We start from the raw sequence: 57,986 nt of genomic DNA on the forward strand, positions 1-57,986 counted from the left end.
CAGCAGCAGCTGTGCAGCGCTGGCGGCCTCGGGCAGGATACGGGCAGCATTGACGGCCGCGCGAGCAGGCGCGGGTAGCCGGGGCAGCCTCGGGCAGCTCATTCTAAGCTGGTTTCCGGGTTGACCCGCCAACCCGTCGGGTCAACCCGAACCCAAACCATTTTGAAATCGGGTCGGGTCCAACCTGGATTTTTCAGTTCGGATTTTCGTGTCGTGTCAAATATTGACACCCCTAATCCTAAGAACCAACCTCCCTCTTTCTTCCCCTTAAGCTAGTGGAATCACTAGCATGCTTGTCCTCTTCCCTAGCAAGCTTTGATAAGTCAGCTTCTCATTAAGCTTCAACATAACAATTATTACGTCCTCTGACCGGACACAGAGGAATGTCCGGTCGGAGGCCAAATCCCGCCAAAAAATGAGTTGTACCTAGCAAATACCGAGCAATACCAAACAATAATGAGGAATACCATCATTTGAAGACCCAATACCGAGTTATACCGAGCTAAACCGAGAAATACAAAGTTATACAAAATTTGTACCGAGTTTTTCCTAGGAAAACTCGGTACAACTTGGTATTTCTCGGTACAGCTCGGTATAACTCGGTATTGGTCTTCAAAGAACGGTATTCCTCGTTAATATCAAATAATACCTAGTTGTACCAAACAAATACAGAGTTTTTTGGCGGGATTTTGCCTCCAACCGGATGTTCCTCTACGTCCTTACACCGGATGTAATAAAAGTTCCAGCTGTTGGAAATTAACTAGATAGTTTTTGTACTAAAAATCTGCTTTATTAAACAGTAAGAAAACCATCCCAACAAAACCAAAATGTACATTTAAATAGCATTTAAGCAAGTTTTAAGGCAAGTTAGCCCATTATTGTTAAACACTAAGGACTAGGTTCAATAATAATCATCCAATACATGAAATTCAACTTGTTGAAGTCACCATGTGAAAAGACTACTCGATCACAACTCTTCAATTAAGCATACTTAGCCAAAAGCTTGTCTACGCAAAATTATCGGCGATTTTTTCCGACAGTTCCTTTAAGATTTTTGACGGTTTCATAAAATACCGGCGGCTTGGAAACCGCCGGAAAAAACAGCGTAGGAAACAATTTCCAGCAATCTATTTCTGGCATTTATACTTACCAGCGATCATAGCGCCAGTGACCTCCGGTTAATCACAGGCAGCTTAACGGCCATCAAAACCGCTGGTGTTACCAGCGGCCAAACCGCCGGGTAACTATCGGTGAATCACCGGCGGTTTACCGGCAGTTAAAACTGCAGGTTTTACCGACGGCTAAACAACTCGGTTACCGTCGGCTGAATGCCGGCGACCGCCGGTAGTTATCTCCTGTATCAACAAGAAGAATATCATAATTCAAGTTTGATCTTGAACTCCCTCTCTAGTCTTATCAAAAAGAAGAATATCATGAGCAAAAAGCAAACACCAATGTATAGACTCTAAGCTAGATTGACCTCCATAATTCAAGTTTACCTTGAACTCCCTCTCTAGTCTTATCAACAAGAAGAATATCATAAGCAAAAAGCAAACACCAAGGTACATCCTCTAAGCTAGGTTGACCTCCATAATTCACGTTTACCTTGAACTCCCTCTCTAGTCTTATCAACAAGTTGTGCAATCATGAGAAAAAAAATCAAACACCAAGGTACATCCTCTAAGCTAGGTTGACCTCAATAATTCAAGTTTACCTTGAACTCTCTCTAGTCTTATCAACAAGTTGTGAAATCATGAGCAAAAAGCAAACACAGAGGTACATCCTCTAAGCTAGGTTGACCTCCATAATTCAAGTTTACCTTGAACTCCCTCTCTACTCTTATCAACAAGATCCTCTTGCAAATGTCTAGTGAGAACATCCATGACTAAAGCAAAAAGATATGGCCTTAATGCTAATCCTTGATTTAATCCAAGCAAAATAGGAAATACTTGTTCAAACCACCAATTGCAAATTTGAGGAAAAAAAAACAAACCTAAATTCGATTCGAACGGCGATTTCACGGGTATTTGCGGTCGTGCTCGAATGCCGGAGTGGGGGCGAGATCATTGGCCGGAGGGGGGTAGTCAGCGGCTGGATTCCTGTGCAGGATGCGCGATCGATCGTGAAAGGCCGGAGGAGACTGGGGGCAAGCGTCTGTTGCGAGAGAAGAGAGAAATGAGAATAAATGAAGCAGAAGGCTAGGGATGACTAAATTTAGGGCAATTTCTAGCGGTTTTCCGGCGGTTTTGACTGCTAGAAACAAGTCACTTAAACCGGCTGTCCTAGCCGCTTGTAAAAGCGCCGGTAAAAAAATATAACCGGTTCCCTAGCTGCTGGTTATTATACCGCCGCTAATTCCGGTGGCGGTTAATTAAATAATCGCCGGTTAAATCTTCGGTAATATCCGCTTGTAGTATCTGAATTTCCTGTAGTGTTGGTTGTCAGGTCAACTTGAACCCAACCCATGTTTTCAAACGGGTCGAATACGGGAACTCGAACCCTACCTGTTTTGAAATCAGGTTAGGTCTAACCCGAAATATTTTAATCGAATTTTTGTGACATGTCAAATATTGACACCCCTACTGTTAGGGTTAAAAGGTGAGCCTACATCTAATAATTTTCTATAATCTATCGAAATCTTATAACTTCTCACTTTTGATTCACTTTATGTATCTATGATATTTTTTCTGTTATTTTCTTATCTTTCTTGTTAGTAAGATTTTGTTGTTACCCATAATCATTATAAAATTAACAAATATATTGTACATTTTTAGTATCAAAGTTAGGAGATGGATGATCAAAAGTAAAAAAAAAATGTTAAAAATTAGAAAATATTTAAATTGCATTATAAACAAACAAACACCAACAATGTTTTTTCACATGCTGATATACATCTCTTATCTTCCAAAAAAAAAAAATCTACAACAAATAACTTGTTGCAACAAATTCAATGCCCCCATAGAAAATATTTTAGTAGCCAAGACTAACATCCATAATTAAAAATAGTAAGGCATTCATATGAGTATTAATCAATAGCAAGCTCTTTCTCTTTGAGGCTTCCTTTGATACGGCTTTCTTATTATTTTATAAAGCAGCTTTTTATAGTACCAAAATTTCTACTTTAAAAAATTTTATAACTAGAAATTTTTGTACTAAAGTATTATTTTAAGAAGCAGTAAAAAAACTGTTCCAAATGAAGCTTTATTGGCTCACAAATGGTATTGAATGACTAGATTTTATAGGTTTCATTTCAAGCAAGAGTTATCATCACAATTAACCAAGATTAGATACTAATTTGACACTATTTTAGTGCACTAATAATTTATTGTTAAACTAATTTTTATAGTCAAACTGCATGAAAAATGCAAATTACCGACAGATTTTTCGACGAAAGTTTTATAACGAATTTCTAGCGGAATATTTGCAACAAATTTACATCTAATTTCTAGCAGATTTTTGATGTATTGAAAAATAATTTTAATATTTATTGTTAACTTATAAGAATATAAATATTTACTTTTATTAAATTATTATTTTTACTATTCTAGTGTCATAATATAAATTAAAACAATTAACACTGTTAACATAATATCCTCCAGGACCAAGTGGAAGAGAGCCTGTAATCCCCCCAAATGATCGGGATTTGAACCTCACCTAGCAATGGGTAGGGAATTTTTTTTTATTTTTCTGTCGAAAATTTGTCGGAAATGTTTCCAACAGATTTTTTTCGCTGTTGAAATATTTCTGACTCATATTTTATTGGTGGAAATATTTCCATCCGAAATCTACTGAAAATACGAAATTACGATGGAATTTGGAGATTTCTGACGAAAAAGTCCGTCGGAAATCAACGATTTTCCTGTAGTGTCATATTCAAAATCTAATCTTTAATAACCTTTGATAATTCATTTTATTTAGTATAGAAGATATGACTATTGATCGATCATATATGAATGTATCGCCTTTTTGACGTAACAATCATTTGTTAGATTATTTCATAAATGATGTAGAGGAATTCATCAATTTTTCGTTCCAAGAAAATAAAAAAAATATTATGAAATAAGGTCAAATGTTCAACAAGCAATTATCCTTTTATCCTAAACAATTTTCTTAAAATTGAAAATATTTTTGTAATATGCAAGGATATTAAAATCGGATCGAACCGGCCGACCGACCGGTTCGATCCACACAAGGAACCGATATAGCATAAAATCGCTTCAAAACTGGGTGAGCCAGTAGTCGAACAGATAAACCAGCATCGGTTTTTCAAAACTGCATGGTTTAAGGATAACGAAATCTGGGCCGTTTGTTTTATATCAAGCGATTCATATTAGACTATTCCAATATTCCCAATGCCATAAGCCGGCCGCTCCTTCCTCTCTGTTTAGCAACCTCTTCGTTCATGAGCTTGACAAGCGAACCGTGATGAAGCTCCTCCCCCGTTGTTCTCCCATTCCTTCCTCTCTGCTCGGCATCCCCTTTTGTAAGATTTTTCATTGAAGTTTAATCTTGTTCGATCATACGGTTGCTTACTTTTTCAAGTTTATTTTTGCTACAATCAAAACTTATTTTTTGCTGAAATTGCTTTGAAGTTTTTGCTAAAATATTAATTTGTAATTGAGGAAATTAATCTCATACATTTGGATTTGTTTTTTTATTATTATTATTTTCTTGGTATTAACAATACGAATTAATTTAGGTGAAATCTATTAAGATTATCTCCGGTCAAATACCTAACATTCGTTTGACGTCCGTCTTTTGCTCAGCCGATCGGCAAAAATAATACTATTTTTTTAAAATTCAAAAAATAAATAAAGTATGAGAAAGAATACACAGAATATTTTTTTTTTAAATTTTAGAAAATAAAGTTCGGTTGAAGATAAGTTAATTTATTTTGAAGTAAAAAATGAAATTTTTGGTTGGAGATGGCGTAAAGCTCATTGTGTTGAAATATTTTTAATAATTCATTTGTTTAATTTTTCCTAAAGCATCAAATACATTCCTTCGTGAGCTCTCCTTGCCAAGTTAATAACCTAGTTGCCTAAAACTTTTAAGCATTGAAGTTTATTAGGTTAGTTATAAACAAGTAAACGTGAATAATTAAATTTTTCTTGTTATTTATGTGCATTGATGTTTCAAATCTACTTAACTTGTGTATGTAATTATAGAAATTTTAATGATTTCATTTAATTAATCATATTAGAATGAAATCACTCAATAGTAGAGTGCAGATTCCAATTTAATATTCGTGAGAAAGTGGATATAATTTGGAATCATTTCACTGAAATTAGAGTAGATGGAAAGAAACCATTCAAATATTAATACTATATAAATTATAGTATTGCATACAAGGGCGGAGAATAAATAAAACGAAATAACATTTAGCACGAGTTAAGGGAAATATAACTGTCCGTAAAAAAAGGTCCACACAATGTTCACTATCAAATGCTTGAAAATTTTTAAAAAAAAAATTCAAAAAGAAAAGAAGGATCGAGGGAGTTGAAAAGTACACTGTTTCTTATAGCTGTCCGTAAAAAAGGTCCACACAATGTTCACTATCAAATGCTTGAAAATTTTAAAAAAAAAATTCAAAAAGAAAAGAAGGATCGAGGGAGTTGAAAAGTACACTATTTCTTATAGATGTTGAAACAGAGGAAGGAAGAGATTCGTCTTCTCTATCTAAATCAAAATTTTCTGAAACGCTTGTATTAAAACTTGTTAAAGAAAAATAAAAGAGGATGGACTGATAGGAGCCAAAAAGTAATGAATTATCTGATATATTATTTGTGGTTTATCTTTTTCGAAGATGTTGATACTTCAAATATTTTAAGGATGCTATAAATTTATGTTCTTTATTTACTAAAATTATTGAGTGAGTAGGTGCAAAGAATATTGTTCAACTAGTTATTGATAATGTTATTAATTACAAAAAAAGTGATATATTACATGAAAGATTTAACAATATTTATTGGTGACTTTGTGTTGCACATTATATGAATTTAATTTTAAAAAACATGAGCAACATACCTCCCATAGATTAACAAGGAAAGTCTCGGTGGTGACAATTTTTTCTTGTATATATATATTTGCATTGCTTAGAAGAAGGCTAAGTTGGTAGGAAATTGAACATCTAGGAGCCACACGTTTTGTAACAACCTTCATAACTTTAAAAAATGTCTATGAGCACAAACATAACCTACAAGCATTAATCACTAGCAAGTTCTACACATTCAAAGATTTGCAAAGCCTCCTAAGGGAAAGAGACAACTTCAATTATTTAGGATGTGAAGTTTTAGAATGATTGTGTTATGATTTCAAAAATATCAGGTCATTTAATCAAGTTGTTGTGTATTATTAACCCATATGAGAAATCATCGCTTAGATATCATCAATATGATAACATGTATTGGTCATGAAAGGCAAACAAAGCAATGCTAAAAAATATTAAAAGATTATGTAAGTCATTTACGTCGATAATAAAAAAAAAAAAGATGGGATACTCAATTGCAGCATGACATACATACATCAGCATACTTTTTGAATCATAATTTTCTATACGATAAAGACAATTATTATTACAAGCCAGAAGTTATGCAAGATCTTATTAAATTACTTGAAAATAAGGACATTTACTCTAAGCCCAAACTTGTAATGAATGGGATAAAATTATTCCGTAATGGCTTAGAAAACTTTAGAAAACTATGACGATGACAAAAGAAATGCAACCTGATAATTCTCTTCTTAATCTTAATATATACTTATTTTTTTTATAAATATAAATATTCATTAAGCTCTCTAATTTGAAATTATGTAGATATGTGATGGAAGATGTTTGAATCAAATGCTCCAAACATGTAGAAAATAGCTATAAGAATTCTAAGTCAAATATCATTTTCTTTGCCAGTGTCAGAGAGAGAGAGAGAGAGAGAATAGCAAACGATAAAAACTTTTCATATAAACACAATCAAAAGAACTTGGCATATAAAACAAATGAGAAGTAGACATTGAGAGTTGCGGACTCTAAACTCACCCAAAATTCCAAACAGGACACCTATATCAAGGAAAAGAATTTAAGTATTTTGATTATATTGTCAATTGTCTGAAGAAAAAAATAACATAAGGCACGCACTAGAACTGACACACATAGTACTAAGACATTAAATATAAGGATGAAGTTTACTTAACCAATAAATTCAACACATTTGTGAAGGAAGGCCACACAATGCTGATGACAAGTTACTGTTGTTTGCATTCAGGAGGTCTGTCAAGTTGCTGGCCATCTCCTTCAGTCTTCTATCATTTCAGACAAAAACATCAACAAAATCAGGCATTAAAAATATTTGCTGGAGATATAATGATCCCAACCGCTTGATTTAAATCAAAGGATTTAGACATTGGATAGTACCTTACGCCCAGCTGCAGGCTGCTCAAGCCAACCACAACAAGAGATAAGTCAGCTTTCACCTTCAAAATGATATAAATTATATGCAAAAGGAAATTTAGGCTTCGTTTGGGACAACCTTCTTACTGCTTCATAAAGTAATTTTTTTGTATCAAAATTTTATTTTTTGCACTAGAAAGCTGCTTTAAGAACCAGTAAGAAAACCGTCCCAAACGAAGCCTTAAATGAGAAAACAGGGTACCTTCTTCCTGGTTCTTACTTCCTCTTCTTCTTCATCCTCGTCTTCCTCATCTTCATCCTCTTCTTCGTCATCCTCATCTTCATCTCCTTCATCCTCATCTTCAGCCATATCTTCAAAATCCTCCTCTTGAGCTGCCTCTCCAGTAAACCATGAGACAGCATGAGGGATGATCTTGTCCCGCATAGTCGAACTGCACCAGAATAATGGAAAAGTAATTCATTTTTCACAAAAGAAGAATTAGCAAAAAATATTTACAGAATTTTCAAACCATACCACCATAGGTAAACAAACCAAAGAATCAAATAGAATGGCTTACCCAATGTCATAGTCTTGCTCCATCAGGTCCTGTAGCTGTTCAGCCTGTCAAGAAATTATAAATAAAATAAAAGGTTAATAACTTCTTTTATCCTGTTTTGATGTTGTAATATTGGCAGGATTGAATGGCAACATACAGCCTCTTCCTCAATTTCTTCATCATCATCAGGAACTTGGGGAGGACTGAAGAAATTGAAAAAACTCTCGCAGGTTTCCGTCTTAGTTATTGGCTTGGTATTCTTCGATCCTTTCTTTGGTTTCTTTTTAAGAATTTTCTGAGTCAAGCATTTCCCTGGAAACCATTCGATTTCAGACCTGCAATAGAAATAAAGTATCCCTTTGAATAAACAGAAATAAGCATCAATGGTCTACTGACGAAGATATATAAAATACATACCCTATTGCTTTCTCTAGAATAGGCTCATCGTCATCAATCATGTGATATGTTTTCGTTAGGACAGAATTCTTGAAATAAGGATTAGGATTGAAGAAGAACTCGAGCTTAAACCCCTTTGGATCATTGAGTTTGGACCATTTAATATCTTTAAGATATTTCAGAGCATCCTCATCACGCTCATGGATCTGATCTCATTCCCAGAGTTAACAAAACTATAAGCAAAATAGTTTACAGAATGAAAATATTAAAGATCCTGAAAATTTTTACCAACCTCTTCAGATAAGACATCATTAGTTTTCAATGCCGTAAGCCAAAACTCAGGCACACCTTTTCCTGTAATCAAAACAAGTTAGAATACAACTGGCTAAGGCTTCGTTTGGGACGGGCTTTCTTATTGCTTCTTAAATCAGCTTTTTAGTACAAAATTTTTAATTTTTGTAGTAGAATTCTGCTTCAAGAAGCAGTAAGAAAGCAGTCCCAAACAAAGCCTAAGACGAAGTTGATCTTGGAAACAATAAATATTAATAAGATAGATAAACCTTCATTTGCTTTATCCTCAGCAGCATCCTCTTCAAGGTCATCAGCATCACCCTCTACCTCAACCAAACCATTTACAATCTCATACCTCTACATAATCCATATAAAAGTTACCCAAACCAAAGTCATTAAACCAACAAATATTACAGTAGGGTATGTGAAAATGGAAAAAAAATGTAAATCACCTTAGTGTACAGAGGCTCATAAAGTTTTTGGTATTTGGCCTCAAGGGCTGCTCTTTCCTCATAAAATTTAGCCTCAAGCTCATCATGCTCAACCTATATATTTCATGACAATAACTGCATTCTTAAATAGTTTTGATAATACCAGTATGACATCCATCTATAAGAATTTTGTATCCATAATTCTACAAATCAGACTAGGGTAGAGAAAACAAATTAAAACTGAACAAAAAACGCAATAGAATGTTAACATTTCCAATACAGCAACACTCACAAAGTAGCATCGTCACTCAAGGAAAGAAAATACAATCAGAAAAACAACCGCCAAAAATACAATGCATTGCACGCAAAAAACTGCAAGGTAGTTACCTACAATGACTGAAATACACCTGCACATAAAAAAATTAAGGAAGCAAACAAATTAGGCCAGTAGCAGATATGCATCTTGGCACCACCAAGATAGAAGTTGCTAATCCAATGAAGTTCACTGTTCATATAAAATAACTAGAGCAGTGCCGACTCCACCACCTGTAATAATCAACGGGAACGCTTGGCATGATTCTACTATATATTGGTTGAAAGTTTAGGGGAGGCTATAAGATCATGTTGAACTATCCTTAGCACACCAAGAGGGAGTGAATTGGTAATTTTAAAAAATACTAAAACAAAGCCGCTATTTTTGTTTTAACCAATATCACAATTTATGAAAAATTCTAGCCGAGTGACTAACACAAGCTGAATCAAATAAAAAACTTAATTTTTCTTTTTCAAAATTTTGTAACACAAATAAATCAGAAAATATTTTTGCCAATATTTTTGTTTTATAAATCAAAATTAAGCTAATATTTTGTTTTAACCAATATATATATATATATATATATATATATATATTACTAACACAAATTAAATCTAACCAAGCAAGATTAGTAATTTAACTGCAGTTTGTAATGAAAATTAAACTCGTGCAAAAAATTTAAAATGTAGAAAGTAAAAGAGCAGAAAAATCAGAAAGAACACACCATAATTTTATAGTAGTTCGGTCAACCTTGACCTACATCCACTCCCTGAAGTCCTCTCAAGGTATTGCGCTAACACTATAGTGACTCTTCCTTAACCCACACAGTAAGTCGAAGAAGCCCTTACAAATCACTTTAATCAAACCCGATGCGGCTGAGAACCGAAAGCTATGTCACCCTTCTTGTGATGGCAGCAAACCTTTGAAATCTTTCTCACCCTCCTGGTGATGGCAGAGAACCTTCAATCCTTTTTCACGCTCCTAGTAAAGGTAGAGAACCCACAAAATCTACCACGCTCTCATGGTAATGGCAAAAAATCTTCAATCCTTTTTCACCCTTCTGGTGAAAACAGAGTACCCGTGACCCTTGATCTTGAAGCTTCTCTCCCAAGAGAAACTCCAAGAACTCACCAAGGCCACTAGAGGAAGCAAGGTGCAAGCTTTGCCTGGAACAACCGTGTGAAAACCCTTCACACTCATTCTCCCTCACGCACAACCTCACCTTCTTCCTAACCAAAGCCCAAGAGCTCTCTCAAGAATTCTCCCTCAGAGTTCCTTTAACAGCCAAAAGTTTCTCTTGAGACAAGATTGAATTGCTTAAATACAAGACTTCAAATTGGCCAGTACAATATTAAATGATATATCGTACTGTACGGTATATATCCTCTTGATTTATTTGTATTACAGTGTAACTGTAACACAAATTCAAATAGAATTAACCTCCGCAGCACAGTGGGAGAGCCATGTCCAAATTCTAGATCAAGTTGGAGAAATCGCTTCAAAAAGTTGATTGATTTTAAATTAAAGCTGCTATTATTTTGGATGTTTGATAGTGCAGGCTTTTGAATTTAATCCACACTTTGAACTGTCTTCAAAAACTTCAAAAACCAAAGGTCAAAAGATCTTTTTTTCAACTCTTCCCTAACAGAATGGTTTCCACCTTTATAGCCGACCAAATAACTACAAGTCTCCCAGCATCACCAAGAATTTTAAGTTACCACCCATGGACAACCAAATGGAACAAACTCATTATCCAGATACCCTGGTTGTATGACTTAATTAAATCCTAGAAATTTTGGCCACTCCAGCTCTCATTTGGTTTCTCCAAGTATTTTCTTAAAAATAGTTTTCCATAAAGGACAACATCCCATCCACTCAACGAGCATCAAGGAAGACTCTCTCCGCTTTTTTCTTGCATCTATATGATCTCAAAAATCAAAAGATAACTCAACAACCAAGTTAAATTTGTACAAAATATAATCATCATCACAACCTACCAACAATAGTCAGAATTTTATAGAGTGAATTAGAATCTCAAATTAGCCGGTAGAGCAGACTTAAAAAAAAAAAATTCTTTTGAAAGGAGCAAAATGCCATGTAACAAAGACAACATTTTAAGCAGTTTAAGAACTCAATTTTTTTAAGGGAAGCCTCTTACTAGGCGAGTAGTCCTTGCCATGCAGGCAGATGCTCCCCTGTGTGGCAGGGCAAAAAAAAAACCTTAATACAAGAAGTTTTACTCGTTTTACAGTTAGTGGCGTATTCCTCAACAAAACAACTAGTTCTATGGTGTTTTGCTCCTACTTAAAATATTTTTTTAACCCGTTCACCGGCTTATTTGAGTTTTTAAACACTCCTTAAATTTTGGAGTCAAAGAAGTAAAACAGCTTAGGAATTGTTGGGCATCATCAATTTTGTCATGATAATCACTTCCAACTACATCAAGTTCATCATGATTTTTCACTTCCTACTACCATAAGTCTCCTCCATGTCTGCGCGACCACAAAGGAATAAGGTGCAGGCACAAATGGATGGATGACAGGAATGTAGAGAGACCAGTAGAGATCAAACAAGAAAAAGTAAGTCATAAAACTATAGTCTTTCTAATCATGTGAGCATGCGCACATCAGATCAATCCCAGGAAAAGTTCCACTGCCCTATGTAAAACTAAAAAAAAAACTAAGCCCAACTGTGAGTCAAGTCAAAGCAAACAATAAGTAGGAAGTAGGAACTAACTTGGCCACTAAGAGTCACGTTGGATAAAAAAATTGTGAATCTTATAGGCTTCATTTGTAAAAAAGGCGATCAAGGAGAGGTCAATGTCACCTATAGTTATACCACAATGTAGCTTCACCCAAAAGAAAGAAGTATGTCTACCAAAGAAGAATAGGACAAGCATTGTCACATGTTAAGAAGCCTTCATTACTAAAGAAGCATGAAAATCCATTCTCTTGCCAATTCAAGCATGAAAAGGATAAGAAGAAATTAATGCCCTACTAGTTTTAAAATACTCAAAAGAATAAGAATTAACATCAAAACAAGTTAAGCCATGTAAAACATGTAAAGAATGACTTCTGACATTTGTAGGACTCCTAAAGATGATAAGCTACCTCAACTCCATAAACTAATGAAGCTCTTAAAGAAATTTCTAAAATCTTAAGAAACTTCTTAAATATTAGTTACCAAAGCCAACACAGTGGTGTGCATAGTTGAGAAATTGAAAAGCTAATCTTCCCCCATCTAAAGTTATGATTTTACAATAGTGAAATTTTCCTAAATAAAAGACTTAAGATATTAGGAAAAGATCTAATAGGTAACCAATCAAATCCCCTATGTTGATCATTCGATCATGGAATGATCAAGGGAATCATGTTTTTTTATGTTTATCAGCCCAAATTTTTTGATGAAAATTATCAACTATGACTATTCTCAAGTCACGCCATTGAAATTGAAGATGTTGCCAGGAGCCTATAGGCACAATAAACTATTGATAGGACATTATACAATAGAGATTAGTCTTTAGAGACTAGACTACTGAATCAAGTTGTAAATTACAACAAGATAAAGATGAGTTTGGAGTTATAAACTTGTTTGGATAAATTTGGACTTAAATTTAAATTCAAAATAGGATAATTCCGCCAAGAATTATCATTTAAGAGTGCTTTCCTAGATTGTTATAATAAATATGATTTTCTTTTCAATGAAATTAGCGTAAAATTAAATCATAATAATTCAGTGTTTGTTTATAAATAAACTTAATTTCCTGGAATTAAATCAATTCAAAATTTCTCCCAAAAAATCTTCCTCTTCTCTTCTCCTCGCCAAATTCCCTCATCCCATTCTAGTATTGTGGAAACAAATAAATAAATAAACTATAGCAACCAAGTATTGTAAAACAAGTTGTAAAACCTCTTAGAAAATTATTAAATAAACAATGCACAAGATACTTTAAGCACTTCGTGTAAAGCCCATATTTGCAGTCCTTTGACCAAATAATAAAATCAAGGTTGTTAACAATAATATTAAAACTATGCCAAGATCCACATGAAATCAATGTGTTGACCTCGTTTTTGGTTCGAGCGTGCTCGAGCACTTTAGACCAATCTGATTGAACCCCGTTGAGCCCAATTCGAGCTCGAATCGACACGACTCGAATCGGATTAGACTCGATTGTGTTCAATTGGATTCGATCGGTCGGTTTTCGGTGTGTCGTATTTCAAATAATATGTTAAAAAATGGCGACGGGTTAGAGGTTAAGGAAGTTGTTACGACTAGGGGGTACACGAAATGTGATTTGTCTGCGGCTTTACTTCAGGATTTATGTAAGTTTTAATATATATCGGGTGAGGCATAAGCCTCACGCCAGTGAGGCGAGGCGCACCTTAAGGCAGGCCTCAACCAAGTTGAGGCGCAAGCCTCATAATAAAAACTTGAGGCGTAAGCCTCAAGGCGCTTTTCACTGGAATTGCGCAAAGGCGAGCCTCATATTGCGCAATTTTAAACCATGCATGAAATAAAGACATTTAATCTTTGGTGGTATCATCCAATGATCGTGCATATAGAAAAACATTATATTAATTTTATTCTAGCGTGCAAGATTGAAAAGCGAAGATAAAAGCAAAAGCACATTTTAAGGCATCAATGGAATATGATAGCAGCAAAGCACATAAGCTAAAGGTTGGTTTTGGAAATTGGGCAGTCTATGAATTTAAATAATTTACAAATAACATGATTGTTTATGCATTAAATCAAGGTTTGAAAATTAGCAATCAGGTATTAATGCATTTTCTTTTTGTGAGTCAAAGCATAAGCCTCAAGGAATTTTAAAGTGTAAGCTTCAAAATTAAACAATCAAATTATTTTAAAATATGATATATTAAACACTTAAAAACAATCCACCTTAGGACTCAAAAATAGATAACTTCATTAGAACCATCATCATAGTTGATTACTTTCTCACTTCCCTCATCCTCACTTGTATCAACATCTTCCTAGCATTCATCATCATCGTCAATGTTAAGCATGAATTTTCCCTAATAAATAACATTTAATAATACTATTATTAATAAAAAAGACTATATTGACCTTTATAATTTTATATTTTATATTTCATAAAGTTTGACACCAACATTGAATATTACTTTTTGGTCGACTTTTGTTGTTCTTACTCCTTCCACATTAAAAAAAACAACAACATTGAGATCCTCATATTGTAACTGTGACGGTAAAACTCCAGTATCATCCTCCAAAAAACCATTTATCACAAGGTTTTTCTTTTTCTAATAATGACCTATGTTCAATCATAAAGCCCACTTAGGCTTGGGTCGTTCAAATAAGAAGGCCACATAACCCCTAAGATAGGGGCGTATACTCCATTATATGCACGTTGAGGCACGCCACAAACAATTAAGGCGTACGCCTCTTTTATTCACCAGGATGTAAGCAATGTGCTTTGTATGTGTCTTGCCTTGAGGCACACCTCAGATTACATAATTCAATTCGACATTAAATAACAAGGACAGGGAGTTTGAACTATACTTATGAATCATAGTTAGAACACGTCATCTGAAAGACAACATACCAATATTTATCTATTGGTTTATGCCAACTTTAGCATTATGCTTTGCTATCAACTAAAAAATGTTTACAACTTTTCAAGTCAACAAGCACAAGATGCCAAATGCTGCCTTGGGTGCACAAACAAGCTAAAGTAGGCATTAAATTTTTCTTCACCTTTCAAACCTTAATGAATTATAAGGAATGTATTTGAAGAATTGTCATCATAAGCAGCATCACCATCATTAGTCTTATCAAAACTAGTTGAGACAATAACCTAGTAATAATAAAATTTTAACGCAATTTTTTTTAAATAACACCAAATTTTGTCTATTAATATAACTAACATCTTTATGCCTTTATTCATCAAATTCTCACCTAAATGTCAAAATTCACAACAAAGCTACCAACTTTCATTCTAAGCATTTTGTCAAGCTCCAAATGATTTGGTCACAACACGCACAAATACTTGGGTTTGTTAGTTCAAAATTTTTTTCTTTGGTATTAGATATGTTACTATATTCATTTGGGTGATAATGATGTAAATATCCCTAATTTTTAATGTTTTAATACATGCAAGGTTCTACTAAGCAAAGTATTCATATAACATAAATAGTTAAATATTCAACATGGTTGTATGACCCACGAATAACCTAATATTTGGTGCTATTTATATCATCTTTATGTCATCTTCATCATCTTCTTTGTTTTCAAATCCTTAAAACTACTTATTTCCTCTTCATCAACATGCTTTCAATTTTCCCATTACTAGATGTGCATCCTTCCATCTCAAAATTGTTTCCTCAAGTTCATAAACTTCATACTCAAGATTTACTATTCTATACATGCTATTTCACTTGCAACTACCCTAAACTTCAATTCAAGTGTTAATCTTAATTTTATTAAATTACTTAGAATCTTTACACGTCAACACAATCAAATAATCATCATTTTAAAACTAATTCATCTTAAGATTTGAAGTATTGACATCCATCTCTCAAATCAATTCAAGATATTTGCCTCACTACTTAGTGTTTTGAGGTATGTGAATGTCTTAGGATCCAGGGTTTCTAATGCACATCTATCATGAGATGCATAAATATCACACAAAAAATAAGCACAAAATTCACATGTCACAAAATTTAAAATTTTTGCAATGAAATATAATAATGAGAACAAAAATTGAATAAAATTTTAATTGCCTTCTGTAAGAAATCATGAATAGATATTCAAAACTTAACTAGCTTTTTCAATATTGATATTATTCTAAAGCTTTAGCAGCAATTTTAAAAAACTTATAAAACTCTCAACCTAATACGTAGTACCCTTTCATTTGTAATGCTACTCCAACACTTTAATCAATCATTTCACAATGTCATTCACAGTTCTAAATTTCTAATAATGCATGCACATTAACTTCCTCATTTCAGCTATATTCCACATGATAATAAAAGGTTAGATGATTTATTTGGTTGAATGTACCACCCAAATGTAACTGCGACAGAAAATATTTGGCAACCAAAATTAAGTTTCTGTTTTCCAGCAAGAATTTCTGAATAAGCCATTAATTAGAGCAATAGCAAGAAAAATGCACTATGGACGATGAATCATTGGTGAATCATTAAAAAGACTGCAGAAAACCAAACCAAAAATAATAAGCATCACAAAGGAAGCAAGATAAAAGGAGCGCATTTATCAATTAAAAATTTATAGGTCATACTACAAATTAGCGTAAGGGAATTGCTAATTTTCTACTTGAGAAAAATTTTCTAAGAACTAATGCATAAACTCGCATCCTCTCCAAATGCTGTGCCTTCGGTAAAAAGCAAATGATTAATGGAAATTTTAATTAAAAAAAGATTAATAGTATATCACCAATACTCCAAAGGACAAATAAAAAAAACCGAAATTTCATAACCGCAAACAATAAACAGTTAAACTCATAAGTAGCAAACAAGCTGATTTATACGACAATACCCTCATAATAAAAGATGTAAATGAATCACCAATCAGGAAAGAAGGTAAGGAACCTGGATTTCCTTCAGAACCTCCACCCGCTTTTTGACCTTAGGAGACAAAGTCTCCATCACGTCTGTGTGCTGCCCCGCCAGGCTCTGCAGCTTGTTCTGCTACCCACAAGCACATCCTTTCAGATGAACATAGTCTCCAAATCCCCAAACATCGCAACACTAAAAAAAAGAGAAAAAAACCCTACCTTGAGAGCGTTTACCATGCCTGCCCTATCCTCAGCGCTTAGACCTGTAAACCATAAGTAACCTTAGCACGAAAGAATCAAAATTGAATAATTTGACAGATCAAAGCTAAATAGATCGATAAGGAAAAGGTTTAACGAAGTAAGACCAGATGTATTGTAGGGCAGAGCAGAGCCTAGATCGGACATATCAAGATCACCTTGCTTCTTGTTGTCGCTCATTTTGCTTTTACAAAGCCTACGCCGCGCCTCTTGTTCTACGTCGCGGATATAGGAGAGCAAAACCCTAAAGGAAGCAAAGAAGATCGAGGAAAGAGGGGGACCAGAAGCGAGATGCTGTCAATTTATAGCGGAATCTTACGAGGGAAGAGCTGGATTGGGTGGTGGTGGACGGGGTGACACCATGGGTGCGTTAATTCTTTTGTTATAGTATATTCATAGATAGATTCGGTTTGGAACTCCTGTTATGTATTTGTATAAAGGAGTAGGTGTCAAAAATACGTTAATGGGTTATATTTAGGTTTAATTTAAAATTGATTCTATTCCAATTTCGTTTATTTAGATCTAATCTGAATCTGACCCGCTATCAACCCTAATTTGATACTCTAATAACCCAAACTTGACCCAATAATCATTTCCAATTATATATATATATATATCCTCAAAAAATTATATTGATCGAGCATGAATCATGAGGAAAAATAAAGTTGTAAACTTTCTAAATTAAAATTTGGACCATTTGAATTCTGATTTCATCAAACTTATAGTCGAACTGAACGTCTCGAGAATACAAACCCAACAACATCAAATTCAACCTAATCCGAGCCCAATGGGTCCAAATCAAGGATCTGAAGCGATGTTGGAAGGTTCAAACCATAGTTTGGATTACCAAATGGTTTCCAAATATGATGTGCCTATAGTTGAATAAAGCGGCTCGATGAGACAAATCCAACGGGCCCAAGATCACTAAATTCTGATATCACTAAGACATTCAAATGTCCATCAAACATCCACGATCAGGGTTTCAACATCAACCGTCCATGCAAACCACTCCTCAATTGCCTGTGATCTTTCACTTATCTACTTGTCATGTAACTCCAAGAAATCTATAAATAGAGCCCTCTTTCATCTTAAAGAGGGACCATAAGCCAAAGGATTCAAGAGAGGGATCAGAGATCGCTCTTGCCTACTTGCCTCCTCGGCTACCACTTAAAGTTTCGTTGGACCACCACTTGAGGCCCTGAGGTCCGTCGGACCACCACTGAAGGCCCTGAGCTCCACCAGACCACCACTTGAGGCCCTAAGCTTCGTTGGACTACCACTTAAGGCCCTGAGCTCTCTGGACCACAAATTGATGCCCTAAGCTCTGTCAGACCACCACTTGAGGCCCTGAGCTCTACCGGACCACCACTTGAGGCTCTGAGCTCCACCAAACCACCACTTGAGGCCCTGAGCTCCGCCGGATCACCACCTAAGGCCCTAAGTTCCATCGGACCACCACTTGAGGCCCTGAGCTTTACCGAACCACCACTTGAGGCCGTGAGCTCCGTCACACCACCACCTCAAGCCCGGACTTCTACCGGACTACCACCTCAGCCTGGAGTTCTGCCGGACAACCACCTGAGGCCCGAACTTCTATCAGATCACCACCGAAGGCCTAGAGTTCTGCCGGACCACAACCTGAGGCCCGAACTTCTATCAAACCGCAACATGAGGCTCAGACTTATGCTGGACCACCACTTGAGGCTTGAAGTTCCACCGGACTACCACCTGACGGCCGGAGTTCTACCAGACCACCACTTGAAACCCGAAGTTCTGCCATACCAGCACTTGACATCCTGAATTTCGCCGGACCACCATCTGACGCCAGACTTCTGCCGGACCACCACCCGACACTGAAGTTCTGCAAAACCACCTCCAGGCTACCAACTAAAGCCCGAATTTTCAAGTAGCACTGACTTCTACCAGTCCACTAACTGACGTTGGACTTTCATCCCCGTTTGTCACTAGATTTCAACCATACGGTTGTCATTTGTAATCTGATCGCCCTCAAGGACGAGTCAGCTCGTTGTAATCTACTCGAATTCTAATGGACTCATTTTTAATTGGGTCAAGCCCTATGATTTTTTCCTTTTCAATGTTTTCCACGTAAAAATATTATTTTAATTATCTGTATGTGAGTTGGATATCCGTACAATGCTAAGGCGTGTGAATATAACTATATCGCCGCATATATTCTAGCCCGCAACAATATATTTATTGCCTTATTAACCATAAATTTTAGATTAATTGAAAAAATGAGAAGATTATACCAACAAATAAAAGAATTTAAGGAAAAAATATTAAACGATTCTTTTTTTTGTTCAACATAGAAATGACGTGTCAACTTAAACCCGATTCATTTATTAAACTTATCAAAATACACAACCTAAACATGGCCCGTTTATTAAAAGAGTCCATCCAAACCAAATTAGTTTATTAAACGGGTCAACCCGAACTCGAATTTTTGGATTGGGTCTGGGTCAGATTGACCAGTCCTATCTTCTATTGATACGTACCCCTGTTATCAAGATGTGTGGTTGCCACTAAAATAAGCATAATTTTGAAAATTAGATATAATATTAAATTGGAAGATGAAAATTTTCAAAATTTAAAAGTTGAAGTGGAATTTAATTGAAATTAAATAATGGTGATGTGATAATAGATATTCAAAGTTTAATTAGTGATAATAATGCTAAAATAAATAAAAAAAAGGTTTGTTTTATAAAATATAGAATAAAAATATGAAATATTTTATAGAATTAAAACTTAGATATTTTAAATAATTATATTTAAATGATTAATATTTTAGTAATAACTAAAATTTAAATAATCTATCAAAACTTGCATTTCCTTTTTTCAGAAAATAAAGTTATAAAAATGTATTTAATAAACTAGCCTTTAATTATCAATAATATATCACAAATTAATTTCTATATAATTTTATCTATTATTACTTAGCAAATAAAGTTTAATATTATTTATATTAAGATTAATTTGCAAATATTAAATAAAAAAATGATGACATCAAGTATAAAATTTAGTGATGAAATGAATTAAGCTGTTCAGTCAAGCAGTAAAAGAGTCATCTATTCAACAATTCAATTTTTAGTTTATTCTCAAACTCACACATGCAACGCATACACATAGACTCGAACCCTGAACCTCTTAGTTGGAAGCCAAAGCTCTCAACCAATAGGCCAAGGAGAGTTGTGTATCTTAGTTTTTGTACAATAAAATTTTAATGTTGAGTTAAATCGATTGTGAAATTGGTTCACAGTTTGACAATTTGATCGATCATATTGGTTGTTTAGATCTTATTTTTAAACCTTTGAAAATAAGTGAAAAATACTCCTTTTATAAGTACTTAATTTTTTTTATATATTTGGTTGAAAGTTATTCAGCTTCTTATGAGTCGGCTTTCTTATTGCTTATTAAAACAATTTTTTTAAAAAAAATATTTAAATTTTTTTGCCAGAAAGCTGTTTAAAAAAGGAGTAAGAAAGTCATCACAAATGAAGCCCTCAAAAGCTAAATTTTTAATTTTTAATGTGATGATATTTTATGATTTGTGTGCATAAAGATATATTATAACTTATTTTCATAAATTTCATTATTTTATAAGATCATAATTTAGATAACATAAATATACATTTTTCTTCATATTTATGAAAAATAGTATCATATAGTTGTTAGAATGGGAAGATCTACATCAACTAGGACTGAATCCTACATTTTTTTTTTAAATTAAAGTTAATGTTGTTTGATTCAAATATATTCGTGAATGACACCCAACCCTACTAGCAGACAAACTCTTAGAGGAGTGATCTGGAGCCTCTGTAAGAATGGGGAGAAAAAAGAAATACTAAAAAAAATCAAAGAAAATACACAATAAAGTATTGAAAGCCTGATCAGTTCATAGATCTAAGAGATACAAAAGATCCAAAGATCCAAAATGATCTTCACCACCCCTTATTTATAGGATTTTGAGCTGAACATCTTTATAGGATTTTGAGGGCAAGAATAAAGACCACACCCCCAAAAATAAAAAGGAATAATGCTATACAAACTACCCTTGAAACTTGCCACCTCTTAATTGGATGATAGAGACCAGGGGGCTACATAGCTTTGATGTTCTATCTCTAGGTGAGCTCATAGATGCCTAATGTGCACTAGCCAACCTTCATAGTATGGGGGATGAAGGAAATTGCCCTGGGCAACGGCAAGTCATTGTGGGCTATCTCCCTTCCAGGAGGCGAGTGGTAAGTTCCTCAGTTAACGGGATCCTCTATTACCCCCGAGGGGGGTGGCCTTCCTTTGTAGGCCCAGGCGAGTGGGGCTCGATGTTAGTTGGGTGAGTTCTTCTTTGTGACCCATTAGATATGAGTTATCTCCATCTAACATGTCGGCTACCTGCTAAATATCTAAGAAGGCATATGCGAGCATATAAATGCCACACAACCTTAATTGCAAAATATGAATCTTTTTGTGATCGTGTTGCAAGAGAATTTTAGAGTCATGCACATAATAAAGCATAGTCAAATCCAAAATGATTCTATCAGATTGCATAAAACTGCACAGGAGCATACACATTTTTTTGTATTTCATGATCAAGTTTCTAATATGTATTATATAGTCCAAATGACAATTATTATTTTATAATAAAATATGATTTATAGGAGTAACATTAATTGCATTGAACAAAAGTAACATGTCTGAAACTATATCTTCAACTACAAGAATACATAATTGAGATTGTGTAGTAATAAAAAAAATGCAAAATTATTCATAAAATATGATGATTTTATTATGAACATGAAATAATTTTCAATAAGATATATATAATAAAGTTGAGTATTAAAAGTATGACTAAAAACTTATAAATATCTACAAACTGATAAAAGCAACAAGGATAACTCTCTTAATAAAGAATGATATATTTATCATCTAATAAACAAATATTACTTACCTCAAGTTATGCGACATGAAACTCAAACTTTAATTGACATCTTATTAAACAATACTACATGAATAACAACTAGAACATCATAATCGAGGAACCCTAAATTCATATTTAAAGCTATAGTAGGAAGAAAAATATATAATAACACAAGACCTAATCCACCCATAACTTAATTACAATGAACCTTAAATAAGTTATTGAAAGTCATTGCTCAAACATAATCAATATAACTTACTCCAACATTAGCTTAAGGGGAGGATGGAAAGAAGGAGAGGAGCAAGAAGAAGAATGGTCGCTCATTATTCTTATTCAATAAAGGAAGAAGAAGACCAGGAGGTAGGTCGGCGGTCACCTCTCAATGTAAAGGGAAGATGGCAAGGATGAAAAGGCTTGTTGTTTGGAGGCTTTCAGTTTATATCGCTGAAGAGAAAGGAGATAAGGTGGATTCGATGACTATGAGGGGAAAGGGCAAAGGAGAAGTGTGATGTCCTAGCATTAATTTCCCTTAGGTGGTAAGAATGATATGATAGTTGTTCTCAAGAGAGTATTATTCTGCTTGTTTGGTTGGTAGGGTCGTAGTTGGATGATGATGGTCAGAAGAACTATAGTAGGCAAGTGACGGAGGTTGGAAGGATCATATTCATGCGAAGGTGATCGGAGGGACAGTAGTTGATGGGCGATTGAGGTCAAAAGAACCATAGTCAGCTAACGGTGGTCAAAAAGTCAAGCGACAATGGTCGTAGGGATCATAGACGGCATGATACAGAGGTTCGAAGGATTGTAGTCGGGTGATGGTGGTCGAAGAGATGGAGGCCAGAAGGACCGTAGTAGCTAGGGCGGCAATGGTCGAGGGATTGTTGTTGGCAGACGACGGGGGTTGTAGGGACCCTACTCAGTGGACGACGTAAGATGCCTTAGAAACTAATTTGAAAGAATTATTTTTTATCCTATAGTTTAATATAAATATTTAATATAACTATTTAATTTATTCAATTTTTTAATATAAAATTCATATAATTTTTTTAGTACTTTAAAAATTATAGAAAAAATATTCATAAAATAAACCATTTTATTTAAAAAATATTGGTGAAATTGATTTGCAAAATGGACATCTGATGGTCCCAAAATCCCCCCTTATACCGATAGGTATCAATTTCTTAAAGATTTTTACTAGTGTTCAAAAAATTTGAAAAAAATTGTGCAAATAAAATATTATAATATCAATACTATGGCGAAGATGATTTATAATTTCAATTTATATTGACTCTAAAAAAAATAATTTTGCAGAGTCAACAAATGGGCTATTACATAACGGAGGTCGGAAGGACCGTAGTTAAACGAAGGTGGTCGGAGAGACCATAGTCGATGTGCAACAGAGGTTGGAAGGACCATAATCTAGTTACGTTGGTCAAAGAGACCGTAGTTGGTGGGCGAAGTATGATGCCTCATAAATTTGAAATTATTTTATCTTTTAATAAACAAAAACTAGAGCCACCTAATTTCTTTTCAATTTAAAAAATAGAAATAAATTCTATAATTTAAAATATCTATATTATCATTGCTCCAAAAAATCATCATTTATAATACTGAGGAACCATACAATTACAACACATATTTTCATTCTTGAGTACATAAAAAACTAAAATAATAAGAATCTGAACCTAAAAGATCCTGATCAATCTCTTACACATGATCCTCTATCCTAACCTAAAATATTTAACCACATATAATGATCTCAAATGCTCAACAAGTAACCTAATCCTATAATGGAACTTAAAGCATGGTAAAGAAGTAATATGCATGTTAGCGATCAAATCATAATAATAGCATTCATATGATCATTGAATCAATACATAAAAAAAAAAATCTCACATGTAGTGCTAATAACATTCGTAAATAATAAAATAGTACGGTATAAAAGCCAATAAATTAGTATGTGTATCAAATTAAAATAAATCATCAATAAAGACTGTCAAAATCATATCAATATAGTAAAATCATAAAATAATGTATCAAATATATCACATGCTCAATATATTATGTGCTTATTATGTCACAAACTTAGTATTAGTATAGTAAATCAGTAGTATTAAAATATATCAGTGTTTGTATTGATAACAATAAAATTAATAGCAAGAGCAATAATAATATAATAGTAAATCTGTATAGTAATAATAAAACTATATAATAATAAAAATAACACCTCAATTATATGCATTTAAATAGTTATAGTAAATAAGTAAGAAGTTCTGCATATCACAGTGTTTTTTAGTAATCAGCTATCAGTAGTTGGTAACCATTGGTTCAGTAAACAAAATTTTCACTCTTTCTCCATAAACACAGTAATCATCTGCTTATAACTCCTGAACAGTATCATGTCAATTAATAGACAATAACACCAAAGTATAGTATTTAAAGGAAAGCCTGTCGGCTCACTACTTGTACAGTTTAATCAATCTCCAACCAACGAATCAACTAGTCTTTGTTTGTCTTTTACACATATATATTAATATCACAATAATATAATAATAATAATGACTGGCTATTACTCAATCACATATTTTCATTCATTTCTAATATATTACAGCAAATATAACACAATTGATCTTAATTTAGAAAGTGTTAAAATATCATAATTATAGGCAACATAAATCCATACTAAGCAAAAATTCACATTTTTTAAAAATTAACCAAATTATAATGATTATATATAACAACATTCTGAAGCTTTTATCAAACAAAAGCACTATTTTATAGGTAAAAATAAATTTCTAACTAGGTAAAAGTTGTTATTTTTTCAAAATTACCTGGCAAAAAATCTCAAATAAATACTAAAAATATGTATAATCTCGACTCTATGATATATAAAAAATTATGCTATAAAAGCAATACAAAATTATTCACATTTTTTATAACAAAAATAAAAGTTTGATCATAAAAATACTAAAAACATAAAATTAATAAAATCAGAAATAAGGTAATGATTCATTAATAATATACGAGCAAATTTCTCAATATACTCGACTAATGACAATTGCTTCATTACCTCCAAATCTTAATATTCTTTTTCTCTCAAATTCTCATTTTCATTCTGTTTTAATCAATTTTAGAAGAGAAAATGGATTTAAGTATATAATGCTTAAAGATATTTATAATACAAAATACATAATATAAGTACAATTATTTAATTTAATTAATTTTAAGTAAAAAATTCATATAAATGCTTTTGAAGTTTCAAAAATTATAAAAAAAAATATTCATAGAATAGTCCATTTTATTTAAAAAATTTCAATGAAATTAATTTTTAAAATGGACAGCTGATGGTCCCAAAATTCTCACTTATACTAACAAGTGTCAATTTCTTAAGAATTTTTACAAGTGCCCAAAAATTATAAAAAAGTTGTTTAGCTAAAAAACTATAATATCACTCCTATAGGAAACACAGTTTGTGATTTGGACTTCTATTGACTCTAAAAAAAAATATTCAGCTGGATTAAAATATGGGCTATTATAATTTTCTCACCTTAAAAAATGTAATCTCCGACATTTTTCTTATGAATTCAGGCTTAAAATTAATATAAATTAAATTTGTACGATCAAAACTCAAAAATCATATAGTCATGCAATTTATTCTATCACATATCATTCAATTATGTATGTTATGCTATGTCATGCAATCATTTAAAATAAATTTTTTACGAGCAAAACTCTCAGGTTATTGTCGATCTTCTTGATATTGTAAGTTTTATACAAGTAGCATCACTGGAGTAGGTGTAATCAGTTGTGGTGCAATAGTCTCACTCTAACTACCATTAATAGCTCAATTATCCGCCCTGTTAGTTAATCTTTCACTATATGCTCAGGAACCTATAATCTGCTGTCCTCTCATCTGTCTAGAGTAACATGCAACAACAAAATCAATCCTTCCTATATATTCCTTTTGAAGATAATATGTTAACTTATATCCCTATTGTCCGTAATAAAAATATCATCCAGTCAACATATAACACTAACCTAAATGTCTTCAACCATAATGAATGCACTCGTTATGGTTACAAGTAGATGCTACCGATGTAGATCCCCTCAAATTAATATACTTGCTCACTACAGGAAATTCATCCATTACCGATGGCCTCAAATCAAAAGCGCTTTTCTTATCATTGTTTATTTCTCTATATGGTTCATCACTACCCCCATTCTACTAACATCATACATGGTGCTCATCTTATACTTGGATGATGGTGCTGTCAAATTAATCTCTATTAGTCTGGCCCGCTTCACCAACTTAGAAAACTCTTGATTTGTAGAGATACTAGGGATGTCTTATCTCTCTATTCAATATTTTGTAGAAACTTATAACACTTTTCCTTGGTAGTAGGAATCAAGTGAGGAGCATACCTACCAAGAGAAGTAAACTCTGTCTCATACTACATCATTGTCTTGCATCCTTGCTCCAACTTAATAAAAGTTTCCTGCATTTATCATTAGGTTGAGGGAGGTACAAACCACATCTTGAATACTATAGTGAACTAAATCTAAGTAATCTCAACATTAGTCTTCCCATAGAATTTATCACTCTATTATTGAACCCACCACCTTTCTATCTCTTTTAAATAGGAACACAACTAATGGTACCTTCTGGCTCTTTGGATACTACATAATGTAAAAGATATATTTTATCTTCAGTAACCAATCTTTTGTAGGATGAGGTACTACAGCTCATTTGAACAACTGAGGCTTTAGCTTATGAAATATATGTAAATGCTTATCTTCCTCTTTTTCTTTGCTGCTAGTTAACTTACTATGCGCATCCCCCATTACCTGTGCTATAACATGGCTAAGTGCATAACATTGTCTGATGGCACTAGAGCTGCACTGTGCTGCTCATTTGGTAAATTTGGCTTTGGAGAATCCATTAAATTGTTCACCTATACTATTTAGTATAATCTAAATAATACACACATGCAATTATGTATGCAAAATAATACACTTTAAACTAATCATTCTACTTGATTCATAATTAATCCCTATAGCTCGGGAAACAATTCAATTCTTCCAACTATATTGCTCTGATACCAATTGTGATGCCCCTGAATTTAATTTATTAGAGTTATTCTTTTATCTTTTAATAAACAACAACTAGAGCTACCTAATTTTTTTATTGGCAATAAATAACAAAAATAAATTATATAATTTAAACCATATATATTACCATGGCTATAATGAAGACAATATGTGATTTGGACTTATATAATTTAATAATGATTTAATTGGATCAAAATACATTCTATTATACGATGGAGGTCAGAAGGACTGAAGTCGAGGGATGGTAATCAGAGAGACAGTAGTCGGTGGACAATAGAGATCGTAAGCCTGTAGTTGGTGGGTGATAGTAATTAGAGAAGGTTCTTCAATGGTTGCTAGATGAAGGTTTGACAGCGATGGACTGGAGGAGATTCAGTAGCGACCATTTGGTGGTGTAGATTCATTGATGGTGGTGCCAGGGTGGAGCTCTAGCATTATTTAAGCCCTAGAGCTCTTCTCTTCTTTCTCCTCCCTCTCCTCTTTCATGTGAAGAATGGGGGAAGGAGGTTTATTTATACTTTTTTTAGAGTGACATCCTTAGTAAATATTAAGAAGATTCGGAGTAGATTTGGAGTATTTTATCAGACGCCTCATAGTGATTTTCCTTTATCATAGAGTATTTACTGAGCATTTAAGTGACTTGATGATGTTAGAATTCAATGATCTTGAGCTTGTTGGATTTGTCTCATTGAGTCGCTAGATTTGACTTTAAGCATGTCATATTTGGATATTATTTGGTCATCTAATTAATATTTTGAAGTTTCCAAGAGTGTTTTGATCCTTCGATTTGAGCTCATTTAGGTTTGGATTACACTGCATTTGGTGCATTGGGTTTGCCTTTTTGAGATATTTAATTTGATTAAAAGCTTGCTAAAATCAAAGTTTGGATGATCCCAAATTTTAATTTAGAAGTTTCCAACTTGGGTGTGACTTGATATTCGTGCTAGATCAATGTAGTTTTTTATGATGTATTAGTTTTCCCATAATTTTCAAATGTTGAATCTCAGTGTCAAAAAATGTGTATATGAATCTTTCAAACTTCATTTGATTAAAATTTATACTTTTTAGATAAATCACGAGGCACAATCACCACACGTACTTCAATATGGTCCTCCCTCAAGGTCGGGAGCTATACAAAGTGTATTTAATCATAATTTTAATATTTCTTGAAGTTTGTACTTTAATTGGAGTGAAAAATATCCAAAATTTGAATATCAAAACTCTTAAAATTGCTCAAAATGTATTGTAGGGGGTTTTTTAAGCTCTAAAAGTATCAAAAAATGGTTTTGAGGACCTAAAAAACGACCAAATTGGATCGTCCAGGCTAAAATCGGGCCCTAACAAGGCTTGGAAACCAAACCGGCCAGCCACCGGTGGCCTCGATAGGCCATCGTATACGAGTGAGGGACCATTTCGTGTGTGGATGGGGACGTGTACACCGCCCCCCCTTTACATATTTGTTTTTTGTATGAGGCCGCCCCTTGCACCTATAAATACCCCCCCCCCCCCCTTTATTTATTCCCCACTTCTTCTAATATTAGAGACATTTCACTATTTTAGATAAATAGCAACCCCTATTAAGTTCAGGTGCCTCTCTTTGTATAGGAAAGTTATGATTAAAGATCATTCTCCCCTCAAACTACTCATGACTAAAGAAGATCAATTACCTCTTGCATCAAAGAATATTTTGAAAAGATCTTATGAAAGTAGCACCCGGGAGGAGACCCGATAATAGTAAGGGGATGGGTGGAATTTTGATTATGGTTGATGGTTGGTAAGAGATTCGCTAATCATAAATTGATCCTTTAATACAGGGAGCCAAGCAATATGCATATGGTAAACATTGAAACCCTAATAAAAATAGTTAAGCGATACTATGTCGTTGGCACTTGGGTGGTGAACTAATAGCGAAGATCGAGTTATATTTTAATGGAGATAGTAGGTGTGGACATTGACAGGGGAAAATAACTGACAATTTGATGGAAGGGGTCAGACACTGTGTCAACTGTAACTGTCTAGTAACATACTACCGATGCCAACAAAGTGGAAGAAGGGCTGATAGGGCTCTAATCCTTCCTTAACGGAGCTGAAGAGATGCTTCAAAGTGCTAAGTGAAAGAAGTCGATGGAATCTGCTAAGGATGCTTGAGCTATTAGAAGTTATTTTTAGAGCGTCTCTCATCGATCGTCCCCTTTGCATTATGTCCCCACCGAGCGGTGTCCTTTTTAAGGTCCACAGGGTAACGGTCGTCTGAGGGATCATATTCAGTGGGCGAAGGAGGTCAGTATGACTGTAGTTGGGCGAATGGTCGGAGAGACCGTAGTTAGATGGCGATGGAGGTTGGAAGCACCGTAGTCGAGGGTCGGTGGCCGGAGAGATCGTAGTCAGCAAAAGACGTAGGTTAAAAGGACTATTGTAGGTGGGTGATAATGATTAGAGGAAGGCTTGTCAATGGTTGCTAAATGAAGGTTTGATGATGAGAGTATGGAGGAGATTCAACTTTGGTGGTCTGGTGGAGCATATTTGTCAACTGTGGTGCCTAGGTGGAGCTCTAAATATTCTTCAAGCCCTAGAGCTTCTCTTCTTCCTCATCCCTCTCCCCTTTCAAGTGAAGAATGGGGGTCTGTTTATAGTTTTTTGGGGAGTGACATCCTTAGTTAATATGAAAAAGATCTAGGGTAGATTTGGAGTATTATATCAGATAACTCATAGTGATTCTCTTGATTATATATTATTTATTGAGCATATAAGTGCCTTAATGATGTCAAAATTCAATGATCATGGGTTCATTTGATTTGACTCATCGAGCTGCTTGATTCGATTATAAACATGTCATATTTGAATATCATTTGGTCATTTAATTAATGTTTTGAAGCTTCCAAGTGTACTTTGGTCCTTCGATTTGGGCTCAGATTGCACTGAATTTGGTGTCCTTAGGTTTGTCTCTCGAGATGTTCAATTTGACTATAAACTTGCTAAAATTGAAGTTTGGATGATCCAATTTAGAAGTTTTCAACCTGGGTGCACATCGATCTACGTGCTTGATCAAGGCAATTTTTTTTGAAATATCAATAATTATTAAGTGAATTGCATCTAAGTGCCTCCAAAAGTCATTAAAGGTCATTTAACTGTGTCATTACAACAACTGATTGTGATACATAAAATTGTATATGTAGTACTTATCCAAACAACATTAAAATATTTCTTTTACAATGCATTCCTTTTTTCAGCCATCCAAATTGCCCTTTAGGCACGTTTATGTGCCTACATAGATAAATAGTTTTTGTTATAGTAGTTAAAAAACATCTCATTTCGAATTTGCACTTATGATCTCAATGTTGACAGTTAGAATACACATCATTTGAGTTACAACTCTTTGATAAATTTGATGGTAACCAACAAAATATATCATGGATGAAGGTTTCGTTTGGGACAGCTTTTTTTTTAATAACTTTTAGGGGTTGTTTGGTATCGATTTTATGCTGGGAAGATAAATTTAGCCAAATAGTTTTCAAATGTCATCTAAATCTGATGCTTGCATAAATCTGGGATTTACTAAATCCCATAATTCAGCGGGTTTAACAGGCTAGGATTTACACTCACGCGAGCTCTCTAGAGTTCGTCGTTGCATAGGGGGAGAAATATAATTACCTTCATGGAGAACTCTGATCCGACAGGAAGCAGAATAGCTTCCATCATGACCACCGATCCGATGCCTTAGAAGGACACGAAGCAACGAGTGAGCTCCCGTCGTGCAAAGAACATAGTACGAGAAGCCCAAACAACCACGAAGAATTGGCTATGAGGAAAAGCGACGAAGTAACCTCAGATGCCCTGCCAAATTATAAATTAACCTAAGTTAACATTATTAATATAATTTAAACTTAAAAATTAATTATATTACTTAAATAATTAGTAGTATAATTAAGTAAGCTAATTTAGTTTAAATAAATAATTAGTAGTATAATTATCATTAAAGAAGTTCAATTAATATCTGTAATTTGTTAGTTATTATAAATATTAGTCATATAATTGTCATTAAATTAATTTAATATTTACATATTTAATTAAATCATTAATATGAGTATTAATTAAATAATTTATAATTTCAAAACATTAACAAATTAATTAATAATTTATCATTATAAGTTATTAACTTTATTTTTAATTATCTTTAATAAGTTATAATGATAAATAATATAATTAGAAGTTTGCTTAATTATTACTAATTATCAAATTAATTATTTAGGTGTTAATTATCAAATTACTTATTGTATTACTAATTTTCAAACAGTTCCATAGTGAACATGAAAATTAAATTCAAACATATTAAATTTAATTTTTAAATGAACCAATTGCGTTAAATCCTAGATTTGTTTGCCAAACAACTTCTCAAGATTTAACATATGTCATGTCAAATAGTTTTCAGGATTTAACACCCTCACTATTTACAAAATTCAGACTTACAGGATTTATTAAATCCCACTAAAGTTAAATCCAAACCAATACCAAAGAGCCCCTTAAAGCTGTTTTCTAGTATAAAAATTTCTTCAATAAAAAAAAATTTATACTAAAAAGTTACTTGAGAAAACAATATGAAAGCTGTCTCAAACGAAGCCGAAGTTGATGGGTATCATGCAAACATAATTTATTAATAGAATGAGATATTGAAAGGGCAAGTTCAGAGCAAATCACCAACAGACAACTCCATCAGAACACCATATTACACATAAAACCTTCCACTCTTATTCATACAAATGATTTTCTTAAGATCGAAGATGAGATCGAGCAGTTCCTTCTAGTTCTTGAGCAGATATGCGTCCAGTTCTTTAAAAGTTTGAGTTGCCATTGCTTGAATAAGCTCAGGGTCAGGAACTTCTTCATTCAGCTTCACATACTCCACATTCCACTTTACCACAGCCCCATCTCCTTTGGATAAAACCTGAAGAGTTGGCCTGAAGCTTGTATAGTAGTTCAGTATGTCCCCTTCGATCACACTGTACGAGACTAGCTTGTTGGCATCATCATCGACCTCAATCTTCTCCTTTGCAAACTTGACGAACGGAATTCCTGCAAGCATATTAATGGCGTTTTACCATGTCTTATCTAAAGCTTAATTAAGCTCATGTTGTAGTTAGAGTAGTTTGGGTTTGGGGCTGTTTTTTTACTATTTTTTAAAACAACTTTCTAGCTAAAAAGTTATAATTCAAGAATTTTTTGTATTAAAAAGTTGTTTTAAAAAACAGTAAAAAACTGTCCCAAATGAAATCAAAATTAGAGTCGGGCTTCATTTGAGACAGTTTTTAACTCAATTTTTCACTAATTTTAAGAAATATTTGTGCTAAAAATCTGCTTTAGAAAATAATTAGAAAAATGTCTCAAATGAAGCCTCAGTAAATCCTATAAATTCGAATTTAATGGATATACCATAAGTTAAAATTTAAAAATTGTTTGGTATGATAAGTGATGAATCTAATTGTTTTAAGATTCATTTAATAGTTTATATAATTAAAGCATCTTATTATATTTATTTATTTTGCTCACATTAAATTTAGGATATGTTTGGGATAGCTACATTATTTTATAAAGATAGTTGTTGTTGTGGGAAAATAAATATTTCTGAAAGATACTATGGATATTATACATATATAATTTTCTTTTAACTTGATTCTTAAAGCTATCATATGCGAGTAACTCTTACGATAAAAATAACATCCTATCATATAAATTTCAAAAAAGCAGAGAGAAAGTAGCAAAAAAATATTAGCCAAACAAAACTGTAGTTTCGATCTGAATAACAAAGTTGTAAGAAAGTTTTCCAATACTAACAATTAATTAGATAATTAATTTTAATTAAATATCTCAACTAATAATTTATTTAGCAATTTAAACGATAACTTATATTTGAAAAAAAATAAATCATAAATAAATAAAATAATATTAAATTATTTAAAAAAATAAAATATTTAATTTAATTAGTTGATAAACACATATATTTAACTATTTTATTTAATATTAATAATTCAAATTAATAAAACTCTTTATCAATTCTAATTATATATACTAAATTATAATGAGATCTTAATTAACAATTTATGAAATTAATAAAACATTGTAAATTATATTTAATAAAATTATATTAAAATATTATTATTTTGAAATGAATAGTTTTTAAATTCGAACCCTCCTCTTCGTCCTCAAATTCCCGATACCCTTCGACGGCAAAAAAGCCTGCAAGTCGCGATGGGAGCTAGCTGCAAAAGCATCGACTGTATCAGTGGAGCGTGATGAAGAAGAGGAGTTCATAAGATTTCTGGCTTCAAGTAAATCAAATCCGCCTAATATCTGGATTTACTAAATCTGGGATTTAACGCAAAACGGAGAAACGAGATTTAAAACTATTTTAGGGTTAACATGGTCGACGGCAGGATTTACCGTATTTCCGGCTACCAAGCAACGATTTAGATCTTTATATTTATACCTTCTGCATAATGGAGAGCACGTATAGAACCAACGCTCTTCCCATCTCCCTCTATTACTTGGATGCTCTGGTATTGCTGAGGAAAGATCTTGGGGAACAGATCTGTTGAATCTCTGATGCTTTCCCAGAATTTGTCAGCAGGTGAACTTACTTCCACTTCAATTTCAAGCTTTTTAGCCATGATTTTTAACTTCAATGGTGAAGAGGTGTTGTGAGTAAAGAAAGAAGATATCGCTCTGCTTAAGAATAGGTGACCATGACAATACATATCCATATATATATATATATATATAGGCTGGTTGGGCCTATTCTCACAATTAAGATGGTCCTCAACTACCATCTACATCTGCGGTTTTTGCTCCTCCATTTATTTTCGTGCCGGTGGAGTTGGTGAGATCTGAATGGATGCAGGTAAGGTCATTTTTCCTTTATGATATATCCTTATCAGGCAAGCTTGTAAAGCAACAATATTGATGTATGTTACTATGGAAATGTTTTTATGTTAGAATAATATGAATGTTCAGAAACCAAATAATTCCACTAACCTTTACAAAAATTACATAAAAATATTTCTTCTATTACTTTTGGATTTTTCAGATTCTGCAGTTGAACATGAGAGGATTACCTGCTTCTAACTTTGTGCTTCTATTTCAGAGGTGAATTATTCTTTCTTTTTATTTAATTTTGCATTGATGTTTTATTGCAATGCTACTATGTTCTCTTGTTCTGTGATTTCTTCTTAAGCCATTTTATTGTTCCTCTTCTTTTTTTGATCAAATTCATAAGTTAACACATATTCAATGGCTTGCTTCCTCCTTAAGCCACTTTATTGTTCTTCTTCTTCTTCTTCTTCTTCTTCTATTTCTCTTTGTAGCTCTCCTACTTCCTTTCATTAGTTGTAGCAGCCAAATTATGTCATGATTTTGTTGAACAACACTGGCTTGATCAAAGCGGTCTTCAATATAGCCACCAAACCAGCTGAAAATGTGTGGAAAATATGATATCAAACTATGTACTTTCTCATGAGATCATAATTTACAAATTAACTAAATTTAATCATATTCATTTAAGATAGTAAATGTCTATCATCCAAAACGTATTGGATGATGACTTCATTCTTTGTACTTATCATAATAATTGGGGGATGAAAATTTGGTGGGTGAGCATGAAAAATTTTGAAGACTAGGAACAGATGGAGCATAATAAAAATTATTTAAAAAATTGTAATAGTTATTGTATAGCAAGCAATTTAATGAGTACATCAAAAGAATTCATGACTTATTGGACTTTGTCTAACTTTGGCAACACAATCACATCTAATTAAATGTGCATCAATATAAGATGTTGTTCGCCTCATTTTTTGTATGAGGTCGATTTCCTTGAGATGATTCCTCGATTTAGCTGACGTCGATCGAAGATATCAATTTCAATTTGGGTTATAGTCGAATCAAATCTAGTCAACAAGGTTTGCTTATGCCAGTTTGTTCCGAATTAAATCCATTTTGATCGATTTGATATCGACTCGATCTAAACGAAAGGGTTAACAGGGTTTGATTTGAGTCGAATTGAAGGGCCGAGCTAGGGTTATGTTGTCCAGTATCCACCTAGGGGAAATCTTACCAGCGAGCATGTCTATGCTAGGCTAGGAAGAACGAGTTACTTTGAACCAAATTTATGTTAAATAGAACAAATTGGGCACTAATCGAGTTTCATTTTATCAAATCAACTTTAATTAAACCAAAATTATCCAAATTAAACACAATTCAAATTAAATCAGCTTGTCTCGAAGCAATCAAAGTCAACTGGCGTTGATCGAAGCACGTCGATGCAAATCAACATGATATCGAGTCAAATTGACTCTAACAAAGTTCGATTTGAATGATGGTAGCTCTGATTAATCTAAATTGACTCATTGCAAGCCAATTGAAACCAAATTGACATTAATTAAATTAATTAAATTGATTCGAACCAGTCTACATTAAAATTTCAACTAATTTCTTTTAATTAACATACAAATTTCATTAAAATCTACTCTCTATATCTTTTGTAAATTAATTAATTAAAATTTAGCCTACGAATTTATCTAAATTAAAGTTAAAATGATCGGTTCTCCCGTCAATCTATCGAATTTCAAACGAAGAGGGAGACGTTTTTTATGGCATGTTTCACACGATCAAAAGGACGCCGATCTCCAGCAATGTCCCATTCGTTCTTGCGTGAGACCCCTACTCTCCTTTTCCAGCCATACTATATAGAAAGAGACAGGCTTGAATCCTGTTCAAATATAATGAAGGTAGGTACACTCTCCAAGTCAATTTATTTTATATAGATTTATTAATGTTCATAGCTAATGATTACCTGGAAGCCTATTTCATTGCTAACACACATAGGTAAATCTGTATATTGCTGAAATGTCTCTTCCAATCTATTTTGAAATAATTTGATTTTTCTAAACATAATTATGAAAATATTTCAATATAAACTTCTAATCATGCATGCAATTGACATATATATATATATATATATATTATCGGCATTATTGTATTTAATTAATTATGATTGAAGTTTAGATCTTGTTCACATGAACCTATCAATTTGTTCAAGATTATAAGTTATTTTGGTGTTAGCATCTATTTTTGCAAAAAATCATCTGTAAAAATATAAACTATTGGGAATCACACTCTTTAGAGAATCATACTTTCCATTAATCATGTTTCAAATAACCATTAAATTTTCCTTTTTATATTTTGATTATGGATTTAAAAATAAAATGTAAACATACACAATACCACAAGCAATGCTTATGTTGCATACTTGCATGCATTCGTTCATTAATTTCATCATGTATGTTTATTTCATTTATATGCTCATAAAATGCAGACTTTTTAGTATATTTAGTTATTACATATGCCTCTTTATGTTATTTACGAGTGGCAATGACGATCATTTGTATAATAAGTATATGGAGCTAAAGGATTTTGGTCGTCTCCAATGCTTCTCAATGGAGGTGCTACAAGCCGTTATCGCTGGACATTGGTTTATGTGTAATTAGTATTCTAACACTTAGATAGTCCTAGGTCTTATAAGCCTTATGATGTGTTTTTGCACTTTTCCAACCTTAGGACCATGTAGAAACTCCTATCTTTATTTTATTATGCAATTTACAATTAAATTTAAATTGCAAGTTACTATTGTTTTGTTAGTTACAACATACCTGAACCCATCAACTGCATGTTTGGCGCTTGCGTTTGCTTTAAGGGCGTTTTAGATTTGATTTTCTAAACTTAGTTCACATCCCTTTGTAAATTATTATAATATAAAACTTTAATTATTTAAGGATTATTCACTTAATAACGTAAATCATAAATCAAGTAATCGTCAAATGGACATAAATCCAAGTTTAATTTTTAAATTGTGGGCTCCGAAAATTCGGCCTCGGCCTACACTCGCTTTTCTTATTCGGCGAGGGAGTTTTAACGAACTAAGTTCCGAGGTAAATTTTTTGGAAGGCAGTTTTTTGTTTCATTAGCAGGTCAACATAAATAAATAATAAAATCCATTTAAACAGATTAAATAGGAAGTTTACTTGTCAATTTATCACATTCATTTAATTTCACTAAAATAACAAAAATGCATAAGTTAAAAAAATGAAATTTAAAGGCTAGCACATCTTTATTTTCTTAAAAAAAGTTAATATAGGATTCTTGCAACCCGCCCTTTATATTTAGATATTCACTTGCCCTTTTCTTTCAGGAAATAACCTCAAATTGCTCAAAAAATGATCCTACTCACTTGACAAACCTCAAACATCACATCTTAACTCCTTTTATACCCTTTTAAAGTAAAAAAGTATATCCCTTGCATCCATGCGTATATAATTGTTTTGTCATGTTATTTTATATCCATTATTTATAAGGTTAAGATATACCTTCTCTTGTAGTGCTCAAAACTCAATAAATATAAGGCTAAAGGGGCATTTTTGGATACTTATAGCATGGAGGCATTATTAAACTTCTTGGAAGAACTCTAATTCTAAGAATCAATGAGGCAAGTGATGGTGAATAGAAGGATGACAAGATACTACAACTTTATTGTGAAAGAGAAGACACTAAGCTAGGGAAACTTTGTGACTCGACAATCAGCACTTGGCAAATTAGGCTCAGCATGTGAGCACTTACATTATTAGAAAGCAAGTTAAATTTGGATTTTACCAACTACAAATACACACAAGAAAGGAGGTGCCAAAATTTTGGAGCAAAATGACTTAAAGTCTTTTTATCCATGAAAAGGAGATGATTTCACTATGTTTTAATTTTTCTAATTAAAATTTTATTTCACTTGCGACCCTTCAATGTATTGAGAAAAAGTAAGATAAAAAATGTTTATTATGCAAAGCAAAATTGAGTTAAATAAAATGCTTCCTTAAATTCAGTGAGTCCTATTAGGTACCTAACAGATTCGATGCCATAAGAGGCGAGTGGATCTTATTCCAAGGACTTCTCAATTTTAACTCATCAATAGCTCATGGAACTCACCTCTTCCCTTAATGATACTCAAGCAACTTGTTTTTTTCTTAGTAACACTCGGGGAACCCACCTCTTTTGATGTATTTAATGAAATACATAACAAAGAATAGAGAAAAATGCAGAATAAAAGCTTGGTCTTGCTTGAGAACATGGGCTTGAAGTTGGCAAACTTCAAACTTAGGCAAGTGTCGAGTGCAATGTTGGAAGATAATTTAACCTAACTTACGAGCACATAGTTAACATTATAAAGGTAGACTAACTTGAGTTTAGGGATTAATGTGATATTGACCAAGGGAAAGCATGTAAGTAGCTAGACTACTCACGGTAAAAGAGCCAAGGCCCCTAGGTAGTTGAATCGTCTACGCTAAACAAAGTTGCATTCTTTATTTTTTATCACAAGTCTCCCCTCGTAAGGAAAGTAATATACAATGAAATTAAAAGTCTGATACCTCTTTCTTTCTTAAAAATGCTAATATAGGAATCTTTCAACTCAACCTTTCTATTTAGATACTCACTTGCCCTTAAACATCACATCTTAACTTCTTTTATGCATCCTTAAAATAGAAAAAGTATATCCCCAGAATTGGAGATCCCCCCCCCCCCTAAAAAAAAAGTGTTTTAAAATAAACTAGCAATAAATAGTGATTGAGTAAGGCTTGGGAAGGATATCATTTAATTACTTGCATATTTAATGGATATCATTCAATTGCTTACATTTCAACATTCAATGTGATAACTCAGCTCAACAGCTTTGAGAGATTCACTAGGCTCGACAGCATATCAATCCCACTAAAAAAAGGCACAATTATAACACAAATATTCATTCACATTTCTTTCAATAAGTACAAAATATATGTTTTTATTTCTTACAAAATATGGCAAAGGAAATAAAACATAAAAACGATCTCAAGCATTGATCACACTCACTCCATCAGATTCAACCTCCATAGACTCATATTTTATCAAATTATAGAAGCTTTAACTTTATTACTTGCTTGGAGCTCCTTGATATCAAATTCGAAAGGTTTGCCAAGAGCTGAAATTTCAGCTTCGAAAATCCACAAACACGACAACCCTCGATGAGTCGTTGCTTTGAAGTCGGGAAATTCATAAGGATGAAGAAGCCCAACAAGGCTTCAAGAAATAAGCGGAAAGAATTCATTCCATCAAGAAAACCACGATCATCTAGCCGATTGAGCGCCATCTAAGCAACAAAACGACCGACAGAAGAAAGAAATCCCAAAGCAAGGAGGCCATAAGAGAGGTCAAAGACGAGAAAGGCGAGCGTGGCTGCTAGGGAGAAAACCCTAGCAGAGCGCCTTGCAGGAGACCGAAATGATACGCCTTAAAAAAACATGTAGATATACCAAGATGCTAGGTTTTTTTTGTTATCATAAAGAGTCAAGATGTCTTGTATGTAATTATCATGAAAACATGTAGCCACAAGCAAGAAGATCTTTTAAACTCTAACCATTCTTCTGGAAGAAATATTTTTGTGAAGCTTAGAAGATCTGAAAATAAAATTTGAAATTTTTAACAAGGTGTCTCCTTATAATTTGTAGGCATTATGATATATTGTAAGTACTTATTGTAGATAATATAACTTTATAAGATCATGATATAGAAAAGATAGATTATTTCATATTTATGAAAATAAGTATCTTATAGTTGGTACAAAAGGAAGATCTGTCATCTAGGTCATCAAACAGTGTCATTGATATTAGTATTAATCCATCTCACATGCAAACATTGGCTCACTTTTGTTTTTGTGTTACAAAATTTTTTTGAAGTTATGCTCGTAATAAAATATAGTCTTCTTTGTGACGAATTTCTTATTTCTTTCTTACGAACAAAAAATTCTTAAAAATAGTAAAAACAAATAAAATCAAATGCTATCTCAAATGAAGCCTTAGTCATCAACAGTTCTGTCTTATATATATATGTTGTTCTCTTATTTATCTAAGGATTAAAAGAGTTTTTGATGCTTTGTGATTATGTAGTGTTAGACTATTTCTATCTTGATTTGATTAAATACTCAACTTTTTGATTAAATATTATATCACTATTTTTTAAGATGTTCAGCAAACTTTAGTTGCATCTTACATTATAAATTAAATGTTCTCAATGATAATCTATATTTTTATTTTTATGTCAATCTTTATTAATGTTAATTATCATTAGCATCATGCATTTCAACTAATCTACTTATTTTATTTTTAGCATGCTTGTACATATAATTTCATTTTAAATTTAATTATTTTATTTTATTTTTCTCATATTTCATTTTCCAAATACATTATATGCTGAAAAGAATGAACAAGATAAACTTATTATTTTATTTTTTATTTATGAAAATACTAAATTCATAAGTAAATTTAGCATATTGGTATATCATGTTATTAAAAATAATAATAATAATAATAGTGGCCCATGCCATATAGTAGAATAAAAGTTTAATATTGTTGTATGAAACTAATAAATTCATAAAAATATTTGTTTCATATTAGAATGTAAATGTTTAAAAAAAAAATTGGCAAACCAAAAATAAAATTAAAAATATAAATATTAATGATTCCAAATGGCCTCTAAGCTAACAATAGATTTATCAACATATAATATAAATAAACTTAAAAGTATTAAATTTAAATATATTTAATACATGAATATTGGTTGATCCATTAGCATTGTTTTGCCATCTTATGCTCATATGCGTTTAGGGACACTCGAAAAATTATTACGTGTGGAGACTGGACACAGAATTGTCCAGTTGTCTTTGTGAATAGTAAAAACATAATGGTGAACAATAAAAGCACAGTAATGAATAGTAACTATGCTTTTACTATTCATAGAGATAAAATCGAACGATTCTTTATGTCCGATCTCTGCACGTAATAATCTCTCCATCAGAAAAGGCTTTCAAGTTTCAGTTTCAAAGACCCAAATTATGGGCAGGCTCATGGACCAGCCCAGCCCAGCCCATTTGATATCTCATGAATAAACAAGGGAGCCAAACCTCCGAACAGATATTTCAAGCAAAGTTTTGACAGAATATTTATAATATAAAAAACAACTATGAATATGGAAAGAAACAAATTCCAAACTAATAGTTGAATTAACACAGCTTAGACAATATTGGGAAGGAACAGTTCTCACATACATTTTATAATTCTCCATGAACATAAGTAGAGCATCTCCCTTCTTTGTCCATCATAAGATCTGCAACAAGTAGCTCCAGGCTACCAAGCAAGAAACAAGGAGCTGTTCATCTTCTGTGCCATTCAATTTACTCTTCTATGCTTCTTCTGTGACTCTGTTGTGCAAATTGGAAAGCTCCCATAGTTTTCATCATCACTAGTTTACCTAAAATCACTTAGTTCAGAAGTTTAAAGGAGGATCCAACTAGCAAAACTGTGCAAGTGGAGTTTAATTAGAGTCACATATCAAGCTTTTGATAGGAAACACTAGTAGATCTCATGTATTTCCTATCAATCTTTGAAAAACAGCGAGAATTCCCCACTAAAATCCGCACAAATCCACCAAAAACAGTAGATAACTTGTATTATTTGATGAAAGGGAAACGGAAAATAACAAGATACAATTGATCCTCTATTCGAGAGGAGGATCGATCTCTCCCAAATCTCTAGACGCCTCTAGAGCCCAAAAGAAAACCTAATTCTAAGAGATCTCAAATTTCAACTAATTCAAGATGCTCTAATCCTAGAAAAACAAAGTATTTAATGTTACAAATCAAAAAGAAATCTCTAAATAGACCTTACATTCAAAAACTCTCCTAAACTTTCTCAAAAATCCTTTCTAAATTAGCCGGTTGGTGCTTGCGATGCGGTCGGCTACCGAAAGCGACGGACGTCTCCGCCTCGGTTCCGCCTGGGCTGGTCTAACAGCTTATCACATGAAATTTGTACGTAGCTCATCCACAACATCTTTTGAAGAAGCATCAGTAGAGAATCCTAGCTTATACATTAGGTCTTCCAGGCGTTTAACATCAGTCAGGTAGAGATATCCAATCTGAAGGAGAGTAATGAAAATAGAAAATTGAAGTGTAAGTCTTAGTTTTGCAACCCAGCTGGGCAGGCAATACAATTCAAAGATATTGTAACTGCAACTTACTAGTGTTTCTAGAGATGATGCGCTGTTGTAAATGGCTACACCAACCCTTTTAGTAGTTTTTGTTTTGTTGCTGCTTTTGTTTTTACCCCAGCGCAGCACATCCCTGTACAAATGCATAATTAGAGGAGATCAAGGGAAATTTACTACACAAAATCCACTTCCACATTCTATAAACCAAAACAAAATACTATATACTACACAATCAACCACCATTTACTGTAAAACTTAGGCTTTGTTTAGGACAGCTTTCATTATGCTTCCTAAAACGACTTTTTAGTATAAAATTTTCTAATTCAAATAATGTTTGTACTATAAAGTTGTTTTAGAAAACAACAAAAAAACCGTCCCAAACGAAGCCTTAGTAAAGAGCATTCGTTGGTTTAACCTTTCTTCTTCTGTCAAGTAATCCTCCGCAAGGAGCTTCTTCAACAGCAAATCCTAGAACATGGAAAACATATCCGCGGTCATGGATTATGCTGAGAGAATTCATATAGCATACAGGTGTGTCAGAGACACAAACGAAAAGAAACGAGGTTTCAACCGAATAAGGTCATATACTCATACATGCATTATATAATAATTCCATTCATAGATTATCTGAGTATCTGCTAATGTGTTTGATATCAGCTTCAGTGTTTTATTAGAAAAGTACCTATCATACTATATAGGATGGAACTAATGATAAAGGAATCAGGAGGAATTATCAGTGCATGAAATATCAGCAAAGTTCAGCACCAGATACAGATCACACTTAAGCAAATTAAAAGAGAGGATTGCTAACAATGGTGAGAAGCTATTTCAGGGTAAGAGGTTCAAAATGATAATGATTCCTTAAATAAGTATTCAATAGAATAAAGAAAAACAAAACGATTTATCTTGAGTGTTGCTTAAAACACAAATTACAGACTTGATAAGTCCCATCTCCTATATCGCGTAAGATGCCGACCATATCGCTTATCATAGTAAATAAAGTTCTAAAATCAGTATTAAGAGAAAAGATCGTGCAACGTCCAAAATAAGTTCTAGAGTTAACACACATAACATGTCTATGACTAAGGCTTCATTTGGGATGGCTTTCTTGTTGCTTCTTAAAGCAGCTTTCTAGCACAAAAATTTTTTGGTCCCAAACGAAGCCTAAAGCTTCTGATTTTACACAAGTGGATACCTGTGATTCACATCGCACTACTTTCATTACACGCTCATTGAAATCATTGATGCTTAGAGGGGGAAACAAGAAGTGCCTCCTAGCATAGAGCTGCAAAGTTAAACACAGATGAAACAAATGTATCAAATGTTTGGAAAATATGTATCACACAGTCAGATAAAATATATGAGAAATAATTAAGACTGACTGATTGGATGATTCAAGAAAATCATCTAAATAAAAGGACTCATGCAATATAAACACAAATAGCATTTTAGAAAATGTCCAAGGAATTTATATAAGGCAGCAGAATTTAAAGTCGGAAAGCATTAACAAAATAAAACGAAGCAGTGTAGATAGCATGGTTATGTAACTAAGAGGTCCTAGATTCGAATATTGCACCATTCTCTTTTATAAGACATTCTAATTGATTTTCAATGACTTCTTTATTTCCCAACATTTTGATTCATAAAGTATAGGCGGTCTAATTGTATTTACATAAATATACCTTTAAATCTCCATATGTTTCTGCTACTACAAGGTAATGTTAAGGCACTTCTCTATTTTTTAACTAACAAACTTCCATATTTTTGCATAATAGATCTAAGCTAAGCATTTTAGATTTACTGATGTAACTCTCTTTGAAAAAAGATATCAATGTTTTTTTTATTCTAATTTTAAACACATATAGAAGGAAATTCTACCTCATATATGCAATCTCCAATATATGCTAAACTTGCTGCATTGTAAATGGAGCGTGGTTTTTTCACTTTGGGAGCAGGAGGCAGCCATCGCTCGTAACCCATATATTGTTCATCCAAATCACCTATTTAAAAGAAATTAATCAATATTCTGATACTATATTCCAATTTACAACTAAATAAATGCAGATTACACATGAAGCATAAAGCATCCTCTAGAAAACATATGGAATGGCTCTCATAGCATAAACGATTAACATATATTAACTAATGAAAATAACTAACAGATCCCTTACGACCACCAATAAATGTATATTGGACTAAGGCTTCATTTGGGATGGCTTTCTTACTGCTTCTTAAAGCAGTTTTTTAGTATAAAAATTTTAATTTTTGTATTACAAAACTGTTTTAAGAAGCACAAAAAAAACTGTCACAAACGAAACATAAAATTGCATCTTTGTGTTTCAAACTTCAGATCAGACAGCAAGGGCTACGAGTAAGGAGGCAGTTATGATACAATACATCTTGAAAGACATGGCCTTATGTAGGTTAGCATAATAATGAAGAAGGGGAAATCAAAGATAATTAAAAAAGCAAGCAGATCAGACCTTCATCAGCTAAAAAACTAAAAAAAGATGGGTAATTCTGAAGATGATAGCAATTGAATGTAGGTAAGACTTGATAACCTGAAGAACTCACAAAGATGATGTAGTATAGGCCACTCATATGGTCAAATAGGCTCACAAAAGCCCAATTGAACTAATTGGCCAAAAGCCAATTACAAGGAGTCAAAAAGGATAATTCATCCTGTTTTTATTTTTGGTTGAATTTTCATGGTTTTTAGTTGATTTATTATATTAGGTTTAATTATCATCCATGGATAAAATTAGCTTTAAATTTGAATTTTTTGTAAGAATTTGATTTAAATTCCAATGAGGTTTTCAGTTTGATTTAAATTATTTGACTTTATCCATTTAACCCTATTTATATAAATAGGGAACAATGGCTAGTATCTAGATTGAACATTGATGAATAAAATTTGATTATTTGTGAGGTCAACCAAGTTCCCCTTAGGTTCGATCTACGTAAGTAGATAGCTCAAAGTTGTGTATGTGAAGTTCTTTTTGTCTTCCTCTCCATCAATTGTGCTATAAATGCTAGGTTTAATCTTTCTTCGATCAATCAAATTTACTCTACAAGAAGCACTTACCACCGTTCATCATCAAATTCCTACAGTCATAGTCTACATTACATTTACCCTCATCCATTTGACTTTATCCTTGCCTACCTGATTCAAAAAATGAATGATAAATTGAATCAGTTAATTCTCAGTCCTCTTCGTGCTTTGGCTCCTTCATCAAAATCCTATAGTAATCTATAGCAATCCCACAAAAATTCCCACCACACCACTTATGAAGCCTTCCTAATAAGCCATTCTTCTACGATATCTTATCATACCCTCTTCTTCAACTATGCGAACAATCACTATTGAACCTCCAAACCCATTACAACACGCATTGAACCTACTTAAAACTCACAAAGAGCTCCCCCTAAACAATAATCAAATACTTTTTGTTAATATAACTCCTCCAATAGTGATACACCATAGCAAATGTGTTCTAGCTAACCCCCCTTGGTTCTCATTAATGCAGGACAAGCCTACACCAACAAAGCCTTGTTTGTACACTGCTAAGGTGGCCTCTACTAGGAATTTGAGAAAACTAAGGGGTTTCCTAGGATTGATAGGATCTAGAGGAGGTTTGTAAGGGAATACAACACCATTGCTTGGCCTCTGACAAATCAGTTGAAGGACGACAGTTTTTTGTGGGGAGAGAGCTACTCAGGCCTTCAAGAGATTGAAAATTGCCATAAATACGGTTTCGAACCTAGCACTACCCGATTTCAGCCAAATGTTCGTGGTGGAGACTGATGCCTCAGGATATGGGCTCGGAGCAGTGCTCATGCAAACTCACAAACAGGTGTTGATAGTCAGAGCAAGATTGAAGTCCGTCTATGAGAAGGAATTGATAGCCATTGTATTGGCCATTCAGAAATGATGACCTTACTTGCTGGGTCAGCATTTCATCATCAAGAAAGATCAACGGAGCTTGAAGTACTTATTGGAGCAGAGGATGGTGACCGGGGAGCATCATAGATGGCTGTCAAAATTACTGGGCTATGATTTTGAGATCCAGTACAGGCAGGACAAGAAAATAAGGCAATTGATGCCTGTCTAGGTATGGGGGGAGCTTCAGGGGTTACCCCTTTCGATACTGTTTGATTTTGGACCCATGTGTGTGTGTGTGTTGGGGGGGGGGGGGGGTGCTGGGGGGAGTTCTATTAAGGAGGAAAGTGCGCAGGACAAGGAACTTAGGAGAATTAAAGAGGATCTGTTGAAGGATGGGAATAACCATCCTGACTATACAGTTGATGGTGAGAGACTTCTATACTAAGGGAGGTTTGTGCTACCATGAACCTCCGTTCATATCCCATACTTACTACAGGAGTTCCATGAAAGCACGGTTGGGAGTCACTCAGTAGTACAAAAGACATAAAAAAGATTGGTTGCTGAATTATATTGGAAGGGGATGCACAAGGATGTGAAGGAGATGGTGGCCAGGTGTGAGATTTGCTAGAGGAACAAGTATATGGCTATGGCTCCAAAGGGGCTACTGCAACAATTGGCCCTTCTAGACAGGGTATGGGAGAAGATCTCTATAAATTTCGTAAATGGGCTAACTTGATTGAAGGAGTTTACAGTTATTTTGGTGGTGGTGAACATACTCAACAAATATGCTCATTTTATTCCTCTCAGATATCCTTGCACAGTTGTCATGGTAGCGTTAGTTTTTATTAGAGAGGTGGCCAGATTGCACGGAATACCAGAATCTATAGTGTCCGATCGAGACAAAGTGCTCCTTAGTCATTTTTGAAGGGAGTTGTTCAAGTTATAGGGGACTGTGTTGAAAAGGAAGGAGCACCGCTTACCACTCTCAGACTGATGGGCGGACAAAGGTAATCAATAGGAATTTGGAGACATACCTTAGATGTTTTGCTTCAGAGACACCTCGACTATGGGCTAAGTGGATGGCATGGGTAGAATATTGGTACAACACTTTGTACCATTCAGCATCCCAGATGACTCCGTTCAAAATATTGTATGACAGGAATCCACCTCACTTGGTACACTTTGGGCAGAATAGCACATCAGTCTTTTCAATGGAATAATACCTAGAAGAGAGAGACAAGATATTAGAAGAACTGAAAAGACATCTATTGAGAGCCCAACAAATTATGAAAAGACAGGTAGATGAGCACAGAAAGAACATCCAGTTTCAGCCTTTCAGGTAGGAGATAGGGTGTATTTGAGGCTTCACCCCAACTGACAGCAGATCGTGGCCAATAGAAGGAATGAGAAGTTGGCCCCGCGATACTTTGGCCTGTTTGAGATAGAAGAGAGGATCGGAGCAGTGGCATATCGGTTAAAGCTATTGTCGACCTCGACCATACATCCGATTTTACACAAGTCAAAATTGAAAAGAGCTATAAGGGATCACACAACAAGCCCATTGTTGCTAGCAACACTAACTGAAGATTTGGAAGTGGTACTAGATCCAATGGAGCTGCAAGGGGAACGACAGGGAGGAATAAAATAAGTGTTGATCAAATGGAAGGACCTTCCCAAGTATGATGCTACATGGGAACCTTATGATAGGATGCAAAAGCAGTTTGCAGCCTTCGACCTTGAGGACGAGGTGGTTCTTTGGGAACCGGGTATTGATAGACCGGTTCAAGAAGGACCGGTTGAGCCGGCCCAGAACTGGGGTTGGCCCCTGTTTTACAGTCGACGCAGGCAAGCTGTTTTGCCCAGCTATCAAATCAGGCGCATCGGGCCTACGACGTGAAAGGGAAAGAAGGGATTAGGCAAGAGGAGGGGCGACTGATTGATGGGGCCCATGACTAAAATTGAGAAGCTTGTTTTGGCATGGCGAAGGGGGCCGCTGATTGAAGGAGATCCCTTACCTAAAGTAGAATTCTGGTTTAGGCAAGATTGGGGGGGGGGGACTAAATTGGAGATCCTGGGGGCTGATGTTGTTTGTCAAGGCTTTAAAGAAGAGAGAAATGAGAGAGTAGGGTTATGCTATTATTCGTGAGAGTTCTGTTTTTCTTAGTGTCATGGTGATTGGTCTCTAGCAGTGTCTTGAGACTTATGAGAGATCGATCATCCTCTCAAATTGATGATCAATTGTATCTTATTTCTTGTTATTTGTTTTCCTAGCAATAAAATCTATTTGTGCTGAGCTCATCCTGTTCGTGGGTTGTTTTTGATACCAAGGCGCATCACAAACTCAAAGTCATCTTAACAAAACTATACTCCCCTTCTCCAAAATACTCCACTTATCACCATAATTACATACCTCCATTAAAAAGAAGAGAAAATCCCACCACACACTTTCACAAATTCAATATGATATCTAGGTTAACACATGAGCTAGAGCTATGATGTAGAACTATATGCTAAATCGGAGACTTGCACAAAATACTTAAGAACAATTTCAGATTTTCGTTATTAGCGATTAAAACAACAACGTAAAACAAATAAACGGTTACTTTCGCTTAGGCTAAGCCACAAAAGAGACTAAACCACATCAAAACACTTAGAAGAATTAAAACATTGCATAAGTAGTAGCTTCCAACATAACCAAATTATAACAATGAGGTCTAGGAGCAAAGAAGTAACAATTCCTATGAATACTAATGGATGGCAATAAGTAGACACAATCTCTTGCTTTGAACGAATTCTCTCAAAGAAATTAGAATTTGAAAGTAAATGAGTCAAGGAAGAAAATCACCTTCTCGGAGAGACGACGTAGATCACCACGTACCTTCCAATAGTTGTTCCTTCAACGGCTAGTACGGGAGGTTGGAATTTCAAGAGATCCGTCAAGGGTTTGAATCACTCCGGTGAGGGAAAGTTGAGAAGATCCACGAGTCTTTGACCATCGAATGTGAAGTAGGATTCAAGCTTCGAGTCGATCATACACCTCAACTCAACAAGGAGAAACACCTTAAGAAGGGGAAGGGACGAGAGAGAGAGGGAGTGGATGGTGGGAGAGGGTGGCCGGCGGGTGGTAAGGGGAAGGGAGATGGTTAGGGTTTAGAGGAGGCTAGGTTAGATGGAATAGAGAATGAGATAAACTCCAAATCTGAAATTATTCTCAGATTTAATAAAAATTGGAGGGAAATTAAAAGGATTTGAAATTCAAATAGCATGACATTAATCCCCTTAATGAAGCATTAAAGGAGAGGGGCCCATGAAGGGGGCCGGCGGCATGTAGAGGAGATTGGGAGTGAGGGAAAAGGAGTTATGTGTTTCCTAATTCGCTTTGCCAAATTAATTATGAGAATCTCAAATCCGCCCAAATTCAAAATTTGAAATTTGAAATCTCATTGAAAACTTTCCTAATTTGGCAGCGGGCAAATTTGGAAACTTCCACTTTGAATTTCAGAATTTGAAATTTGTGGAGAAGCAATAAGGGGACTAACAATTGGTGTAGAGGAAGATGGTGAGGAAAACAACAAGGGGAGCCGGCGGTCAAGGTGATGCCGACGGGATGAGGGGGCGATGGATCTTGGGAGGTGGTGAGGTTTGGCTAGGGGCGGTTATGAAGTGGTTGTTGGTGGAAGGGGTGGTCGGCGGTGGATGTGGGTAGACGAAAATAGAGAAGGGGAGATAAACCAAGAGCCACCAGGGGACTGTTGGGTACGCCAGGTGGCCTCTCCTAGGCTCCACCAAATTCACAAACTCTCTCTCTCTCTCAAGCTCTCACAAAAGCTCCAAGAAGAAAATGCAGGAAAATTTTCATTACCATTCATTAACCATCAAAAGTACAAGAAGAAGGCTATAAATAGCCTAATACAATGACATAAAATAAAAGACTAAAATACCCTCGAGGGGCTACAAGACTCAATCCCTCAAGCAAGGGTAAAAAGGGAAAAATGCAGAAATAAAAATACATCAAAATAAAATGATCATACTAAAATCAGAAATACATCGGGTAAATCGTGGCCGTAGATCTACGGCCACGTCGACGGTAGACTTTCCAACTGATGTCCCCATCAAGCTACCAGCTGTTCCTAAAGCATAAAATTTTGTGCTACGTACCTCACAAAATATCAACGTCTAATTGAAAGTTGAGTGCTGAAATAAATAAATAAAATAAAAAACATAAATCATGCCATGATAGTGCTAGTATTGACCACAAACATCAAATTCAGGATTCCTTGTGCAATGTTAGGTAGTTGAAAAGCATCTAATTAGTTTGTTCGAGCGATATGAATGTTACATAACAAGATTTATCTATTTCCACATATATCTAAACCACAATAACTTCTCACTAAAAAATAATATTATAATACATTTCTTGATTGAAATACACACTGCAATACTCATTCATTGGAAGTATACGGGAGCATCAAATTCAAAGTTAAAAAAAAAAAGGAATCCATATATGAACTATGTGAGCAACATTATTATACAACAAAGCCATCATAACAGAATCAATCACATAGAGAGTTAAGCAAAATGGAATTAGAAAGCCTCAACCATTTATTTTATGGTTGTTAGTATGCTATATGCCTTGCTATGAATCCTATTTTTGAAGGTAAATGCTTTTTTGTTTTAAGTTTCAGATTGTTGTTCTAATCATTCTCAATTTATTGTTGAGAGACTTTATCTGTTAATCATGCAAATTATTTATATTATCTGGTAGGAATAAAACACGAGAATTTATAGATTGAGATATTCTAGAATGGATGCCCTTTTGCTAGAAAAAAATAAAAAAAAATTTAGCTAAGACTTTCATCATTCCAAATAAAAAATGAAAAGAAAATTAGTTAAAATCATGATCTCTCTCATCGACGCTCAAATCTATCAAACCTCATCCACCACAACTTCCAGCTCCATCTCAAGGAATGTCACATCACAAGCCACCACAACATGGTCACAATCAATCTATCATCTTACTAGAAAACTAATTTTTAATATCCTATAAAATTTTTTGGGAGACAAAATTTGTAAATAAGGTTAACTCCAAAGGCCCCACTCTTAGGATTATATTCCCTCTTGTGGCTGCTCTCCCCTTCCTCTACCCTTGCTAATTTTTCTTAAGTTATCCCCAGCCAAGGCCATTGAACTTGATTCGACTTCATTCTCCGCCTACTACTCTTTTGCATTATCACACTACCCTAAGCTTCACAAAACTCCATTGTCCAAGAAACAATTGTATAAGTTCTCTCTACTGTCGATGGCTCACTATTGGTTGAATCATAACCCCCTTCTCTACCCTCTTCTGATGCTACATGTAAGCCATATCATATTTTCCCATGCCTCCCTATGTTTTGTATGTTACACCTATGTATTATTTTGGCCAAATTTTAATTTGAAGGGTATCTTAAACTCTCAAAATGCCAAATCCTACAAGTTCAAACTAACACTCATGCAAAACTTCAGTGATGAGATCTCCTTCTTTACTGAGGATGTGGACGCTAAGGCCAAGGACATGGAATTCACTTAAAGAAGAAGCCTTACTATGGATCTATTCTTGCCACTATGAAAATATTATGAAACCTTCAAGATACTCTTGAACTTCTTACATTCCCTAATGGCTTCTCCTTATTTCAATTCTTCTAAAAGTGGATCTTGATATTGTATGGTTTGGAGGACTACGGTTTATCAATGGGAAACCATTTATCCTCAAAAGGTGGACTTGGAATTTTAACTTGATTGGAAATGATTTTGAAGAAATTCCTGAGTTGCCTGATTTTCCTTATGTTGTTGGGCTCCTTGGGGAATTTCCAAGGTGCAAAATCAAGTATGGATTCCCCTCACTATAGAGAAATCCTACTACCACAAAGGCAAGTGTAACATTTGCAAGATTATGCCTTCATGTGAAACTATCTTCTTTGTTGCAATCCTCTATGCATTACATCTCTAAAACTATACAATGTGTATGAAGGATGCCTTCAACCTATTTCTCTTGCAATACTTTCACCCATGATGCTCATTCTTGTCCTAAATTTATTTAGGGGTCCATTAAAAACTCTCTATAGTATGGTTTTCTTAGGGAAGGAGATGTAGCCAACATCAAATGAATACACCTCCGACCTTCTTTGTTCCTCAAGAAGATATCCCCCCGCTCTAAGTCTTAGAAATGTCTTTCCTCTATGGATCTCAACTTATGACCTAATCAAAATCCAAGCCCCGCACATCTACCCCAATATCTTCAAACTATGTTTATCAATCCTAGGAGCAGTCACCAAGTGTACCCTATTTCTAATAGCAAGAGGATAAAATGTTAAATTTATTTCCAATGTCACATGCAACACTAGTATCTTAGAATATGAGATATTCGGGGAAATAGTTGGATCAATGAGTGCAAAAACCTATTTAATACTTATATTGTAGATTTTATCTTTTTGGTGCAGACTAAAACATCCCATGATATTTTGATGGATCCTTTTGCTATTAAAAACTTCAAACTTTTTTCTACTGGATGCTTCTGAAAACAATTATCTCACTTAGTGGTATAAGTCTACTTATATTCATAATGCAACTATCAAAAAAGTTTATAGCTTGATTAGTTAATTCCTCTGTGACAATGATGTCATAATAAAATTCTAAATTATCCCTTGGAATAAGCTACTTTTTCCCCTTCTTACCTCAACACATCATGCAAAATGAAAAAGAGATTGAAATTCCTAACAAATAACTCTCAACTCACATCTTGGCGAAAATGCTCTTACGGCTTTTTTTAAGGACTTATCCCAAAACCTCCTCTATCAACTAGAAAGCTCTCAAGCCTTATGCTAATATTTTTAAAAGAAACATTCCTATGCCTGGGTTATGGTAAGAGTATTTCTCACTTTTTTGACAATTGGATTGGCGATTTCTCTATTCTGGAGTTAATTGGAGATGTGGCCCTCATTGTTTTAAATTTACTGCCTAATTCTCTTTTCCTTGAGATTATTTTTGAAGGTCATCGGAGCCAGCTTGAGGCTTTACAATACTTTCATGATTGCCTAAATAAAATTAATAAATTTCTAATTGACGAAGGTGAAGACAAACTTTGCTGGAAGGGTGAGGGTTGTTTTCACCTACTAATGCAAATAACCATTTATTTTGTAGTACTCAAAATTTTAATTGGTAGAAGTTGGTTTGTTTAATAAAGTATTCATTGGAAAACTTGTCTTGATAGTTTCAAAACTACTCAGAGAGGGATAAATGTCCAAAACCATTGCATTCTCCATTCACAGTCAAAGGAACACAACAATCACATTTTCTTTGAGTGCACTTCGCCCATGTAGCCGTTCTTCATTTTGCATTTTTGTATGCCTCTTTTATGCAAGTCATTCACTACGTTAAAGGGTGCAATAATAATAATCCTATAATTTGCAAGCTATATCCATTAATTGTTGGTCTCCTCATTAGCAAGATTTGGAAGGAGAGAAATTATAGAATTCATGAAGCTATTTTTTTGGATCCTGAATGTCTGATTGACTGATTCAACATATAAAATGACAAGTCAAAATTGGGAGAATTATAGATCTTAGAATGAGGAGATAGTAATCTTTTTTAGCAATTGATTGGGAAAGTAATTTCTATAGTTAATTGGGAAGATTATATGCGTGATAGGGGTTGCTAGATGTTTTTAATTTAGATTGGTCTTGAATCTTGTGGCTATTTACACACTCTATTTTGCTGGTTTCAAATTCTTTTGCTACTTTTGAGATTAGTGACACGATTCTTGATCTTCAAATCTTTTTTTTTTCCTGAGTTGTTCGGGTATTCTTTTTGCAAGTCCTGCCTTTTCCCCAAGACACTTCAAAACTTTTTCCTTCTACATTTTTCTTTTTCTGTTCAAGCTTTATGGCGAGGAGCTTTGGCCAATTTTAATTTTCCTATTTTTTTCTCCTTTTGGGCTCACCTTCTGTGAATTCTTTGGGTTTTCAATATATTTGAACCTAAGCTCTTAATTCTCCAAAAACAAAATGTTAATTTCTAATGTTTATAATGGAAGTTTATTGTCCAACTAAACCCCATTGTTTTTCCGTTAGGGGAACATAACTCTCTTTGTTTATTTGACTGTTTATGTGCTTCAGTGTTTCGGGACTAGAATGATAACAATGTTACTTCACCGTCCCTGTCCAAAGCTATTTATCCGGAACTTGAATTAAGAAAATGAGAGAAAATTGCTCTGTATAAACAACCCTAAAGTAGAACAAAGCTATAATGATCGAAAAATTAGAGGAAGATTGAGCCAAAAGGAAAAGGGATTGATAACAAACAAGACCTATTTGGGCGCGATTTCGACCGGAATTGAAGAAATCCGATAGGTGAAGCTCCTTTGGCTTCTCTGCAACGGCGGCGGTCACCGGGAGCGACGGAGCGGGGAAGGAGGGAGAGGGCTTGGGGAATTTTGGTATTTTGAGAGGTTTCGGGCTCGGATTGGTGTCCCACGAAGCCCTCACCCGCCCCCTCGAGAGAATTGTTGCGGCGGTGGTGGCTGCTACCGTCGCCATTCTCCTTCCCTGGTGCCGGCCGTGTGTTTCTCGTCTTGCTGCGATGAAGAAGCTCCTCCTGCTCGTTAATCCTACAGCTTCAGCCGCTCTATGCTATCGAATTCAGATTTGACCAGCGCCGCTGCTCGGAGGGAACGGTTCGCTAAGTACGGTTCTTATCTAGTTTAGATTTTGTTCCCTTAATGTACGTACATACCTTTGAGTAATGAATTATAGATACATTCAAGTGTTTATATGTGATAGGTCATCAAAAAAATTATCTTGACCGGGCACGAATCTCAAGGCAAAAATCAAGTTAGAAACTTCAAAAATTAAATTCGGGATCATCTGAACCTGATTTCATCAAACTTACGGTCGAACTAAACGTCTCAGAAATACAAACCCAACAAAACAAAAATCATCTCGATCTGAGCTCAAATGAGTCCGAATCGAAGACCTAAAGCATTGTTGGAAAGTTCGAACTGCAATTTGGGTTACCAAATGGTTTCCAAACATAACGTCCTTATAGTCGATTTGAGCAGCTCGACGAGACAAATATAATGAGCTCAAGATCCCCAAATGCCAACATCATTAAGACCTTCAAATATATGACGAACGATACACGATCAAGGGATTCAATATTGGTCGTCCATCCAACCACTCCCCATTTATCCCTGATCTCTCACCTATTTACGGGTCATGCCACTCCAGAAATCTATGAATACATCACTCATTTCTCTTGAGGGGGGCCAAGCAAGAGAAGGAAGAGGAGGAGAAGAGAAGAAGAATAGGAGGGAAGAAACTCCTCCTCGACCACTGTCAGAATTCCGCCCGACCTTTAAGTGACGCCGGAATTCCGCCCGACCTCCAAGTGACGTCAGAGTTTTGCTCAAATACCATCTAACTCCGGAGTTCTCCTCGCCCGCCAACTAACGTCAAACTTCTAACCGAAGCCGGACCTCCGCTCGTCGCCAAGTTTCTACCTGACATCAGACTTCTGTCAATTGTCGGACTTTCGCCAGACATCTATCTAATGCTGGATTTTTGTCCATTGTTGGATTTCTACCTTACGCCATCTTTCTGACCTTCGTCATCAGACTACGGCTATTCCGACCTCCGTCGTCCGTCTACTATGGTTCTTCTAACTTACGTTGCCCACCGACTACAGTCCTTCTAACCTCCGTCGCACGCCGACTACGGTCCTTCTGACTTACATCGCCCACCGACTATAGTCCTTCTGACCTCTGTCGCCCGGCGACTACGATCCTTCTAACTTACATCACCCACCGACTACAGTTCTTCCAACCTCCGTTGCCCACTGACTACGGTCCTTCTGACTTACATCGCCAACCGACTATAGTCCTTTCGACCTCCGTCGCCCGCCGACTATGGTCCTTCTGACTTACGTCGCCCACCGACTACAGTCCTTTCGACCTCCGTCGCCCACCGACTACGATCATTTTGACTTACGTCGCCCACCAACTACAGTCCTTTCGACCTCCATCGCCCGCTGACTATCGTCCTTCTGACTTACGTCGTCCACCGACTACAGTCCTTCCAACCTCTATCGCACGCCGACTACGGTCCTTCTGACTTACGTCGCCCATCGACTACAGTCCTTCCGACCTCCGTCACCCGCCGACTACGATCCTTCTAACTTACGTCACCCACCAACTACAGTCCTTCTGACGGACCTCTATCTCCCGCCGACTACGATCTTTCTGACTTACGTCGCCCACCGACTATAGTCCTTCCGACCTCCGTCGCCCGCCGACTACGCTCTTCCTGACTTACGTCGCCCACCGACTATAGTCCTTCTGACCTCCATCACCTGTCGACTACGGTCCTTCTGACTTACGTCGCCCACCGACTACAGTCCTTTCGACCTCTGTCGTCCACCGATTTTGGTCCTTCCGACTTATGTTGCCCACCAACTACAGTCCTTCAGATCAAACAAATACAGAAGCAATGATTCTTTGTATTCTCATTAAGTAATGTGCTCTATAAGATGTACATCAAGCTAAGGCCTTTCCCCAAGGAAGGGTCTCATTTATAATCAACTGCAAATAATAGTGGATTCATTCAAACTAGGATAGGCCCCGTGGTTTTTCCCCCTTTTCAAGGGTTTTCCACGTAAAAATCTTGGTGTCTCTAGTAAATGCTACACCCTCTCTCTTATCTGATTGCGTGCCAGATTTTCGTGCAAAGTTAAGATGTTAAATATTATATTTTTCTACTGCGGCGAATACTCCGATTTCAGCGAGCTTACAGTCAAAATGAGCGTCTTGGAAATACGAACCCAACGACACCAAATTCAACTCAATCCGAGTCCAAATGAGTCCGAATTAAGGACCCGAAGCGCAGTTGGAAGGTTCAAACCGCAATTTGAGTTACCAAACGGTCTCCGATTTTGACGAGCTTATACTCGAATCAAACGGCTCGACGAGAAGAATCCAACGAGCCCAAGATCGCCGAATTCCGACATCATTAAGGACTCCAAATGCCCAACGAACGGTGCACGATCGAAGGGTTCAATATCGGCCGTCCATTCGAACCACTCCCTATTCACCCATAATCTCACACCTATTTACGAGCCACGCCACCCCAGAAAAACTATAAATAGAGCCCTCATTCTTCACAAAGGGGGACTCGAGTGAAGAGAGAGAAGAAGGAGGAAAAGGAAGAAGCTCCTCCACCGCCAGAGTTCTTCCCGCCGCCTGAAGACGTCGGAACTCTGCCGGATTTTCGAGAATCGCCGGGAATTTGCAGAACTTTGTAACTTTGGGAAAAACTGATTGTAAATCGATCGTCTTGACTTGTAAGATGAATCGATATTTGTACTTCAAACAAATACTAGTGAAACTTTACAACTAGGCGAGGCCCCGTGGTTTTTCCCCTCTTTTGGGTTTTCCACGTAAAAACCTTGGTGTTCATTCTCTTTACTCTTTGTGAACTGAATATTCGTGCAACGCTCGGACGCGAATTCATAAAGTCTACCGCAGCGTATATTCTAGTTCGCAACAACTCTTAAATTAAATTTTAAAATTTTTTAATATAAATATACATCAAGATTTGTGCCAAATTAAGCCAAATCCTTACTACACCAAAAATAAAATTTTCACCTATAAATGATGTACTATAAATTGAACCCATTCCTAACCTTTTTTTTTATTTTTATTTTATAAATGATATATATATATATATATATTCTTTTTTCATTAT

General features: G+C 34.7%; 3 protein-coding genes and 1 long non-coding RNA gene across 7 annotated transcripts; 1 reads left to right on the forward strand and 3 right to left on the reverse strand.

The window, feature by feature from the left end:
- Positions 1-6,955: 6,955 nt before the first annotated feature.
- Positions 6,956-17,484, reverse strand: LOC110111301 (nucleosome assembly protein 1;2). 3 transcript variants are annotated; one of them, XM_020843100.2, is made up of 12 exons: positions 17,338-17,484; positions 17,141-17,184; positions 16,956-17,051; positions 9,078-9,170; positions 8,895-8,982; positions 8,627-8,688; positions 8,356-8,540; positions 8,096-8,273; positions 7,960-8,003; positions 7,644-7,833; positions 7,406-7,423; positions 6,956-7,293 (listed from the first exon to the last, which is right to left on the reverse strand). In XM_020843100.2, the coding sequence occupies exons 1-12, from the start codon at positions 17,357-17,359 to the stop codon at positions 7,237-7,239; spliced, it is 1,077 nt and encodes a 358-aa protein (XP_020698759.1). In that variant the 5' UTR covers positions 17,360-17,484; the 3' UTR covers positions 6,956-7,236. The 3 variants fall into 3 exon arrangements, with proteins under 3 accessions (XP_020698759.1, XP_020698758.1, XP_020698757.1); XM_020843099.2 differs by having other exon boundaries at positions 6,956-7,290; positions 17,287-17,474; XM_020843098.2 differs by having other exon boundaries at positions 17,287-17,474.
- Positions 17,485-31,855: 14,371 nt separating this feature from the next.
- LOC110111300 (MLP-like protein 423) lies at positions 31,856-33,989 on the reverse strand. The gene is made up of 2 exons (XM_020843097.2): positions 33,706-33,989; positions 31,856-32,294 (listed from the first exon to the last, which is right to left on the reverse strand). Exons 1-2 carry the CDS (start codon positions 33,977-33,979, stop codon positions 32,023-32,025), a joined length of 546 nt encoding a protein of 181 aa, XP_020698756.2. The 5' UTR covers positions 33,980-33,989; the 3' UTR covers positions 31,856-32,022.
- LOC114579843 lies at positions 33,720-34,441 on the forward strand. Its single transcript, XR_003701056.1, has 3 exons — positions 33,720-33,846; positions 34,000-34,116; positions 34,303-34,441. It is a non-coding gene; the product is annotated as an uncharacterized LOC114579843 (long non-coding RNA).
- A 7,407-nt stretch (positions 34,442-41,848) lies between these two features.
- On the reverse strand, positions 41,849-54,942 carry LOC110111295 (mini-ribonuclease 3-like). Of its 2 annotated transcripts, XM_020843092.2 has the most exons (6): positions 54,557-54,936; positions 44,208-44,329; positions 43,525-43,614; positions 42,745-42,797; positions 42,360-42,462; positions 41,853-42,257 (listed from the first exon to the last, which is right to left on the reverse strand). In XM_020843092.2, the coding sequence occupies exons 1-6, from the start codon at positions 54,783-54,785 to the stop codon at positions 42,138-42,140; spliced, it is 717 nt and encodes a 238-aa protein (XP_020698751.1). In that variant the 5' UTR covers positions 54,786-54,936; the 3' UTR covers positions 41,853-42,137. The 2 variants fall into 2 exon arrangements, with proteins under 2 accessions (XP_020698752.1, XP_020698751.1); XM_020843093.2 differs by lacking the exon at positions 43,525-43,614 and having other exon boundaries at positions 41,849-42,257; positions 54,557-54,942.
- Between the last annotated feature and the right edge of the window lie 3,044 nt (positions 54,943-57,986).

Source organism: Dendrobium catenatum, unplaced genomic scaffold (genome assembly GCF_001605985.2).
Source record: "Dendrobium catenatum unplaced genomic scaffold, ASM160598v2 fragScaff_scaffold_665, whole genome shotgun sequence".
Lineage (NCBI taxonomy): Eukaryota > Viridiplantae > Streptophyta > Magnoliopsida > Asparagales > Orchidaceae > Dendrobium > Dendrobium catenatum.

Excerpts from the sequence above, each read along its gene's own strand:
- LOC110111301 (XM_020843098.2), bottom strand. The coding sequence starts at position 17,359 with ATGAGCGACAACAAGAAGCAAGGTGATCTTGATATGTCCGATCTAGGC. Across the intron at positions 9,171-16,955 it reads AGGTTCTGAAGGAAATCCAG|GTTGAGCATGATGAGCTTGA; the intron begins GTTCCTTACCTT and ends TGAAATATATAG. Across the intron at positions 8,274-8,355 it reads ATTCTAGAGAAAGCAATAGG|GTCTGAAATCGAATGGTTTC; the intron begins GTATGTATTTTA and ends TTTCTATTGCAG.
- LOC110111300 (XM_020843097.2), bottom strand. The coding sequence starts at position 33,979 with ATGGATATGTATTGTCATGGTCACCTATTCTTAAGCAGAGCGATATCT. Across the intron at positions 32,295-33,705 it reads TGCTCTCCATTATGCAGAAG|GAATTCCGTTCGTCAAGTTT; the intron begins GTATAAATATAA and ends ATATGCTTGCAG.
- LOC110111295 (XM_020843092.2), bottom strand. The coding sequence starts at position 54,785 with ATGGCGACGGTAGCAGCCACCACCGCCGCAACAATTCTCTCGAGGGGG. Across the intron at positions 44,330-54,556 it reads TCGAAATCGCGCCCAAATAG|GTGATTTGGATGAACAATAT; the intron begins GTCTTGTTTGTT and ends TCTTTTAAATAG. Across the intron at positions 43,615-44,207 it reads TTGGAGATTGCATATATGAG|CTCTATGCTAGGAGGCACTT; the intron begins GTAGAATTTCCT and ends TTAACTTTGCAG.